We start from the raw sequence: 71,632 nt of genomic DNA on the forward strand, positions 1-71,632 counted from the left end.
GTATAAAAATGTTTTTGAAGGACTTTTTACAAACGTCACAAACACATTACTTTTCTAATCCAACAGGTTTCTTCTAAACCTGGCTAATTCTAAAGTCAAAATGACTCACAAATGTTAACACGTGCATGTCAGATGATTAAAAAAACTTTAAACAAACTTTTATGACATGAGTATCCCTCCATAAGTTTATGTTTCTCTGGGGGGAAAAAATCTACCTTTGAAGTTGTTTGTGTTGCCTTGGTGATGGAGGGACACAGTGTTGTTCACCAGCTGCTCAGTTGTATTCCATTCAGCCAGAGAGTATTTACACAGGGCCAAAGCTATGACCAGAAAACAAACAGAGCTGGTCACACAATGCACAAACATCAAGTCAAATCCTTACAATTCCACCAACATTGGTTTTAGAATCTGAAAGGAAAAGCACAGAGCAGTGCAATAGATTATGGAGCTTAATGTGATTGACGATTTGACAGTAATACCTCCTAGCTCAGGCTTTGGGTGTCTGGGATTTCGAACACCATGATAACCTTTCTAAAGATAGTCTTTGCATTCAATCCAACAACACTGTCAGTTTTTCATAATATTCAAAACAACACCCAGCCATGATACAAATGTGGTGAATGGGATAAGTGATCTATAAAAACAACAGATGTGGTTATTAATAGTCTATTCTATTGGTTTGGGTGATCTTGGCATGTGTTTGGGGAACTCTGTTTGTAAATAGAGAGAGGGTTATGGGGTGGTGGATCATTTGCTGATCATCTGACACCAGCATGCTAATTGTTGCTATCAATCACAGTATAGGCAGGTACATAGGAGTATTAAGTTAACAGTACACTACACTCCAGTATCTAAAGTCAGTGTTGCAGACTCCTTTAAAGCACAGATAGATTAATCAAAGTAGCTAGACAGGGGAAATCATTTCAAAATTGGGCAGTCCTGTAAGGTTCTGCTTTTCTTTTCTTTGTCAACCTTGTGATCTTTTTCTTTGTGTTCTGGAACGTAGCCCTGTCTTTCATTTTTGTTCATTGATTTCACCTGTGTTCATTTCTCACCTGGTCTCATCAGCTCCCTATTTAGTTCAGTTCTTTCTGTTTGTATGATTGTGAGGTATTTTTTGCTTTTTGACTGCCTACCTGTCTTTGACCATTGCCTGCCTGTAACCACGATTCCTGCCGCGCTCTGCGCGTGAATCTACACCTTTTTTCCCTGAGTATTCATTACAAGTCCATTCATTTTTGTTGGCAGATATTTTGTTATAAAAACCATACAACTTTCTACTTCACTGAGTTGCACAAATAAATATCGTATAAATGGTTTGTATTGTCTCTTCTGGTGAAAAGAGGCCAACAGAGACCTGAGCCATATACCCAATTGCAATGAAACTGTAAGCCCACACAGGCCTCCTATCCAATTTAACATTACAGTAGGCCTATTATACGTACAGAATATTTTGAATAAAGGAAAACTAGTAAAGTTAAGAAAGAACATGTTAATAATACCTGAAATATATTAATATAAAATTAAATACAATGTTATTTGTTAATCAAACAGTACTAATTCAGTTAATAACCAGTCTATATGCAATTCTATTTAGATACAGTGAGTAAATCAGCATTTCCCAAACTTGGTTCCCGGGACCCCAAGGGGTGCACGTTTTAGTTTTTTGCCTGAGCACTACACAGCTGATTCAAATAATCAACTATCATCAAGCTTTGATTATTTGAATCAGCTGTGTAGTACTAGGGCAAATACCAAAACGTGCACCCAGTGGGGTCCCCGGGACCAAGTTTGGGAAATGCTGGAGTAAATAAAGTGAGGCTGAAGAGTTCAACTTAATCATAGAACGGTGTCTCTTACCTGTTACCATTCCTACATACAGACTGTATGCCTTTGCCATGTCCGTGGGCAAGTTATGTACTTTTCCAGGTGGATAAATATAGTTTTAAAAGCAGATTGAGTTCATTTTATCCAATCCTCTTAAAAGTTCAAAATATCTTCTTAGTAGGACACTCTGCGTCCCAACTAATGTAGTCCAGCAAAATCGCGCACTTGTGAACTACAGTAGGCTAGAGATTGCGCAGTCTAGAGGTTTGAATGGGTGAAATGGAATCTGAACCCATTGCTGCCACACCCATCTCTGTATGTGTGAGTGCACTTGACCATTGAAGTTTATTATGGCATGCAGCTTAAACTGGAAAATGGCTACTAGGCTATTAAATGTGTAATCCATAGATGTGCACATAGAATAATATTAAGAACTTCTTGCATTAGGCTAACATATGACAGAAGATTAATCTCCTTCAGAACATCATTTAAACATCATTCACATTGTTACAGAGTTGGCCTGTAAACAAAAATTTAAACAATTAAAGAATATTTCAAGGATCATCCCATGATATTTGCATATACAAATATAGCAAATATGGATTTCACTAAAATATACATAGTTTTACCTGCATCAGCACATTTTAGTGACCTCTACTCTGAACTGTTGGTAAACGGCAGACGGTGCAGGCTAATGAGACCATGGGCCAGTCTAGAGCTGTGACCAGAGAGTTGGTTTGTGTTCATTGGCAAGCATGCCTCACTATTCCCCAGGAGGAAGAGGTGATGTGAGTCTGGCCAGGTCTACCTGTGTGCTCTTTCATTTCTCACCTTCAGACTACTCTCTATTGAGGCCTACTCAGTGCACAATGAGCCCTCTGCTAAAATATGAACTCAAGTATAGGTAGTCTATGGACATCAATGCCAGGCAATAATTGGAAATCATATGCAGGGGTAGAGTCATCCCTCGAAGGTACAATTCCAGGTGGCTCCTTGATATATGTTTGATATATGTAACCATGCCAATATGTCCGTAAACATGTGCAGACCAGCTGGCTGAAATGTTTACGGACAAATTCAATCTCTCCATATCCCAGTCCGTTGTCCCCACTTGCTTCAAGATATACACAATTGTTTCTCTACCCAGGAAAGCGAAGGTAACTGAAGTAAATGACTATTGCTCTCAAAGCATTGCATCATGAAGAGCTTTGAGAGGCTAGTTAAGGACCATATCACCTCCACCTTACCAGACACCCAAGAGATCCACGGACGCAATAGCCATTGCACTGCCCTATCCCATCTGGACAAGAGAAATACCTATGTAAAAATGCTGTTCATCGACTACAACTCAGCCTTCATCACTATAGTGTCCTCCAAGCTCATCACTAAGCTCAGGGCCCTGGGTCTGAACCCCGCCCTATGCAACTGTGTCCTGGACATCCTGTCAGGCCGACCCCAAGTTGTGAAGGTAGGCAACAACACCTCCACCACACTGATCCTCATCACGGGGGCATGCTCAGCCCCTCCTGTACTCTCTGATATGATTGCTTGGCCATGCACCTTTTATTTGTATTTTTTTTAATTGTGACGGCGCCGGAGGGGAAGGCTTATCGGCTCTTAACCAACCAGGATATGTTTTTTTTTGTTGCTTTGTTCGTTTTGTACATAATGTGGCTGCTACAGACACTTACGACCGAAAATAGCTTCTGGACATCAGAACTGCGATTGCTCACCTCAAACTGGATGAAGAGTTCTTCTTTAATGAGTCGGATGGGAGGGATATAATACAGACACCCGACCAGACCCAGATCCCTGTTAACAACGACATTAAAAACATACAGCTGGCGGGTTATACACTCTATCGGCAGGACAGAACAGCAGCCTCTTTATTGCAATAATTATTCAATATTAAATAAAAGATAATTGTTTGAAGAAAATGACCAAATCTCTCTCAGTACTGAATTTCCACGACAACATACCACCACAGACTGATGCTGGCTTTAAAAAAAACACACTCAATGAGCTGCATACTGCCATAAGCAAACAGGAAATTGCTCATCCAGAGGCGGCGCTCCTAGTGCCTGGGGACTTTAATGCAGGGAAACTTTAATCAGTTTTACTTCATTTCTATCAGCATGTCAAATATGCAACCAGAGGGACAAAAATTCTAGACCACCTGTACTCCACACACAGAGACACGTACAAAGCTCTCCCTCACTCCCCATTTGACAAATCTGACCATAATTATATCCTCCTGATTCCTGCTTACAAGCAAAAATTAAGGCAGGAAGCACCAGTGACTCGGTCTGTAAAAAAGTGGTCAGATGAAGCAGATGCTAAGTTACAGGACTGTTTTGCTGGCACAGACTGGAATATGTTCCGGGATTCTTCTGATGGCATTGAGGAGTGCACAGAGGACGTTGTCCCCACAGTGACTGTACGTAAATACCCCAACCAGAAGCCATGGTTTACAGGCAACACTCGCACTGAGCTAAATTGTAGAGCTGCTGCTTTCAAGGAGCAGGACTCTAACCTGGAAGCTTATAAGAAATCCTGCTATTCCCTCCGACGAACCATCAAACAGGCAAAGCGTCAATACAGAACTAAGATTAAATCCTATTAAACCGTCGGACACTCGTCGGATGTGGCAAAGCCTGCAAACTATTACAGACTACAAAGGGAAGCACAGCCGAGAGCTGCCCAGTGACACGAACCTACCAGACGAGCGAAATAACTTCTATGCTAGTGTAGCCGATGCGAAATGGCTAGCTAGTTAGCGATGGTGCGCGCTGGTAGCGTTTCAATCGGTGACGTCACTCGTTCTGAGACCTTGAAGTAGTGGATCCCCTTGCTCTGCAAGGGCCGCATCTTTTGTGGAGCGATGGGTAACGATGCTTTGAGGGTGACTGTTGTCTGTGTGCAGAGCATCCCTGGTTCGCGCCCAGGTCGGGGCGAGGGGACGGACGTAAAGTCTATACTGTTACACTCGCTTCGAGGCAAGTAACACTGAAACAGCTCTCCGCAGCTGATGTGAATAAGACCTTTAAACTGTCTTGGTGTGCTTGGACCATGTTAGTTTGTTGGTGATGTGGACGCCAAGGAACTTGAAGCTCTCAACCTGCTCCACTACAGCCCTACCGATGAGAATGGGGGCGTGCTCTTGTCCTCCTTTTCCTGTAGTCCATAGTCATCTCCTTTGTCACAAGGCCGCAGGGCCAGACGAATTACCAGGAGGTCTAGTCCAAACATGTGCTGACTGACAAGTGTCTTCACTGACATTTTCAACCTCTCCCTGTCTGAGTCTGTAATACCAACATGTTTCAAGCATACCACCATAGTCCCTGTGCCCAAGAACACTAAGGTAACCTGCCTAAATGACTACCGACCTGTAGCACTCACGTCTGTAGCCATGACATACATTGAAAGGCTAGTCATGGCTCAAATCAACACCATTATCCCATAAACCCTAGACCCACTCCAATTTGCATACCGCACCAACAGATCCACAGATGATGCAATCTCTATTGCACTCCACACTGCCCTTTCACACTTGGACAAAAGGAACACCTATGTGAGAATACAATTAATTGACTACAGCTCAGCGTTCAACACCATAGTGCCCTCAAAGCTCATCGCTAAGTTAAGGGCCTGGGACTAAACACCTCCCTCTGCAACTGCATCCTGGACTTCATGACGGGCCGCCCACAGGTGGTAAGGGTAGGTAACAACACATCCGTCACGCTGATCATCAACACGTGGGCCCCCAGTGGTGTGTGCTCAGTCCCCTCCTGTACTCCCTGTTCACTCATGACTGCATGGCCAGGCACAACTCCAACACCATCATTAAGTTTGCTGATGACACAACAGTGGTAGGTAGACCTGATCACCGACAATGATGAGACAGCCTATAGAGGTCAGAGCCCTGACCGTGTGGTGCAAGACAACATCCTCTCCCACAAACATCATCAAGACAAAGGAGATGATTATGGACTACAGGAAAAGGAGGACTGAGCACGCTCCCATCGGTAGGGCTGTAGTGGAGCAGGTTGAGAGCTCCAAGTTCCTTGGCGTCCACATCACCAATAAACTAACATGGTCCATGCACACCAAGACAGTCATGAAGAGGGCACGACAAAACCTATTCCCCCTCAGGAGACTGAAAAGATTTGGAATGGGTCCTCAAAAGGTCTTACAGCTGCACCATTGAGAGCATCCTGATGGGTCACTGACTGATATGGCAACTGCTCGGCCTCCAACTGCAAGGCAGCAGGTAGCCTAGTGGTTAGAGTGTTGGACTAGTAACCGAAAGGTTGCAAGATCAAATCCTTGAGCTGATTAGGTAAAAATCTGTCGTTCTGCCCCTGAACAAGGCAGCGATGCCTGTTCCTAGGCCGTCATTGAAAATAAGAATTGTTCTTAACTGACTTGCCTAGTTAAATAAATGTTTTAAAAAGGCACTGCAGAGGGTAGTGCGTACGGCCCAGTACATCACTGGGGCCAAGCTTCCTGACATCCAGGACCAGGCGGTGTCAGGCCCTAAAAATGTTCAAAGACTACAGCCACCCTAGTCCTAGCACCATGTCTAGGTCCAAGAGGCTCCTATATAGCCTCTAAGACTCCTGAACAGCTAATCAAATGACTACCCAGGCTAATAAAATGGCTATCCCCCGGGAACGCTGCTGCTGCTCTCTGTTATTATCTCTGCATAGCCACTTTAATAACTCTACCTACATGTACATATTTCCTCAATTACCTCAACACCGGTGCCCCGGTACACTGGTACCCCCTGTATATAGTCCCACTTTTGTAATGTACTGCTGCTCTTTAATCATTTGTTATCTCTTACTTTTTTTGAGGTATTTTCTTAAAACTGCATCGTAAGTTAAGGGTTGTAAGTAAGCATTTCACTGTTGTATTTGGCGAATGTGACAAATAGAATTTGATTTGAAATCATTACTTTTGCTGACGACACAACAGTAGTAGGCCTGATTACCAACAACAATGAGACTACAGGGAGCAAGTGAGAGCCCCGGTGGAGTGGTGCCAGGAAAATAACCTCTCCCTCAACGTCAACAAAACAAAGGAGCTGATCGTGGACTACAGGAGACAGCAGAGAGAGAACGTCCCCATCCACATCGACAAGTTCCTTGGCGTGCACATCACTGACAAGCTGAAATGGTCCCTTCACACAGACAGCATGGTGAAGAAAGCGCAATAGCGCTTCTTCAACCTCAGGAGAATAAATTTGGCATAGGCCCTCTGAGACCATCACAAACTTCTACAGATGCACCACTGAGAGCCTCCTGTCGGGCTGTATCACCACCTGGAACAGAAATTAAGAGAGACTGAGAAACAGCTTCTATCTCCAGGCCAACAGACTGTTAAATAGTCACCACTAGCCAGCCTTCGCCCAGTACCCTGCCCTGAAACTTAGTCACCATTCTAGCCGGCTGCCACCCAGTACTTTGCCCTGCAACTTGAGACTGCTGCCCTATGTACATAGAGTCATTAAACACTGGTCACTTTAAATACTGTTTACATACTGTATTCTAGTCATGGCTCATCCTCATATATAACTTTGTATTTTATTCTTCTGGATTATGTGTGTAATGTTTTTTATTGCTAGGTATTACTGCACTGAGCTAGAAATACAAGTATTTCGCAGGCCTGCAGTAACATCTGCAAACCTGTGTATGCGACCAATAAACTTTGATTTGATAACTACACAGAGGTGGCACCACAGGTCCCAGAGTGGTCAGGACATTTTTGTCTCCTGATGGCAACTAGGTATAACTCTGGAACACAAAAACCATATAACACATAAATGCCCCCTAGCCTACCAACCATGCTTCTCTCAATCCCTAACACTAAAACTGAAACTAAATCATATATACATATTTTAAATGTAACATTTATTTAACTAGGCAAGTCAGTTAAGAACAAATTCTTATTTACAATGATGGTCTACCGCGGCCAAACCAGGATGACGCTGGGCCAATTCTGCGTCACCCTATGGGACTCCAAATCATGGCCAGATGTGATACAGCCTGGATTCGAACCAGGGACTGTAGTGACGCCTCTTGCACTGAGATGCTGCTCCACTAAAAACAAAATACTGATTTTTATCAAACTTAAACTAAATAAAAATGTCACGTTCGGCGTATACATAATGAGCGGATCAAGGTGCAGCGTGAGTAGAGTTCCACATATTTATTAAAGTGAACCTTCAAAAAACAACAAAGAATAAACGAACGTGCAGTTCGTAGTGCACATAGCACTAAACCAGCGGCTCCGTTGCGGGACGTAGCCCACGCTCAGACCACGTATCTGGCCCTGAAGCCGGGCTGAACGCCATGCCCGGACTGAGCATCGGAGCAGAGGAAGGCTCCGGCCATGGAGCAGGACTGGACGCCGTGCCTGGACTGGGCACCGGCGCAGAGGAAGGCTCCGTCCATGGAGCAGGACTGGACGCCATGCCTGGATTGAGCACCGGCGCAGAGGAAGGCTCCGGCCATGGAGCGGGACTGGACGGCGTTTATCGACTGGGCACCGGCACAGAGGAAGGCTCCGGCCATAGAGCGGGACTGGACACCGTGCCTGGACTGGGCACCGGAGCAGAGGAAGGCTCCGGCCATGGAGCGGGACTGGACGCCGTGCCTGGTCTGGGCACCGGCGCAGGGGAAATCTGGACCGTCACTGGAGGCTCCGGGCCGTGGACCGTCACTGGAAGCTCCAGACCGTTGACGGTAACTGGAGGCTCCCGGACCGTTGACCATCACTGGAGGCTCCAAGCTGTTGACCGTCACTTGAAGCTCCAGACCGTTGACCGTCACTGAAAGCTCCGGACCGTTGACCGTCACTTGAAGCTCCAGACCGTTGACCGTCACTGAAAGCTCCGGACCGTTGACCGTCACTTGAAGCTCCTGACCGTTGACCGTCACTTGAAGCTCCAGACCATTGACCGTCACTGAAAGCTCCAGACCGTTGACCGTCACTTGAAGCTCCGGACCGTTGACCGTCACTTGAAGCTCCAGACCATTGACCGTCACTGAAAGCTCCAGACCGTTGACCGTCACTTGAAGCTCTGGACTGTGAACCGTCGCTGGAATCTCTGGACTGTGAACCATCGCTGGAGGTTCCGAGCTGTTGACCGTCACTGGAGTCTCCGGACCGTGGACCATCACTGGAGGCTCTGGACTGTGAACTGTCGCTGGAGGTTCTGGGCTGTAGACCATCGTTGGAGACTCCGGACTGTACACACGCGCTGGTGGACGAGTGCGGGGAGCCGGCACAGGACGTACCGGGCTGGGGAGGCGTACTGGAGGCCTGGTGCGTGGAGCTGGCACAGGTTGCACCGGACTGATAACACGCTCTTCAGGGCAAGTGCAAGGATCCGGCACAGGATGTACCGGGCTGGGTAGGCGCACTGGAGGCCTGGTGCGTGGAGCTGGCACAGGTTGCACCGGACTGATAACACGCTCTTCAGGGCGAGTGCGGGGAGCCGGCACAGGACGTACCGGGCTGGGGAAGCGCACTGGAGGCCTGGTGCGTGGAGCTGGCACAGGTTTCACCGGACTGATGACACGCTCTTCAGGGCGAGTGCGGGGAGCCGGCACAGGACATACCGGGCTGAGGAAGCACACTGAAGGCCTGGTGCATGGAGCCAGCACAGGTTTCACCGGACTGATGACACACTCTTCAGGGCGAGTGCGGGGAGCCGGCACAGGACGTACCGGGCTGGGGAGGCCTGCGCTGCAGCATACCCCTAGCCAACACCTCTCTCCGACATCCTTCCCTAAACTGCTCCACCGACTCCCAGACGGTCTCTGGCTCTCTCCTCAGCTCAGCCGACAGCTCCTTGTGCCACCCCCAAAACAACTGCGTCGTCGCTGTCCTCCTATACTCCTTGGCGACTACCGCCAAGGAAGGGTCTCGCATCCACCCATTATTTCCTCCCATGTCCAGCTCTCCTTTACCTCCATGGTACGATGCTTGGTCCTGTAGTGGTGGGATATTCTGTCACATTCGTCGTATACATAATGAGCGGACCAAGGCGAGTAGAGTTCCACATATTTATTAAAGTGAACCTTCAATAAACAACAAAAAATAAACAAACGTGCAGTTCGTAGCGCACATAGCACTAAACCAAAACAAAACAACACAGAAATTCTAGACTAGAACACCCCTTAGTCACGCTCTGACCTATCGCACCATAGAGAACCCCAAGGGCTTTCGGTCTGGGCGTGACAAAAAAATGAGCAAATGAGATCTGAAAACTTACTGAAACTGTGCCGAATTTCAAACAAAAATCTTAAAACTAATAGAAATAAAAACAAATATAAAAACATCTAATTATTTTGGCCTTGGATAAGACTGATACAGCATGTCAGTTCACTAATGTTTATTAGTATTCTGCTACAACATTTCTGTAGAGTTTTTTTCTTGTGTCTGTCGAGAGTTATTTTCCCATTTGATAAAATAATACCAGAAGAAAGTGGAGAGCACGCTGCTTTCAGTTGACGTGCGCCATGCCAGAGATACAATCACGACATGGTCTTGTCTCCTGCCTAACAATGGGAGTCGTTGTCCATTTGGAAGACCCATTTGCGACCAAGCTTTAACTTCCTGACTGATGTCTTGAGATGTTGCCTCAATATATCCACATAATTTTGCTTTCTCACGATGCCATCTATTTTGTGAAGTGCACCAGTCCCTCCTGCAGCAAAGCACCCCCACAATATGATGCTGCCACCCCCGTGCTTCATGGTTTCTGAGGTCTTGGCTGATTTCTTTTGATTTTCCCATGATGTCAAGCAAAGAGGCACTGAGTTTGAAGGTAGGCCTTGAAATACATCCACAGGCACACCTCCGATTGACTCAAATTATGCCAATTAGCCTATCAGACTAAGCCATGACATAATTTTCTGGAATTTTCCAAGCTGTTTAAAGGCACAGTCAATTTAGTGTATGTACACTTCTGATCTACTGGAATTGTGATACACTATAAGTGAAATAACCTGTCTGTAAACAATTGTTGGAAAAATCACTTGTGTCATTCACAAAGTAGATGTCCTAACCGACTTGCCAAAACTATAGTTTGTTAACAAGAAATTTGTGGAGTGGTTGAAAAACGAGTGTATGTAAACTTCCGACTTCAACTGTATGCAAGAGGTTAATAAAACGAGTGTCAATTCACATCTACCTGTTTTTACTCATAATAATGGTATGTTGTTAACTAGATCATCTGAAATGGCTGTAGACAAAAGGATCAGCACTGCAGCAGTCACACAATGCAGTGACTGTCAGACTCCTGACAGTTGGCCTGCTTTGGAGTAGCAGCCTATTCCCAGAAAGGGTTATAGCACCACAAGGTGGCCACATTGTGCTGTTGCTGCTTCTTTTCACGGGGGAAGTATTTTTGGCAATTTTTTTGTAAAGGGGTGAGAGAAAAATATTTCTCTCTGTGCTAATACAGAAGTAGTAAAGGCCTAGTGCACTACTCTTGTGAAAAGAAAAAAAAATCCAGTGCTGCAGACGGCTATATTGTTCCACTAATACAGAAGTTGTAAAGGCCCAGTGCACTATTTTTGTCAAATAAAAATATATACAGTACCAGTCAAAAGTTTGGACACACCTACTCCTTCCAAGCTTTTTCTTTATTTTCACTATTTTCTACATTGTATAATAATAGGGAAGGCAGCAAAACTATATGGAATCATGTAGTAACCAAGAAAGTGTTAAACAAATCTAAATATATTATATATATATGAGATTCTTTAAAGTAGCCACTCTTTGTCTTGATTACAGCTTGATTGATTAAAGCTTTGCACACTCTTGGCATTCTCTCAACAAGGTATATATATATATATATATATATATATATATATACACAAACAATATTGAAAAATCATATCCTATTTACTTTTCATACGTTCTTTGAGTGGGGCAGAAGCGATTGATGCATGCACCTGGCACCAGTCAGTTTAACTTTCTTTTCTCACCTAGCATACAGTGATGGATCAAATGTCACGTGTTGCTGTTTTGACTTTGACACACAAACACTGAACAAACACAGGGTTAGTTTACCATTCTGCTTGGGATGTTTGGCACGTGGGCTTGTCACAAGGGGAAAGAGGAACTGTTTGTAAATGCTTGCACTATCCAGACTTCATATGAGTCTGTCAGATGAAGGGTGTACTTTTCAGTCTGAACACCGTAGAATATGTCAATTTGTTTTATTTTCATTCTTCAATCACAAACATTTTAATAATACATACACTACCGGTCAAAAGTTTAAGTACACCAACTCATTCAAGGGTTTTTCTTTATTTTTACTATTTTCCGCACATTGGCTAACCGGGCTATCTGCATTGTGTCCCGCCACCCACCACCCGTCAACCCTTCCTTTACGCTACTGCTGCTCTCTGTTCATCATATATGCAGTCATTTTAACCATATCTACATGTACATACTACCTCAATCAGCCCGACTAACCGGTGTCTGTCCGTAGCCTCGCTACTTTTAGAGCCTCGCTACTGTATATACCCTCGCTACTGTTATTTTTCACTGTCTTTTTACTGTTATTTTTATTTCTTTACTTACCTATTGTTCAACTAATACCTTTTTTGCACAACTGATTAGAGCCTGTAAGTAAGCATTTCACTGTTGTATTCGGCGCACGTGAAAAATAAACTTTGATTTGATTTCTACATTGTAGAATAATAGTGAAGATATTAAAACTATGAAATAACACATATGGAATCATGTAGTAACCAAATAAGTGTTCAAAAATATCAAAATATATTTTATATTTGAGATTCTTCAAATAGCCACCCTTTGCCTTGATGACAGCTTTGCGCACTCTAGGCATTCTCTCAACCAGTTTCATGAGGTAATCACCTGGAATGCATTTCAATTAATAGAAATACCTTATTTACATAAGTATTCAGACCTTTTGCTATGAGACCCAACTCGAATTTGAGCTCAGGTGCATCCTGTTTCTATTGATCATCCTTGAGATGTTTCTACAACTTGGAGTCCACCTGTGGTAAATTCAATTGATTGGACATGATTTGGAAAGGCACACACCTGTTTATATACAGTTCACAGTGCATGACAGAACAAAAACCAAACCATGAGGTCGAAAGAATTGTCCGTAGAGGTCTGAGACAGGATTGTGTCAAGGCACAGATCTGGGGAAGGGTACCAAAAGATCTCTGCAGCATTGAAGGTCACCAAGAACACAGTGTCATCCATCATTCTTAAATGGAAGAAGTTTGGAACCACCAAGACTCTTTCAAGAGCTCGCAGCCCGGCCAAACTGAGCAATTGGGTGAGAAGAGCCTTGGACAGGGAGGTGACCAAGAACCCAATGGTCACTCTGAAAGAGCATTAGAGTTCCTCTGTGGAGTTGGGAGAAACTTCCAGAAGGACAACCATATCTGCAGCACTCCACCAATCAGGCCTTTACGGTAGATTGGCCAGACAGAAGCTACTCCTCAGTAAAAGGCAAATGACAGCCCGCTTGGAGTTTGCCAAAGGCACCAAAAGAATCAGATCATGAGAAACAAGATTCTCTGGTCTGATGAAACCAAGATTGAAATTTCTGGCCTGAATGCCAAGCGTCATGTCTGGAGGTAACCTGGCACCATCTCTGCGGTGTAGCATGGTGGTGGCAGCATCATGCGTTGGGGATGTTTTCAGCTGCAGGGACTGGGAGACTAGTCAGGATCGAAGCGAAGATGAACAGAGCAAAGTACATAGAGCATGAAGACATTCTCCAGAGCACTTTGGACCTCAGATTGGAGCGAAGGTTCACCTTCCAGCAGGAGAACAACCCTAAGCTCACAGCCAAGACAACACAGAGGTGGCTTTGGGACAAGTATCTGAATGTCTTTGAGTGGCCCAGCAAGGGCCCAGACTTGAACCCGATCGAACATCTCTGGAGAGACCTGAAAATAGCTGTGCAGCAACGCTCCCCATCCAACCCGACTGAGCTTGAGACGATCTGCAGAGAAGAATGGGAGAAACTCCCCAAATACAGGTTTGCCAAGCACGTAGAGTCATACCCAAGAGGACTCAATGTTATAATCGCTGCCAAATGTGCTTCAACAAAGTACTGATTAACTTGTTGAGTGTAGGGGGCAGTATTTTAGTTTTTGGCAACAAAAAAAAGTACCCATTTGAAGCGGCCTATTTCTCAGGCCAAGAAACTAGAATATACATATAATTGTCAGATTAGGATAGAAAACACTCTATAGTTTCCTAAATTGTCAAAATATTGTCTGTGAGTATAACAGAACTGATATTGCAGGTGAAAACCTGAGGAAAAGCCAACAAGGAAGTGCTGTTTTTCCTGAAAGCTCTCTGTTCCATTGGATGCCTTGCCTCCATTTAAAGGGATATCAACCAAATCCTTTTCCTATGGGTTCGTCAAGGTGTAACCAGTCTTTAGACATAGTTTCAGGCTTTTATTTTGAAAAATGAGCGAGAAAGAACCCATCACGACAGTGGATGGCTGGGTGCCAGCAGAGTTTTTCATGCGCAACAGCCATTTTCTCTCTCTCTCCTATGGAAGAAGCTACATTCCGGTTGACATATTATCGATTACATATTGTAAAAACAACCTGAGGATTGATTATAAAAAACGTTTGACATGTTTGTACGACCATTACGGATACTATTTGGAATTTTCGTCTGCGATGTCGTGACCGCTGGAGCCTGTGGATTTCTGAACATAACGCGCCAAACAAATGGAGGTATTTTGGATATAAAAATAATCTTTATGGAACAAAAGGAACATTTATTGTGTAACTGGGAGTCTCGTGAGTGCAAACATCCGAAGATCATCAAATGTATGGCTTTTCTGACTTTCTTGACCAATCTACTTGGCTGCTAGCTGTTTGTAATATTTTGCCTACTGAGAGAGATGTTCTTACATAAACGCTTGGTATGCTTTCGCCGAAAAGCTTTATTGAAATCTGACACGCCAGGTGGATTAACAACAAGCTAAACTGTGTTCTGCTATATTGCACTTGTGATTTCATGAAAAATAAATATTCCTAGTCATTTCATTTGAATTTGGCGCGCTGCAATTCAGCAGATGTTGATGAAAATTATCCCGCTAACGGGATGGGTGCATCAAGAAGTTTTAAAGGGTCTGAATACTTATGTAAACGTAATGTTTTAAAATTATATATATATATAAACTGACAAACATTTATAAAAACCTGTTTTTGTTTTGTCATTATGGGGTATTTTCTGTAGATTTGAGGGACAAAAAAACATTTAATCAAGTTCAGAATAAGTTTGTAAAATAACAAAATGTGGAAAAAGTCAAGGGGTCTGAGTACTTTCCGAAGGCAATGTAGCTACTATAACTAATGCGTTAGTAAACCCGCTATATTCAGTGTACAGTCAGCAGCAAGTAGTTTAGCAGTATTGCCCCGGTGGCAATAAATTAATAAAACCAAAAGCATACCTTGACTTGGAAGAGTTCCAGTGTTGGACAGCCATAGCCAGCTAGGTAACATAGCATCCCTTTCTGTTTGAGCTGGGTGTTTGAATAGGCTAAACTACATAGCAGCATTTCCTAGTTAAGTATGTTTAAGTGAAAAACAATACAACATCTCTGTCTCTTGATTCTCCTTCATTTTTGAATAAATTCATTTGTTAAACTATTGTCTTTTCTCTCTTCGAGACAACTATCCATCCTGCCATGCCTTTCTAAAATCTTCGAAAGCCAAGTTAATAATAAACAGATCACCAACCAGTTCGAATCCCACCGTACCCTCTCCACTATGCAATCTGGTTTTCGCGCTGGTCATGAGTGCACCTCAGCCATGCTCAAGGTCCTAAACGATATCATAACCGCCATCGATAAAAGACAGTACTGTGCAGCTGTCTTCATCAATCTGGCCAAGGCTTTCGACTCTGTCAATCACCTCATTCTTATCGGCAGACTCAATAGCCTTGGCTTCTCAATTGACTGCCTCGTCTGGTTCACCAACTACTTTTCAGATAGAGTTCAATGTGTTAAATCGGAGCGCCTGTTGTCCGGACCTCTGGCAGTCTCTATGGGGGTGCCACAGGGTTCAATTGTTGGACCGACTCTTTTCTCTGTACATATCAATGATGTCGCTCTTGCTGCTGGTGATTCTCTGATCCACCTCTACGCAGACGACACCATTCTGTATACTTCTGGCCCTTCTTTGGACACTGTGTTAGCAAACCTCCAGATGAGTTTCATTGACATATAACTGTCCTTCCGTGGCCTCCAACTGCTTTTAAATGCAAGTAAAACTAAATGCATGCTCTTCAACCGATCACTGCCCGCATCTGCCCGCCTGTCTAGCATCACTTCTCTGGATGGTTCTGACTTAGAATATGTGGACAACTACAAATACCTAGTTGTCTTGTTAGACTGTAAACTCTCCTTCCAGACTCACATTAAGCATCTCCAATCCAAAATTAAATCTAGAATCATCTTCCTATTTCGCAACAAAGCATCCTTCACTCATGCTGTCAAACACACCCTCGTGAAACTGACTATCCTACTGATCCTTGACTTCGGTGATATCATTTACAAAATAGCCTACAACACTCTACTCAGCAGACTGGATGCAGTCTATCACAGTGCCATCCGTTGTCACCAAAGCCCCATTTACTACCCACAACTGCGACCTGTATGCTCTCGTTGGCTGGCCCTCGCTTCATATTCGTCGCCAAACCCACTGGCTCCAGGTCATCTATAAGTCTTTGCTAGGTAAAGCCCCACCTTATCTCAGCTCACTGGTCACCAAAGCAGCACCCACCCATAGCATGCGCTCCAGCAGGTATATTTCATCAGTCACCCCCAAAGCCAATTCCTCCTATGGCCACCTTTCCTTCCAGTTCTCTGCTGCCAATGACTAGAATTAATTGCAAAAATCACTGAAGCTGGAGACTCATATCTCCCTCACTAACTTTAAGCATCAGCTGTCAGAGCAGCTTACAGATCATTGCACCTGTACATAGCCCACTTGTAAATAGGCCATCCAACTACCTCATCCCCATATCGTTATGCATTTCTATTTTGCTTCTTTGCACCCTAGTGTCTCTACTTGCACATTCATGTTCTGCACATCTTTCACTCCATTGTTTAATTGCTAAATTGTAATTACTTCGCCACTACGGCCTATTTATTGCCTTAACTCCCTAATCTTACCTCATTTGCACACACTGTATATAGACTTTTCTATTGTGTTATTAACTGTGCGTTTGTTTATTCCATGTGTAACTCTGTGTTGTTGTTTGTGTCGCACTGCTTTGCTTTATCTTGACCAGGTCGCAGTTGTAAATGAGAACTTGTTCTCAACTGGCCTACCTGGTTAAATAAAGGTGAAATAATAAAATAAAACTACTCGCCACATTTTATGCACTAGAGTGCTAGCTATCTGTAGATTCATGCTCTGATCCTTTGATTGGGTGGACATGCTGCAAGTACTCCGATAGGTTGGAGGACGTCCTCCGGAAGTTGTCATAATTACTGTGTAAGTCTATGGAAGGGAGTGAGAACCACGCCTCCTTGGTTATGTAATGAAGTCAATGTAAAGAGAGGAGAGAGTCTCCTTCCTGAGCGGTATGACGGCTGCGTGGTCCCATGGTGTTTATACTTGCATACTATTGTTTGTACAGATGAACGTGGTACCTTCAGGTGTTTCAGGAATAACCAGGGAGTCTGAGATGTTCTCCTGCAGCAAGAGGAGTTCCCTGGAGTGATGGAAGAGTTCGGTCATCCACCATCTTCAACACCTCTCCGTTGAGTTTCACAGAACTGGAGATCACAGCACACGGTCTCCTTTATAGTTTTTTAGCACGGTATTGTTTACACTGACAATGTTACAAGGCAAAACAAAAGCAGAAACAGGTAACACTTCCTTGTACAGGGTTCCCGAGTGTCGCAGTGGTCTAAGGCACTGCATCTCAGTGCAAGAGGCATTGCTAAAGTCCCTGGTTCGATTCCAGACTGTATCACATCCGGCCATGATTGGCAGTCCCATAGGGCGGCACATAATTGGCCCAGCATTGTCCGGGTTTGGCCAGGGTGGGCCGTCATTGTAAATAAGAATTTGTTCTTAACTGACTTGCCTAAATAAATAAAGGTTCAATAAAAATACAAATTACAATAATAATAATAAAAAGATAGCAAAAAGGTTCAAGCAACAAACTTAAGGTTAGTGGCCCCATTGATTGGAATAAAGATGAATGGTAGCCTACTTCGAGTAGAGTCCCTCCTCGCCAGGCTGTTCAGACTGAAGAACGAAGGCCTCTACAGTGCTGTTAGAGACCATGGCAGGCACAGCGATCCTCGCAGGGCTCTTACTCAGGTTCAGAGCAAACAATGTGACTGCTCCACTTTAGTAGCTTGTACTGGAGAAGAGAGGAAGAGAAAATTGAGGGACAGGCAGGATGGTTGTCTCACAAACACAAGTTGTTGTCTCGCATCTTAAAGCTGGAATGCATAATTGGTGAAACTCCCACGTCCGTTTGAGACACTACAACAAGGAAGTTACTGCAAACAGCGAACACTTTCTGTCACATTGCACGCGTTATAGAACAGCAGAATGTGCTGGATTTTTTTTTAACATGCTGCCTGAGGTTCTTCACCTGTTTCGTCTAATGCGGATTCCATCTTTAATACAGATAGATTGTGAAATACCTTTTCTTGTTAGTGCAGTGTAGGTAGACCCGTACTCTTTTCTTCTTTCCCAAAGTGGAAAAGGCTTCTATACTCAGCACCTCTGGTCCAACAAGCCTCTTGTACAGAACTGATAGCCAGTAATCCTGCCAAAGTGATACAAATATAAACCAGATAATTTACTATATATAGAAAAATGGAATATTCCTAGAATAGACAAACTCTTTTTTTTCAATTTAAAAAAGACTTAATTGGATCATTGGCGTTTTTCAGGAATTCAAAAGACATGAGGAGAATAAACAAGAATTTATCTTACAGGAAGTGGATCGAGGTTATCATCTACTAGGTGGTAAGTCCCAGATCCAATCAAAACCTGCCTGATTACAACATCTAAACCAAGGCCCAGTTTATCCAGCCACCTGTAATCATTAAAGAGTTATTTTACACCACAAATACAGTACTGCAGGGGTAGGCCACCCTGGTCCTGGAGTGCCGCAGGCACTTCATGTTTTTGATTTAACCAACCAGGAGGACCAGGTGTGTTGAATTTAGAAAATCACTGAACTGATCAATTAGCTCAGTTGGTCAGGTGTGGTGCCTAGTTGAAACAAAATCCTGCAGTACCTGCAGCATTCCAGGAACAGGGTTGCCTACCCCTGCAGTACTGTTTCAAGACACTATAACATTTTTTTGGGACAATAATGAGATTCAGCCACATATAATCTGATCTAGAAACAATCAACCGTATTCATGCTCAATGAGAATTACATTAGATGTAATCCCTTGTAAGAAAATACTTCCCTCACACTGGATTAAGTCTATGTTGGATACATCATGGGACACGCATTTTTGTGGCATTCCTTTAAAATAATTTGGCACGCGAGACTACTATTGTAAGTCTTCCTGGAACAGGGCATGGTTGAAAGATTGATCATGAGATGCAGGCTGACAGGGGACCTGTAAATTCAATGAAATCAACATTCCCAAATAGCAGAGATTCCCTTCCATGAGAGTAGACTAAAAGGCTGTCTATAGTCTCTCTTCCCACAGTGGAGCGCCATGAGTCTGGCCAGCATGAGTAGGCTGCCTGTTACAACATCCAGACTAAGTCAGACTAAAATTATCACTCCGGCTCACGTGGTATCAGGGTATGATTCTGAATGGGTCTATCTTTCTGTCCTCACAGACACACACACTCACATGAATCCAGCGACAAATGTGTCAGACAGCCCCTTAGCCCCGCCTCCATAGGCAGAACTAGTCTCTCCAAGCCACACCTTCTTCCCAGGGGATGCCAGATCAACGGTCTGAGGATACAAGACACCGGACAACCAGTTAATTGCCTTTACTGAAATATAAAACATACACATTTTTATTTCCTGTGAAATTGCTGTGCACTGGCACTCATCTATAAAATGAAAAATATCTTATATACTATGATTAGACACGTACTTCCACATCTTTTCATTACCTCCATGACTTCATGTGTTTTCAGGGCTAAAGTGTTTAGCACCTCAGGGTCTAGGAAATCTTTTAAAGATGTGTATCTTCTGTTGACATAGTAACTAATAAAAATACAGAGTAGTCGATTAAAGATCAGTTCTTCGAATTTGGGGCGGCAGGGTAGCCTAGTGGTTAGAGCGTTGGACTAGTAACTGGAAAGTTGCAAGTTCAAACCCCCGAGCTGACAAGGTACAAAACTGTCGTTCTGCCCCTGAACAGGCAGTTAACCCACTGTTCCTAGGCAGTCATTGAAAATAAGAATTTGTTCTTAACTGACTTGCCTAGTTAAATAAAAAATCAAAGTGACATGACAGAAACATACAGTACCAGTCCAAAATTTGGACACACGTACATTCAAGGGTTTTTCTTTATTTTTTATACATTGTAGAATAATAACACACATGGAATCAAGTAGCAACCAAAAAAAAAGTGTAAAACCAATCAAAATAAATTGTATATTTGAGATTCTTCATAGCAGCCAACCTTTGCCTTGACAGCTTTGCACACTCTTGGTATTCTCTCAACCAGCTTTATGAGGTAGTCACCTGGAATGCATTTCAATGAACGTGTGCCTTGTTAACATTTACTTTGTGGAATTCCTTTCCTTCTTAATGCGTTTGAGCCGATCTTTTGTGTTGTGACAAGGTAGGGGTGGTATACCGAAGATAGCCCTATTTGGTAAAAGACCAAGTCCATATTATGGCAAAAACAGCTCAAAGGAGCAAAGAGAAATTACAGTCAAATCAAATCAAATTTTATTTGTCACTTACACATGGTTAGCAGATGTTAATGCGAGTGTAGCGAAATGCTTGAGCTTCTAGTTCCGACCATGCAGTAATATCTAACAAGTAATCTAATCTAACAATTTCACAACAACTACCTTATACACACAAGTGTAAAGGAATGAATAAGAATATATACACAAAAATATATGAATGAGCGATGGCCGAAAGGCATAGGCAAGATGCAGTAGATGGTATAGAGTACAGTATATACATATGAGATGAGTAATGTAGGGTATGTAAACATTATGTAAAGTGGCATTGTTTAAAGTGGCTAGTGATACATTTATTACATCCATTTTTCATTATTAAAGTGGCTCGAGACGAGTCAGTATGTTAGCAGTAGCCACTCAATGTTAGTGGTGGCTGTTTAACAGTCTGATGGCCTTGAGATAGAAGCTGTTTTCCAGTCTCTCAGTCCCCGCTTTGATGCACCTGTATTGACCTCGCCTTCTGGATGAGAGCGGGGTGAACAGGCAGTGGCTCGGGTGGTTGTTGTCCTTGATGATCTTTTTGGCCTTCCTGTGACATCGGGTGGTGTAGGTGTCCTGGAGGGCAGGTAGACCAAGAAGGAGAGTGAAGGAGTGCTGCATCGGATGACCTGGCCTCCACAATCAACCGACCTCAACCCAATTGAGAAGGTCTGGGATGAGTTAGACCGCAGAGTGAAGGAAAAGCAGCCAACAAGTGCTCACTATATGTGGGAACTCCATCAAGACTGTTGGAACAGCATTCCAGGTGAAGCTGGTTTAAATAATGCCAAGAGTGTGCAAAGCTGCCATCAAGGCAAAGGGTGGCTACTTTGAAGAATCTAAAATATATTTGGATTTGTTTAACACTTTTTTGGTTACTACATGATTCCATATGTTATTTCATAGTTTTGATGTCTTCACTACTATTCTACAATGTAGAAAATAGTAAAAAATTAAGAAAAACCCTTGAATATGAAGGTGTGTTCAGACTTTTGACTGGTGCTGTATATGTATCATTACAATGTCTGGAATTAAACAATGGAAGAAAAAAAAAGTTACATATTCTATGGTGTTCAGACTGAAAAGTACATCCCTCATCTGACAGACTCATATGAAGTCTGGATAGTGCAAGCATTTACAAACAGTTCCTCTTTCCCCTTGTGACAAGCCCACGTGCCCAACCTTACCACTACACTAATAAACTAACCCTGTGTTTGTTCAGTGTCTGTGTCAAAGTGAAAAGCAGCAACATGTGACATCTGATCCATCACTGTATGCCAGGTGAGGACAGACAGTTCAACTTACTGGTGCCAGGTGCATGCGTCAATTGCTTCTGCCCCACTTTCCAAGAACCTATGAAAAGTAAATAGGATATGATTGTTCAATATTTTTTATATACAGCTCTGGAAAAAATTAAGAGACCACTGCAAAAGTATCAGTTTCTCTGGTTTTATTATTTATAGGTATGTGTTTGGGTAAAATTAACATCATTTTTTATTCTATAAACTAGTGACATCATTTGTCCCAAATAAAAATGGTCATTTAGAGCATTGCTGTTATTTTGACCAGTTGCCATTTTCTGCAAATAAATGCTCTAAATGACAATATTTTTATTCGGAATTGGGGTGAAATGTTGTCAGTAGTTTATAGAAAAAACAAAAAACAATAATTTTACCCAAACAAATACCTATAAATAGTAAAACCAGAGAAACTGATAATTTTGATATATCAGTCGAAATTTTGAACACACCTACGTATTCAAGGGTTTTCTTATTTGTTTACTAGTTTCTACATTGTAGAATAATAGTGAAGCCATAAAAACTATGAAATAACACATATGGAAACACCAAAAAAGTGTTAAACAAATCAAAATATATTTCTAGCCACCCTTTGCTTTGATGACACCTTTGCACACTCTTGGCATTATCTCAACCAGATTCCCCTGGAATGCTATTTCAACAGTCTTGAAGGAGTCCCCAAATATGCTGAGCACTTGTTGGCTGCTTTTCCTTCACTCTGCGGTACAACTCATCCCAAACCATCTCAATTAGGTTGAGGTCGGTTGATTGTGGAGGCCAGGTCATCTGATGCAGCATTCCATCACTCTCCTTCTTGGTCAAATAGCCTTTGCAAAGCCTGGAGGTGTGTTGGGTCATTGTCCAGTTGAAAAACAAATGATAGTCCCACTAAGTGCAAACCAGGTGGAATGGCGATTCGCTGCAGAATGATGTGGGAGCCATGCTGGTTAAGTATGCCTTGAATTAGAAATAAATCACAAACAGTGTCACCAGCAAAGCACCATCACACCTCCTCCTCCATGCTTCACGGTGGGAATCACACATGCAGCGATCATCCGTTCACATACTCTGCGTCACAAAGACACGGCGGTTGGAACCAAAAATATCAAATTTGGACTCATCAGACCAAAGGACAGATTGCCACCAGTCTAATGTTCATTGCTCATGATTCTTGGCCCAAGCAAGTCTTCTTCTTATTGGGGTCCTTTAGTTGTGGTTTCTTTGCAGCAATTTTACATTGAGGCCTGATTCACGCAGTCTCCTCTGAACAGTTGATGTTGAGATCTGTCTGTTACTTGAACTCTGTGAAGCATTTATTTGGGCTGCAATCTGAGGTGCAGTTAACTCTACTGAACTTGTCCTCTGCAGCAAAGGTAACTCTGGGTCTTCCTTTCCTGTGGTGGTCCTTATGAGAGCCAGTTTCATCATAGTGCTTCATGGTATTTGCGACTGCACTTGAAGAAACTTTCAAAGTTCTTGAAATTGTCTGTATTGACTGACCTTAATTTCTTAAAGTAATGATGGACTGTTGTTTCTCTTTGCTTATTTGAGCTGTTCTTGCCATAATATGGACTTGATCTTTTACCAACAAAGTCTATCTTCTGTATGCTCAAAACAACTGATTGGCACAAACACTATAAGAAAGAAAGAAATTCCACAAATCAAATTTTAACAAAGGCATTCCAGGTGACTACCTCATGAAACTGGTTGAGAGAATGCCAAGAGTGTGCAAAGCTGTCATCAAGGCAAAGGGTGGCTACTTTGAAGAATCTCAAATATAAAATATATTCTGATTTGTGTAACACTTTTTAGGTTACTACATGATTCTATGTTATTTCATAGTTTTGATGTCTTCACTATTATTCTACAATGTAGAAAAAAGTAAAAAATAAAGAAAAAGCTTGGAATTAGTAGGTGTGTCCAAACTTTTTACTGGTACTGTATATATAAATAAATAAATAAAATCCCACATGATTTGTGGTTGTGTGAGAATAATCTAATGACCCAACATTAACCAGCCCTGAGACCACTGGAGAAACAGTGGAGGGGTAATATTTTTTTTATACAATGTATGGGACAAACTATTTATATAAACTGGACAAACCAGTCTAAATCAAGTGGCCTATTATTCAGGGATTAGTCTCCTACTGCATTGGCAGTGATATTCAGTCATGAATATAGACAGGTATGCAAGTCATGTCATAATTCAATTGTAGAATATCCTTTTAATTAATAATAATTCATACTTTCTTTGTCTTAGTCGTTTTCCAGTTAGCAACGACATTTCATGTTTGGGAAAATATGTTTCTTACTTTGACCAAGGAAACTTCCAATACTATTGCCTTAGCTAGTACACCAGCATGTCAAATATGACTATATTGGGGCTACTTATGTATAGGCTACATAAAAGGGACAAACTCTCACCCCTCCAGTAAGTCTCTCCGGTGGTCTCGGGGTTGGCTAATGTCTGGTCCATAGAGTCCAGTGTCATGGTAAAGTTTGGATTCCCGCAGAATCCCCCTTGAATGAAGTCTTGGCCCAGCTGGTATCCGTTCACCCGGATCCCTGCCTTCTTCTCATAACTGTTGGGCTCTGATATGAATGGAGACAGGATTTTTAGAGGACCAGAATGGACATAAGTCAGACTTTTTGATGTTATCCTTGAGGAGTTGTAATATGTGTTGCCATTGCATTGGTGTGAAGCTGACATAAACTCAGCAAAAAAAGAAACATCCCTTTTTCAGGACCCTGTCTTTCAAAGATAATTTGTAAAAATCCAAATAACTTCACAGATCCTCATTGTAAAGGGTTTAAACACTGCTTCGCCTGCTTGTTCAATGAACCATAAACAAGTTATGAACATGCACCTGCGGAACGGTCATTAAGACCCCTAACAGCTTACAGACGGTATGCAATTAAGGTCACAGGTATGAAAACTTAGGACACTAAAGAGGCCTTTCTACTGAATCTGAAAAACACCAAAAGAAAAATACCCAGGGTCCCTGTTTATCTGCGTGAACGTGCCTTAAGCATGCTGCAAGGAGGCATGAGGACTGCAGATGTGGCCAGGGCAATAAATTGTAATGTCCGTACTGTGAGACGCCTAAGACAGCACTACAGGTAGACAGGACGGACAGCTGATCGTCCTCGCAGTGGCAGACCACGTGTAACAACACCTGCACAGGATCGGTACATCCAAACATCACACCTGCGGGACAGGTACATGATGGCAACAACTGCCCGAGTTACACCAGGAACGCACAATCCCTCCATCAGTGCTAAGACTGTCCTCAATAGGCTGAGAGAGGCTGGGGCTTGTAGGCCTGTTGTAAGGCAGGTCCTCACCAGACATCACTGGCAACAATGTCGCCTATGGGTACAAACTCACAGTCGCTGGAACAGACAGGACTGGCAAAAAGTGCTCTTCACTGACGAGTCACGTTTTTTTCTCACCAGGGGTGATGGTCGGATTCGCGTTTATCGAAGGAATGAGCGTTACACCAAGGCCTGTACTCTGGAGTGGGATTTATTTGGAGGTGGAGGGTTTGTCATGGTCTGGGGCGGTGTGTCACAGCATCATCGGACTGAGCTTGTTGTCATTTTAGGCAATCTCAACAATGTGCGTTACATCCCCCTCCCTCATGTGGTACCCTCCTGCAGGCTCATCCTGACAATGCCACCAGCCATACTGCTCATTCTGCACATGATTTCCTGCAAGACAGGAATGTCACTGTCCAGCCATGGCCAGCGAAGAGCCCGGATCTCAATCCCATTGAGTACGTCTGGGACCTGTTGGATCGGAAGATGAGGGCTAGGGCCATTCCCCCCAGTGTCTGGGAACTTGCAGGTGCCTTGGTGGAAGAGTGGGGTAACATCTCACAGCAAGAACTGGCAAATCTGGTGCAGTCCACGAGGAGGTGATGCACTGCAGTACTTAATGCTGCTGGTGGCCACACCAAATACTGAGTGTTACTTTTGACTTTGACCCGCCTTTGTTCAGGGACACAATAATCAATTTCTGTTAGTCACGTCTGTGGAACTTGTTCAGTTTATGTCTCAGTTGTTGAATCTTATGTTCATACAAATATTTACTTGAAAATAAAAGAGAACAGCACACTCTAGGAGCTCAGATGCAAAAATGTAATTACCAACGTTTCGACAGCCAAGCTGTCTTCATCAGGGTATAATCACAAACACTGTGGGATGACTCACTGTGGGACACTGTGGGATGTAGTGTCAAAAGACACAGGTGTCTGTAATCATGGCCAAGAGTGGCCTAATATCATTGGTTAATTATCAAATATTAAAATGTCATACAAAGAACAGCATACAAACAACAAATGGATAGCATACGATCATAGATTAATTTTACTACACAAGCTTACAAACAATTACAATTAATGGCAAAGTCACAATAATCACAAGAATGGCTTCAGATCAAAGTCTACGTTGAGACCGAAGGGCGCAGGGGTCTTTAAGTTAAAGATCCAGGCAGCCTCTCGTTTTAACAAATTATCAAGGTTACCCCCTCTCCTAGGGAGGGTGACATGTTCGATGCCAATATAACGCAGAGACCAAATCGAGTGGCCTGCCTCCAAGAAGTGGGCCGCAACTGGATAAGTACAAACATACAAATATTTACACATTAAGTTTGCTGAAAATAAAACGCAGTTGACAGTGAGAGGACGTTAATGTTTTTGCTTAGTTTATTTAATTGTTTAGTCAATTCAATCAATGAACCAAACTGCAATTGTTACCATTGCCCAGCTCCCAGGCCATGCTGTACTGTTTGGATTCACAGTACTGTATGAGGGTCCTGGCATTGCTGCTGTCCCAGGAGTTGCCAGTGGTCCTGAGCAGCTCGTTGAGCCCAAAGATGAGGTCTAATGCAGAGCAGTTTGTAAAAGAGTACAGTAGATCCACTGCATACTCTGCCAGGGAAAAAACAAATATTTTAAATGTTGTTTTCTTCTTCTTTCAGACTATTTGCTCAAGGGAAAATGGGTGGTTAGCTAAACAAGAGTCTATTGTGAGCTAGACTGATGCTCCCTGCATGACAACCATCGCTCAAACAGTACCTGTGAACTTTACACTCCGGTACTTCCTCTGCAAGTCCTCTTTCTGGAGAAGTACTTCCTGTAGAGCCCATTCCTGCTTCAGCCTCTCCTCCAGTATTTGGGGCAGCTCCAGCCTTTCACAGAGATCATCTGACAGCAGAATAGAAAGCAGGAATCAGAAACAAAGTGGCTGTGAGTCACTCAGAAGCTGATGACCTAAGATTTACCTCAAACGCATGATATTGTTTGAGATCTGCCTGGTCTACTGTGTGCATTCAAGCTGACTCTGTGTGAATCAACATACTGTTCCTTCTCAGTGTCATTAATGCAAAACAGGAATTGTGCTGCGGAAGTGAGTGACCACAATCAAACCACACACACATCATAAGAGCTGCTGGTGAAATATATGAAACGACTCTTTGTGGTAATATGACTAGTAAGCAGTTGAAATGTGTGACAATGTATGCCATATTTACCTGCATCAAAAACAGAGTTTTTGTGATACTCATTTGAATGTAAAAATGCAGGGTTGAAGGTCATGAAATCTTGTCTTGTCCCTCCAAATCTTAGAAATGCTGGGGATAAAGCTTGAGCCAATGTCCTCAGTTTTGGAGACCTGGTGGATTTAGTTCAGAATTTATGCAGTTTTGGAAGATTAAGTTGAGCTGGGGTGTATTCATTAGTCAGATTTCATTGCAAAATGTTCTCCATTGAAAAACGTTTACTTCAAATGGAAACTTCAAAAGTTTCTCTTGGACACATTCAGCTCATTCTGTTTGGTGGTTCCTAGAGTAAACTGTTTTGTGTGTTGCGAAACGTTTTAGAACGGAATCTAATGAATACACCCTCGGGGTGTAATCATTAGTCCAAACAGTTGTTTCGCAACTAAAACAAGTTTCTGTTGGAAATTCAGGTAGGTCTCTCCCCATTTCATTCTGTTTAAAAAATGTTTTACATCATTATAGGCGTAATGAATACGCCAGACGTCTCTCTGAACTGTTTGTTTGTTTCTCCAGAGAGAAAATATTTATAGAACCTGACTGAGTCTAATCTAGTGGTAGTCTGCTGGTTTTAAAAAAAATAGACTGAAGGCAATCGTTTTATAAAACAAATACATGTAAATTGTGCTAAAAGTAGTAATACTCACGTTAAAAGGTACATGAACTTCTCTTCAGCGACGAGACTCGCATCTATGGCCACAGACAAAAAACGTTCGTTCACTCTTTTGAGTACTCGAGAGAGGTCTACATTCAGATTTACAGACTCAAAATTCACCTCATCCCTCGCAGATCTGACACTTGCTCCGACATAATATCTATGAGATAGAATAGATATCACAAATGCCAAGATTAATATGCCTGACATGATAAGGCTAGACGGACACAGTTCAAATATTACATTACCGCAGTGTATTCACTATAAGACAATTGTAACCCAAATCTACTGATGCTCTCTATATTCCCTCACTATCCCAATAAATGCGTCTGTGTAAATCCATCAAAATCGATATGAGTAAATCCATCATCGTCATTAGCAAATTCGTATGCAGTTATGCTTAGACTCAATTGTTGAGAGAAAACTGAGTTTCCTGGTTCACAAAATACCTTGGTCTATGGAGGGTGATCAGTGTCAGTTTGAAAATGCGATGCTAAATAAGAATGTGAAAATGATAAATGCATTTGTTTTTCTTAACAGTGCGCATGATTCATGCCACAATGTAATTGCAATGTTAAAATAAAAATCTAAAATGCCTTATTGAAAATTCTATATTAGAATAGTAAACAGAAAATGAATGGCAAATTGTTATCGGTGCACTACACAGACATCACTGCGCCATTTCCTGTATGCAAAAATTCTAATTATCAGTGTGACAAAACAAGTAAGTATAATGTCCTTGTACCATCTAAATCTCTGTGAACTATATCTAACAATTTCACAACATATACCCAATATACACAAATGTAAAGTAAAGGAATGGAATTAAGAATATATAAATATTTGGACAAACAATGTCAGAGCGGCATAGACTAAGATACAGTAGAAACATATAGAATGCAGTATATCCATATGAGATGAGTAATGCACGAAATGTAAACATTATTGCCATTTATTAAAGTGGCCAATGATTTCAAGTCTCTGTATATAGGCAGCATCCTCTAGTGATGGCTATTTAAACAGTCTGATGGCCTTGAGATAGAAGCTGTTTTTCAGTCTCTTGGTCCCCGCTTTGATGCACCTGTACTGACCTCACCTTCTGGATGATAGCGGGGTGAACAGGCAGTGGCTCGGGTGGTTGTTGTCCTGATGATCTTTTTGGCCTTCCTGTGACATCAGGTGCTGTAGGTGTTCTGGAGGGCAGGTAGTTTGCCCCCGGTGATGCGTTGTGCAGACCGCACCACCCTCTGGAGAGCCTTGCGGTTGTGGGTGGTGCAATTGCCATACCAGGTGGTGATACAGCCCGCCAGGATGCTCTCAATTGTGCATCTGTAAAAGTTTGTGAGGGTTTTAGCTGACAAGCCACATTTCTTCAGCCTCCGGAGGTTGAAGAGGCACTGTTGCTCCTTCTTCACCACACTGTCTGTGTGGGTGGACCATTTCAGTTTGTCAGTGATGTGTACGCCGATGAACTTAACTTTCCACCTTCTCCACTGCTGTCCCATCGATGTGGATAGGGGGGTGCTCCCTCTGCTGTTTCCTGAAGTCCACGATCATCTCCTCTTGTTTTGTTGACGTTGAGTGAGAGGTTGTTTTTCTGGCACCACACTCCCAGAGCCCTCACCTCCTCTGTGTAGGCTGTCTCATCGTTGTTGGTAATCAAGCCTACTACTGCTGTGTCGTCTGCAAACATCTACCGCTTCTTAGACTTGCTTTCAATGAGAATGACAGATCTGTAACTCACATTTCTATGTGAATTTGGTCAGGTCTCCCAAAAAGTTACATACTGCAGCTTTAACCTCTTTCAGCTAGGGGGCACTATTTTTATGTTTGGAAACATAACGTTCCCAATGTAAACAGCCTATTTCTTAGGCCCATATGCTAGAATATGCATATAATTGACAGATTAGGATAGAAAACACTCTAAAGTTTCCAAAACGGTCAAAATATTGTCTGTGAGTATAACAGAACTGATATTGCAGGTGAAACCTGAGGAAAATCAAACCAGGAAGTGACTTCTATTTTGAAAGCTCCATATTCCATAGCCTGCCTTCGCTCCATTTAAAGGGATTTAAACCAGATTCCTTTTCCTATCGCTTCCTTAAGGTGTCAACAGTCTTTAGACATTGTTTCAGGCTTTTATTTTGAAAAATGAGCAAGAAAGATAAGGTGTTCGCATGAGTTTTGCTTGCGCAACAGAGCTTGGGCAGCCATCGTCTCTCCCTCTCCTACTGAAAAGGACAGTGCCGGTTGATATATTATCGATTATATATTTTAAAAACAACCTGAGGATTGATTATAAAAAACCTTTGACATGTTTCTGTGGACATTACGGATACTATTTGGAATTTGTCTGCGTTGTCGTGACCGCTCGAGCCTTTGGATTTCTGAACATAACGCACCAAACAAACGGAGGTATTTTGGATATAAAAATTATCTTTATGGAACAAAAGGAACATTTGTGTAACTGGGAGTCTCGTGAGTGAAAACATCCAAAGATCATCAAAGGTAAGCGATTAATTTTTATTGCTTTTCTGATTTTCGTGACCAAGCTACTTTGATGCTAGGTGTTCATAATGTTTTGTCTAGTGATCGATAAACTTACACACACGCTTGGATTGCTTTCGCTGTAAAGCATATTTTCAAAATCTGACACGACAGGTGGATTAACAAAATGCTAAGCTGTGTTTTGCAATATTGCACTTGTGATTTTATGAATATAAATATTTTTAGTAATATTATTTGAATGTGGCGCTCTGCAATTAAGCGGTTGTTGATGACAACAGATAAACTGTGATATAACTAAAGAGTTAATCAGGGTGATTTTTCCACAAATAGACAGGTAAAACACATTATGTTTTAATACACTCTGATAAACAATATGTTACACCAAACAATATTAAAACACAAGGCCAAATAAAAGTCATGTTTACTAAATAAATCCACCCCAGCAACATATTTACAAATAGATCAAGAGGCATCATTAACAAGTCATCCACCTCCTCCTGAAGTGCATCAGCTTTCTCATTCAACAGCATCTGAAACAAAGGAAGACCTCAAAAAAGGACAATGATCATAGAGTAAATGCTCGTCACGTCTCATCACAATCCCTTTTTCTACGATATTCAATGTTTTTATTTATTCTATATGGATTTAGGACGTAAACAGCGCAATTGTGTGTGTGTGTGTGTGTGTGTGTGTGTGTGTGTGTGTGTGTGTGTGTGCGTGTGTGTGTGTGTGTGTGTGTGTGTGTGTGTGTGTGTGTGTGTGTGTGTGTGTGTGTGTGTGTGTGTGTGTGTGTGTGTGTGTGTGTGTGTGTGTGTGTGTGTGTGTGTGTGTGTGTGTGTAAGCATTTGACAACAGTCATACTTTTGCAGAAGCAACAATCTGATTGGCTTGTTTCTTGAAGAGGTTCTCCAAAGTCTTGACAAGAACGTTTGGGTCAGCGTTGGCCAGGTCAGCCAGTGTCTTATATCCAGCGTTGTACAGTTGCTTGGCTCTTCCCTGTCAAAAGCAGATAAAGGGTTACAGCATGCAAAAATACTTCTGGAACAATGCCTGCATACCTTGACTAGGACAATTGCTCTTATAACTGGATACCTAAGATGTGGATATGTTTTTTGGGGCGTTTTGTTGACAGGTAAGTAGGACATTGTCACCATTTTGAGGATGATATAATGGCAATAAAATGAATAGAGATTTTTTTAACGTCTGACCTCCATGACTCCCGCTACCTCCATGAAAGGGAGGAGCTCGGCCTGGACACAGTAGGTCAGCCTGCGAGCCAGCTCAGTCAGGAGAGCGTTGAAGGGCCAGAACTCCTCCAGCTCCTGATAACAGAGAGAGGACACAGTGAGATCAGTGGGGTCAAAATGGAAGACAAAGAGCTATTCTTAGTACTAAGAAGTGTTTGCAGTAACCCCAAGCCCTGTTAAACTGAGGTGAAATCTCAATGTTCTTATGATGATCATGCATATGATATGGATCCATTTTCAGAGTGCCTCTATGAAACACTGACATGAGGGACAAAGATAGTTATATTTAGCTTGCCTGGTCCCCAATGACATACTCACTGAGTATACCAAACATCAGAATGGCGCCGGAGGGCATGGCTGCCGTTTTACAGGCTCCTAACCAATTGTGCCATTTTGCATGTTTTTTCGTGTTTGTTTGTAACTTATTTTGTACATAAATGTTTCTGCCACCGTCTCTTATGACCAATTCTTATGACCAAAAAGAGCTACTCGCATCGAACTGGAGAAAGATTGTTTCTTTAATAAGTCAGAAGTGAAGGATTTACTGCTGATACCAGACCAGGCCCAAATTTGTTATTCGCAAGAAGAAGAGACGCCGATACAGGGGACACAGATCCGGGTGCCTTGTGAGAATTTGGCGGCAAGTGGGTAACCCGCCTCTACCACCCGTCCTATTTGCCACCGTGCAAATACTGGAGAATAAACTGGACCGTTCAAGACTATTCTACCAACAGGACATCAAAAATGAATATCTTATGTTTCACTGAGTTGTGGCTGAATGACGACATGGATAATATACAGTTGGATGGGTTTTCTGTGCATCGGCAAGACAAAACAGCTACTTCTGGTAAGACAAGGGGTGGTGGTCTGTCTATTTGTCAATAACAGCTGGTGCGCAAAATCTTATATTAAAAGAAGTCTCAAAGTTTTGCTTGCCTGCGGTATGAGTATCTCATGATAAGCTGTAGACCACACTAAATACCAAGAGAGTTTTCATCTATATTTTTTCGTAGCTGTCCATTTACCATCACAAACCAATGCTGGCACTAAGACCGCACTCAACAAGATGCAAGCACTCCGACGAACCATCAAATAGGCAAAGCGTCAATACAGGACTAAGATTGAATCCTACAACACAGAGTCAGACGCTCATCGGATGTGGCATTCAAATGATGTCAATTACCCTATCAGAAGCTTCTAACGCCATGACATACTTTTCTGGAATTTTCCAAGTTGTTTAAAGGCATAGTCAACATAGTGTATGTAAACTTCTGACCACTGGAATTGTGATAGTGTGATACGTGAAATAATCTGTCTGTTAACAATTGTTGGAAAAACCACCCCCAGGTGGTAAGGGTAGGCAACCATGTGCCACGCTGATCCTCAACACAGGGGCCCCTCAGCGGTGCGTGCTTAGTTCTCTCCTGTAATCCCTGATCACCCACGACTGCATGGCCAGGCATGATACCAACACCATCATTAAGTTTACAGTGGTAGGCCTGATCACCACTACGATGACACAGCCTATAGGGAGGAGGTCAGAGACCTGGGAGTGTGGTGCCAAGACAACAACCTCTCCCTCAACGTGATCAAGACAAAGGAGCTGATCGTGGACTACAGGAAAAAGAGGCCAAAGCACGCCCCCATTTCATTGACGAGGATGTAGTGGAGCAGATCAAGAGCTTCAAGTTCCAAGTTGTCCACATCAACAAACTATCATGGTCCAAAACACACCAAGACAGTCGTGAAGAGGGCACAACAACACCTATTCCCCCTCAGGAAACTGAAAAGATTTGGCATGGGTCCTCAGATTCTCAGAAATTTCTACAGCTGCACAATCGAGAGCATCCTGACTGGTTGCATCACTGCCTGGTATGGCAACTGCTTGGCATCTGACTGAACGGCGCTACAGAGGGTAGTGCGTATTGCCCAGTACATCACTGGGGCCAAGCTTCCTGCCATCCAGGACCTCTATACCAGGCGGTGTCAGAGAAAGGCCCTAAAAATGTCAAAGACTCCAGCCGTTCTAGTCATAGACTGTTCTCTCTGCTACAGCACGGCACCGGTGCCGGAGCACCAAGTCTAGGTCTAAAACAGCTTCTACCCCCAAGACATAAGACTGCTGAACAGCTAATCAAATGGCTACCTGGACAATTTGCATTGACCCCCTTTTTTAACACTGCTGCTACTCACTGTTTATTATCTATGCATAGTCACTTTACCCCTACATACATGTACATATTACATCGACTAACCTGTACTCTCACACATTGACTCAGTACCGGTACACCCTGTATATACAGTGGCTTGCGAAAGTATTCACCCTCCTTGGCATTTTTCCTATTTTGTTGCCTTACAACCTGGTATTAAAATGTATTTTTTGGGGGGGGGGGGGGGGGGGGTTGTATCATTTGATTTACACAACATGCCTACCACTTTGAAGATGCAAAATATTTTGTGAAGCAAACAAGAAATAAGACAACAAAAAATAACTTGAGCGTGTATAACTATTCACCCCCCAAAGTCAATACTTTGTAGAGCTCCCTTTTGCAGCAATTACAGCTGCATGTCTCTATAAGCTTGGCACATCTAGCCACTGGGATTTTTGCACATTCTTCAAGGCAAAAGTGCTCCAGCTCCTTCAAGTTGGATGAGTTCCGCTAGTGTACAGCAATCTTTAAGTCCTACCACAGATTCTCAACTGGATTGAGGTCTGGGCTTTGACTAGGCCATTCCAAGCCATTAAAATGTTTCCCCTTAATGTAATCCAAGAAACTGAAGATCTCGTACAACGCTGTGTACTACTCCCTTCACAGAACAACGCACACTGGCTATAACCAGAATAGAAAGAGCAGTGGGAGGCCCCGGTGCACAACTGAGCAAGAGGACAAGTACATTAGAGTGTCTAGTTTGAGAAACAGACGCCTCAAGTCCTCAACTGGCAGCTTCATTAAATAGTACCTGCAAAACACCCGTCTCAACATCAACAGTGAAGAGGTGACTCCGGGATGCTTTTTTTATGTTGTGCAACGTGGCCTCCCACTCCTCTTTCTATTCTGGTTAGAGCCAGTTTGCTCTGCTCTGTGAAGGGAGTAGTACACAGCGTTGTACAAGATAAAAAGTTTCTTGCCAATTTCTCACATGGAATAGCCTTAATTTCTAAGAACAAGAATAGACTGACGAGTTTCAGAAGAAAGTCCTTTGTTTCTGGCCATTTTGAGCTTGTAATCGAACCCACAAATGCTGACTCTCCAGATACTCAACTAGTCTAAACAAGGCCAGTTTTATTTATTCTTTAAATCAGAACAACAGTTTTAAGCTGTGCTCATAATTGCAAAAGGGTTTTCTAATGATCAATTAGCCTTTTTAAATGATAAACTTGGATTAGCTAACACAACGTGCCATTGGAACACAGGAGTGATGGTTGCTGATAAATGGTCTCTGTACACCTATGTAGATATTCCATTTAAAACAAATATACAGTATATATACAGTGGGGCAAAAAAGTATTTAGTCAGCCACCAATTGTGCAAGTTCTCCCACTTAAAAAGATGAGGCCTGTAATTTTCATCATAGGTACACTTCAACTATGACAGACAAAATGAGAAACAAAATCCAGAAAATGACATTGTAGGATTTTTAATGAATTTTATGTTAGAAACACATACCTATTGTAATGAATTAGAGTTGGATCCGTTTAGATTTGTCTAATGCTTTACTAGTAAACATGCGTTTATTTAACGGATTAGCCCATCAGAGACGAGTAAATATATAAATCTAACTTCAAATTGAGTCCAGTGGAGTAAATAGACTGTATTTATTCCGACCTATTGACAGTGATACAATTAGTTTAGTTGCAGTACCATATTTTTATATTTTAGATTCATTATATTTCTTATAAGGAAATATTAAGATGTGTTATATGGAAATTTAACAAACTATCACTTTGAAATCCATTAATTTTGTGAGGAACTACTGATCAGGATGTGACGTCAATGTTGTTTTTAACACAGCAGGTTAAAAATGCTAGCTGTCCGATCTTTATAATGAAACATTTCACGGCTTGAAGGCAAATATAAGAATGCAGTTTTATTATTGTGTATACAATTCATTGCTAAGGACAAAAGCACAATCATACTGACGTTTGTAATGATTAAGATAACCTAGTATTAGCTAGCCAAATGGCTAACCTCTAACTGTAGCTATGCCATCCATTGCTAGCTAACGTTAACTAGCCACATGTGTCCTATAAACTAGCTAACTATCTACCCGTTTACTTACAGCTGCATTGGGGTCGGACATCATTCCTGTGTAGATTAAGAAACCACAGAGCCAGTGCTGTAATATTTGGGATAATGAGACATTTCGGAGTACAAAGCATTTGTCATCCCTGGATTGATGTACATTTCCCAAACCATATATTTTGCCAGTTCCGCGGTGTCTTAATCTACAGAGGAATGCCGTCTGACCCTATGTAAGCAAACGGGTCGGATCTGCTGGCTAATATACTAGCTAGCTGGCCAGAGTAAACTCTATTTGATGTAAGCTAATGTCTTCTTTACTCTTATCGCAGAACAATGTCTCAGAAGTATCCCAGGCTCGTCTAATGTAGTCCAGAAGAACGATGAAATTGTAAACGATTTCATCTGCATATGTAACGTTACTATTAGCTAGCTATCCATCTAGGAAGAGTGCACAAAGAAAAACTATATGGATGGAATAATTGGGTTTCGGATGACGTTTGAAAATGCAAATTTAATTAGATTCTTATGTACTCTTAGTGCTCAAGGTGTGACATTCCACATGACGAACATTACTAAAGTTTTAAACAGGATTTGAAGCTGTCTCATTTGTTTACAACGTCTATGGCAACTACATTGTTGGATGGATTCACATAACTTCATGTACATTCTTATCTCCCCAACCATTATGGATGGAGAATCCATATGAACAACCACAGAAGGGCTACATTCTGTGACATCACAGTGGACTTCAAGAATGTTCATGTCTGTCAGACTACAGTACATAATAAATACCATACTGATGAGCAGAGATGCAATTGAGCAATGTTTCATTACAAAATGCATATAATCCAAACTTCTTTCCAATAGCTGCTATCCCTGTATATAAACCCCCAAACAGGAAGAATTTACAGTAGGCATGTAACATGTGAGAACTTGGTCAGATAAAGCTAAACATGTTCATATCACATCACCAGAGGCTGTCATGTCATTTTAACAAGGCGTTATTCCTTTCCAGGAATGTGGTAAGAAACAGAGGGAGATTTCCAAAGCCATAAAGAAAGCTATGGGTAAGTCATCAAATCACTCACTTTATTATTGACTCATTGACTGGTCTTGGGACAGAATATCATATGATCCAATACTCTTGGGTCAGCAGCATTAAGCCTTGAGGTTGCTCTGTGATAGTTTCTCTTTGCAAATGCACCAGCACTACTTACTAGAGGGTACTGATGACATTGTGCGCTACAGACCTATAGCTCAAAATGACCACGTTTTGATCGTTTAGGCCTTTCTATAATAAATACTCATAAAATTTTCCTCCGCAGGATTCATGTCTGGACCCACATTATGAAAGATACAAACACCTTCGTCAACCAGCACTTGGAGTAACTGTGTCAGCCTGTATTGGGGAACTAGTGTAGCATATATACTGTAATAATTGTATTAAAATTATTCTTAATGTAGAATATTGCTTGTTAATCTAGTCTGAGCTGCTATGCTTGGGTTGAGCCATGAGACCAATAATCGTAACTCACATGTGAAAATAATTTTATGTAATTATGTACAAGTTCAATAACAGCTTGAATATAAAAAATTTGTTGATAAACTAAAGTTATTATAATCAATAACTTGGACAGTCACTTCTAAATAAAACATGTTGCCCCTAAAAATAAGCTAATTGAAGGCATCCCTGCAAACATCAAGTTTCAGTTATTGATGGAGGACTGTTACAGGGGAATGTCACAGAATTTCCTATAATCCATACACAGTGACATTTAATGCAAAGTGACTATTCTTGAGCGGTCCATATGGTCCTCAGAAGACGGGGGAATTGGACACATCTAAATCATTTCCGTTCTGATTGGCTGGGATCAAATCCTCCTCGGTCTCGGACCCACTGACTGACAAAGACTCCTCAGTCTCCTCCAGCATGCCTTTCCTCCTCTTGGGCACCTCAGATGATTCACGAAGGGGACGTTTTCTCCAGGATGTACCTCCACCTCTCCCAAGCCTCCCCTTCCTGGCTTTAGGGAGTGTATGACTCAGGATCAAAGGCAGTGTTGTAGCAATGTCTATGCCATGGTCAGTGCTGCAGCAGAACTCAGGCAATGGAAACCCCTGGAAGTTTAGAGCCTGCGTTTGGAGTAGAGATGCCCCAGGAAATAGTGTTTTGATGACCTCACAGAGCAGCACATTCTCCTGGGGCTGTGCTGGGGTGGAGGCTCCATCTGCTGAGACTGGAAACACAAATGTAAATAAAATGTTTAATACACACAAGAGAATAAATCAAGACTGATTCATCAATAGAAACAAATGTTATACTTTCTCCCAGCTCTTGTTTCCTATCATTGACCATCCTTCTTAGATCAGAAACGTCTGCAAGCAGCTTCTCGACCAATCGTTCACTCTCCTCCACTTTCTTACATGCCATCTGTGAAAAGAAAAACAAATCCCAGGTGACACCATGTTTACCAAAGGTTGTACTGTACAGTCTTTTGTACGTGTTTTTACATTTCTCTTGCCATCAATTCAACTTACCTTCAGTTCACCCTGCAAGGAGTTGTTCATGTCATTAATCTCATCCACCTCATGCAGAGATCCATCGGAGGAGAAGAATTTAGATCTACACAGGGCAAAAAGTGTAAGACTAGTCATACAGGTACCAGACAAACACACATATTACATTTTTCAAAGTCAATAGTGCCCAGTGCTGAGGCCCAGTAGTAGTACCTGTGTTTCCTAACAGCATGGTTGTAGTTGACTGATGAACAAGATGCAGAGAGTCTCCAGTAGTCCTGCTCTTCCAACAAACCCAGGTTGCTGACCAGGACAGGTACACTGCAATACTGACTAATAATAATAATACATTTTTAAAAAATGGGATTTCTTGAAAGGTGCTTTAAATCCAAGGACTGTACAGCAAGAGTAAAAAACAAGGATAAAACTACAGTATACAAGACATTAGGAATACCTGATGACTCCATTTTATTTAACTAGGCAAGTAATTTAAGAACAAATTCTTATTTACAAGGAAGGACAAAACCTCCCCAAACCCGGACGATGCTGGGCCAATTGTGTGCAGCCCTATGTAACTCCCCATCACGGACGGTTGTGACACAGCCTGGGAATGAACCAGGGTCTGTAGTGATGCCTCTAGCACTGTCTTAGACCGCTGTGCCACCGTGGAGGCCATGATCCCTTATTGATGTCACTTGTTAAATCCACTTCTATCAGTGTAGATGAAGGGGAGGAGACGTGTTAAAGATTGATTTTTTTTAGCCTTGATACAATAGAGAAATGGATTGTGTATGTGTGCCATTCAGAGGGTGAATGGGCAAGACAAAAGATTGAAGTGCCTTTGAACAGGGTATGGTAGTTGGTGCCAGTCACACCAGTTTGAGTGTCAAGAACTGCAACACTGCTGGGTTTTCCACATAACAGTTTCCTGTGTGTATTAAGAATATTCCACCACCTAAAGGACATCCAGCCAACTATGTGAAGCATTGGAATCAACATGGGCCAGCATCCCTGTGGAACGCTTGACACCTTGTAGAGTCCATGCCCCGACTAATTGAGGTTGTTCCGAGAGCAAAGGGGGTGCAACTCAATATTAGGAATATGTTCCAAATGTTTTGTACTCGGTGTAGAATATATATATATATATATATATACACACATTTTTTTAACCGCTTAAGCTAGAGCTGACTAAGGGTTGAGCTAAGCAGAAAGCCATACTGAACATATCTGTTTTTAGTGAAGGCAGTGATAGACTACTCACAGTGCAACACAATTTGATTCAAAACAGTGTGAAGGCCATCAAAATGTGAATGTACTGACCTGCCATGTGATCTGAAGACTGCATACTCCAGTTTGTGAGTGGAGCCTGATGTTGTGATCTCACTGGGTGTCAGTAGCAGAAAGATCAGCTCGTGATTGGAGAGTGCTCTCTTCAGGTTCTCGTGGACTACTTGCTCTCTGAAGGTAATTTGTTGATCTGTGTTTCTCCGCTGTTTATACCAACCAATCACATTCTCCTGGATAGGAAAGTCAAATAGAAGAAAGAGGGTGAATAAAAGTGTGCTTTGTTGGCTATCAAACAAGATAGGAAAGAAATGAAAACAACTTGCCTAATGGCACAGGTTCCTTTACTCCCTGGACTTAGTTGCAATACCACCATCTGTGACATCAATATTACCATGCTCTCTTCTTCCACTTACCTCCTTATAGTTGGATAAAATGTGCCTTATTTCATCCTGGTTCACCTCCCCTATTCTATTATAGAAGCTAAGGGAGGTGGAGAGAAAAATAGATTTGTTTAAGTGACATGCTTCCAGAAATAATCTATGATAGTAAGTGATATACTGTTGAAATAGTTACACACAGCTGAATCACAATTTTAAGAAACCTTTAGTCTCTACAGTTTACCTATTGAGCTTGCGACATGATATGTGTTTCTGAATGTCTGGAACAGAAAGCAGGGTGAGACAACAGTCAGTACACACCAAGATTATATTATAAAATGTAAGTACACAGCTGATGACTCACTTATTGTATGCTCAAACTGTATGTTGTCGATTTGAGAGTCAGTGATGTTGCTTCGCTCTTCAGCTTTGGTCTCCCCGAGAATGAGACCTTCCTGCAAAATGTTATGAGGTAACGTTACATACATGTATACGGTCAGTTTAATAAAATAACTAGTATTTGAATGAGTAAGCTATTTGGTCAGACCTATCTGTTGTGGTGTTAGCCAACTGGCTAACGTAGCTAGTTAGCTAGCGATCTAGCCAACTACTTACCACATCAGAATCACTGTTCAAGTGCTGAAACATCAATGAACCAAGAACAAATCCGGAGACGCGAATATAAGAGTTTGAGTCCTCCATGCTTCTTTTTGTCAGAAAGACAACATCAAAAGTGTTACCACACAAACATAAGGAGTAACCCAGACACGTCACAGGGGCTATAAAGCTGAAGCATCCGTTTAGAACGTTTTCTCACCACCAAATATGGTAGTGAGAGGAAGTTCAGTCGCGGGTAGTGGGAGAGGATGTGACAAGGTGAAACTGGACTGACATTCTGCTAATTTTATCATCGATGAAACATCTGATCTCCAATACATTGTTCTGTTCCCAAAACTACAATCTGTTACGAACACAGTGCACTAAGTTGAATACACTTGACGCTTTGCCAAAGTTTTAAAAAATGGCGTTGTTTAGAAGGAGTGCATTTGTCGAATTGCGTTAATGCACACGCCTTTTTCATTGCGAATACGCTCCCTAACTTAAATATATGCCAATAGGATCTCGCTAGCTCGTGCTTGGCTTTGCCCACCTCCTTGCTTGTTCTGCCCACTAATGCTTCATTTCCTCCCACTGTAAACGTCACAGGATAAACTATCTCGGGTTAGTTATAAATATATTTGGTGTTACGATTGCGTAAAAACAGCGCTACCTGCAATTGCAGACGCATCGCCTTTTCTGCGCAGCTGAAATGCACGAAAGCTGAACTTTTTTCGAGCAACTCGTCAGTGGGGGGAGTGGTTTTATTATTTCCACTAGTTGCCACAGCCATAAAGTCAAAATGGCTATATTGTAAAAACTCATATAAACAAAAAATAGCTTTTGGTCTTAATTTATGGTTAGGGTTAGGTCTAAGGTTAGCTGTTTGGTTAATGTTAGAGTTCGGTTTAAAATCACTTTTTAGGGAGATACAGTTGTGTACATTACTAAAGTAAAAACACTTGAAAGTACTACCTAAGTCGTTTTTTTTGTGTATCTGTACTTAAGTTTACTATTTATATTTTTGACAACTTTTACTTTACTACATTCCTAAATACAAGTATGCACTTTTTACTCCATACATGTTCCATGACACTCAAAAGTACATTTAGAATGCTTAGCAGAACAGGACAATTGTCTAATTCACACACGAATCAACAACCCTGGTCAACCCTACTGCCTCTGATCTGGCGGACTCACTAACACAAATGCTTAGTTTGTAAATTATGTTTAGGAGAGTGCCCCTGGCTATCCGTAAACATTTTTTTTTTTTAAACAAGAAAAGTATGCCATCTGGTTTGCTTTATATCAGGAATTTGAAATGTATTTATACTTTTCCCTAAGTATATTTTAGCAATGACATTTACTTTTAATACTTAAGTATTGTAACGACCCTGGGTTTATAAGCGCCGAAATCGACCCTGCCGCATCTGCTCCCTGCTGTTTCATTACAGTATATTTAAAACCAAATACTTTTAGACTTTTACTCGAGTATTATTTTACTGGGTGACTTTCACTGTTACTCAATTATGAAAATGGGGTACTTTTTTCACCACTGAGAAGATGCATTGTATTGTAGAAATAGGCGCGGTTTATGACTTTGTGAATTTGGTAACTAGTGACGTCCTGGTTTTATTTTTACAGCAGATCTTGCGCACTGTCCTGTGGCTGACTACACTGTTGGGTTGCAACCTGCAACCACTACCGCTACAGCGAGGTACAGAAGAATGGAAAACTCGTTAAGACAACGAAGAGGTCTTCAGGTTACTATTTCTCTTTAATACATTTGGAAACATTTCATGTTCTGCAGTCTTCCTCGGATATGGTATGCCCAATAATGTAAGCTATTTCTAGTGCTTCTCTTCTCGGCTTGGCTGTATATTAGTTAGCTAGGCTATTTCGGTGTTCATATCCCGTTTCAGATCCTGTTTACCTAGCTAACTTTACATAGCTAACTACCTAGCTAGGCCCAAGTCAAATATATGAATTCAGCCTCCTCTATTATAAAAACAAAATATAATGCTTATTTGGAATGAATAGCTAATAAACGTTATGTCTCTCTTCTGTAGATAACTTGAACCCTATGTGCCATACCAGTGGATGACAGATCTCTGTGAGGGAGGGATGGATGACCTGTGGAGTATAACGACTTTGTTGCTGCAGGTGTGGTTCTCCGTGATGATTGGGCTCATCATGATACCTGCTATGTTTGGCCTCTCCCTGGGGGTCACTTCGGTCTATATTCAGATTCTGGTCAAGATATTGGAGGTAACTGCTGGAAGTTCTGGAAGAACTCAAATTCAGAAATTTCAGGAATAGCTCACTATTTCTTATTTTATTCTGAAACATTTTATTGAAGCATAACCTCATATAGCATCTAATATAGCATCTATTATTCTTTTTCTGAACAGGTGATTTATGAAAAGATAAATATTTTTTGTATAAATGCATTAATCGGATATTAATTGATTTATATTCACTACTATATGTAGGATATTGTGCTCTGTATACTGTATTCATGTTTCCCCCTGACCCCTTAGAACAGACTGACATAGTTAATGTTCAATGCGGGGAACGCGGGGCAGTTGGGCAAGATGCAGTATGTAGAAAGCATTGTGTGTGAGGTCAGCTGAAAATAACTCTGTTCTATGGGCAGTGGGCCACCCTGCGGATCCAGAGAGGACACAGGGATCGACCCACTCTGCCAGTGCCTGCTCCGCTACCCAATGGTGAGTGACATTACACTCACTACCCATCGATGAATGAGTTCATGCTGAGGTCTGGAGGGACCCTGTCTGTGTAACTTATTGTGGATGACTATCAAACTGTAGCCTATTCTTTATTTTCTTCATTAACTTTTGTGCTAAGCAATTATTTTCTATGGTTCCTATGCTGAATGATACCATTTGAATCAATACTCTTTAGTTTGTATTTGCCCCTAACTGAAATATGAATGCCCTGTGATAATTATTAGGCTAATTACATAGTAATAAGGTAATTATACATTCAGTAAGTTGAGTTGAGTTCTGATGGTCTATAGGATAAATATTTGAATTCAGCAGAACTGCATTTCAAACATCCCATTGGCATGTAGAGACCTTGGTTCTGTTCTTAGAGCATATTGTTCTGTAGTATGAGGAGTTGAATTCAGCTCTATCTGGAAGGAGTAGAGTAGACCCTGTACATGTGACTGTGTGTCAGTGTGGTGCCTTATGATTGGTCAGCTTATGATTGGTCAGCTCAGCTGATGTGGGGTTGCGGAGTGGTCATCACGAGCTTCTATACCCACAATAACATAAATAAAGTCTGCCCATTTCTATAATTTGTCTTCTTAAAAGTATATTTTAAAAGTAACCTTAACCCTAACCTTAACCACACCGCTAACCTTACACCTAACCCTAATCTTAAATGAAGACCAAAAAGCATAAGTTTTACTTTGTGGCTATGGAATCTGACTTTGGGGATATGGAAGCTAGTGGAAACTGTGCGGAGTGGAGCAGCTGTGTCCCACTCTGATGATGCAATAGAGGATTGCATAACTTCAGGCAGAAAACGGACTCTCTATGTGTAGCTTAACCCTCAACCCATGCTGTGAAATACTGTATGCCCCCTTCATCTTCTCTTCCTGGAAATATACTGTACAACGTTTGAAAGACGTCACGTCACCGTCTTCAGTGGAGCTATGTTGAGTTAAATTTGATACTTATTAGACATGTATATCATATTCTATTTTGAACTGCCTTGAATATTCCAGAAGATTGGATTTATACTGGGGACTTTGTGTGGTGTCTCTAAGTTGTCTATCTGCAATCCTACCCTATGTTGTTGAATTAACACTCAATCATGTTTGTATCACAGAAACATTGGCATTCTAAATCAGGGTTGACAGGAAACTTAAAAAAGGACATTTTTTTTTGTATGCAAGGACAAAAAGGTCAAGTCAATGCAATGTTATTATGCAATAAGATTTAGCAAACCATTCAGCAGCAGAGATGACAAAACCCACCATGCTTTTGTCTAAAACTCTTCTTCTATGAATATAATACTAAAGCATATATTACTGTATAATCATGACACAAGCAAATTGTTAACCAGTAAGTTATTAGAAAAGTATTCATGTTTTACTGGAACTGGGTAAAATACAGTACATCAATGCTGAGTACAGAGAAAAGGAATGCAAGCTCAGTGCTCTCACTGGTACCTGGTACTGATAGGCTATGCCACAACAGTCTTCCCATCGCATTCCTCATCGGCATTTCCTTCTCTGGGATCTCTTTATACCAATAGAGGAAGAGCACAGATACAGGTAGATACAGTGCCTCAATTAGTAGGTGTATATTTTACTCTATACATACAATCCTTCTTATACATCCCCCACTCTACAGACTTTTCCATCATATTTAATGTCCTACATCTGAAAATCTCTGACTATGCTACCCACTCAGTGATTTATCTGTGCTGTTCCTCTCTTCTCTTCCCAGGACTCATCCAGAGGGAGGGTGGCTCTATGGAACAGGAGATGGGGGAGCTGCGTCGGTATCGTACCCAGTCCATATCGAGGGGAGAGTTTGCGCTGAGCGACTCATTCTACTTCTACAGAAAGGGCCTGGAGAGCATCGTGGATGACCAGGTCACTCAGCGCTTCTCCTCTGAGGAGCTGGTCTCCTGGAACCTCCTGACCCGCACCAACCACAATTTTCACTACATCAGCCTGCGCCTCACCATCATCTGGGGCCTGGGCGTGATCATACGTTACTGTGTCCTTTTCCCTCTCAGGTGGGTCTGACCACACCTCCCCTTAACTCTATCCATCTCAGACCAATCAATAGCCCATTTGTTCACTTCAGTTTCTGTCAACTGATGTGGATTTATTGGATAGAGTGCAATTATTACTACTAATATTATTATTATTAAACACAATTTGAATGTTATTTTATTTTTTACATTTGTTTTGTTCGTACTTCCAGGATAACCCTGGCAATCATAGGGATTAGCTGGCTGGTGATCGGGACAACTTTGGTGGGGTTTCTACCTAACAGGAGGTAACGATGTACACAACAAAGGTTTTAAAGAATGTTTTACAACGTTTATAAACTGTGGTGATAGGAACATTCAATGTTCCTATCTCTTATAACAGCTAGCTAGCTCGAGAGTTGATATACGGCTTGAGAGAATAGAATTTCCCTGGCTGTTACTGTACTTTGCTCTTGTGTTCTAGAGTGAAGAACTGGCTCAGTGAGTTAGTCCATCTGATGTGCTATAGGATCTGTGCCAGAGGCCTCTCTGCCACCATCCAATACCACAACAAGTTAGTATACAGCCCAACCTACCTAAAATAAACATTTAGGAAGTAATATTAGTATCAATGTTTTCAATGTCATGATGTCATTGAAATAAATACTTATTTGTTACAGAAATAATAAACCACAAAAAGGAGGAATATGCGTAGCAAACCACACCTCACCTATTGACATTGTCATTTTGGCCAATGATGGATGCTACGCTATGGTGGGTAACATGAACATGGCTGTGTCAACATATCACTGATTTTTGATATTGTATACATCACTTTTGGTTCTCAGCAGACTAGAGTTGTCATGCTCACTGTGTTCGGGTTTATTCCCAGGTGGGTCAAAGTCACAGTGGGCTGATGGGGGTCATCCAGAGATCAATGGTGAGGTCCTGCCCCCATGTGTGGTTTGAGAGGTCGGAGATGAGAGACCGGCATGCTGTTACCAGTAGGTGAGACAGCAAGTAAATGGGAAAAGATGTCAGGAGATGCATTTAGTATGTCTTTTTCATCTATACATTTACTCAGTTGTCTTCTGTGAAGTGAATAAATTGCTTGCCAATGTCAATTTATTGCTTGTATAACGATATACATTACCATTACTGCCACTCAATCTCCTCATACATTGTATTGTTTTCATCGTGATTAGTTTTGTCCTGGTTATTGATCTCCCTCCCTCCATCCTCTTCTAGATTGAGGGCTCATGTTGCAGCGAAGCGCAATCTACCCATTTTGATTTTCCCAGAGGGTAAGTCTTTATACTTTATTGTAGTCTTTATACTTTATTGTAGTCCTTATACTATGATTTTATTGTAGTCTTTATACTAGGACTTTATTGTAGTCTTTATATTAGGTGTCTCGTCCACCTTTATCTGCTGTCTGGAAGGTGTAGTTGGGGTCAATTCCATTTAATTTCAGTCAATCCATAAAGTCAACTCGTATACAATTTTTCTGATAAAATGTCAGTCTACTTCCTGAATTGACTTGAATTGAAATGCAATTGACTCCAATGCTCCTGGAAGTTTGTGGTTGTGGTGGTCTCGTGACCTTTTTATCTCCTGCAGGAACCTGCATCAACAACACATCAGTCATGATGTTCAAGAAGGGAAGCTTTGAGATTGGAGGGACAATATACCCAGTTGCAATCAAGGTACTCTCTGCAGTCTTCAGTAAATTGTCCATTGTCTGAAATGCCTCTTTTGTGTTCTAACCCTGGCTCTGTCATCAATCGGCAGTTACTATATGACATTAAACATTGTTACATATTGACCTTCACTTGTTATGTGTTGACCTTGTCGGCTATTTTTTTATTTCATTTCCATGTAAAAGCCTTTTGATCAGTGGAGGCTGAGGGGAGAACAGCTCATAATATTGTCCGGAACGGAGCAAATGGAATGGCATCAAACACCTGGAAACCATTCCACTAATTCCGCTCCAGTCATTACCACGAGCCCGTTCTCCCCAATTAAGGTGCCACCAATCTCCTGTGCTTTTGATGAATATACGTTTGGATCTCCTTCCCTGTTAGTATGACCCACGCTTTGGAGATGCCTTCTGGAACAGTGCCAAGTACAACATGGTGAGCTACCTACTCAGAATGATGACCAGCTGGGCCATCGTGGTCAATGTGTGGTACCTGCCCCCAATGACCAGACAGGTAGGTTGTCACAGTCTATATACAGTATTACTGCTACTCCCTCCCATGATCAACTGGTCAGACCTTATGTTGTGTTTTATTCCCAAACCTTTATAGAGTGCACACTCCTCTTACCCCCAGGACGATAGACTCCTCTGTATATATATATTTTTTTAATGATATCCTTCTTCATTACCGCTTTGAATAGGAAGGGGAAGATGCTACCAAGTTTGCCAACCGAGTGAAGTCTGCTATTGCACATCAGGGAGGGCTGTTGGACATGGCGTGGTAAGGAAACCCTCAGCAAACTTTATTTTTCACTGCTTTATTCTCACTAAAGATCCTTTAAAACATGTCATTCTGACATAATAGAGTTCTGTGATCAAAAGAAAATGTGCTGGGAACCATACTGTTCTATAATAATGTGTTACTAGTTAGAAGCTGGAGACTCTTACCTCCCTCACTAGCTTTAAGCACCAGCTGTCAGAGCAGCTCACAGATCACTGCACCTGTACATAGCTCATCTGTAAATAGCCCATCCAATCTACCTCATCCCCGTACTATATTTATTTATTTATCTTGCCTCTTTGCACCCCAGTATCTCAACTTGCACATTCATCCTCTACACATCCTACCAATCCAGTGTTTAATTGGTACATTGTAATTACTTCGCCACCATGGCCTATTTATTGCCTTACCTCTCTTATCCTACCTCATTTGCACATGCTGTATATATATTTTCCTAATGTATTATTGATTGTATGTTTGTTTATTCCATGTGTAACTCTGTGTTGTTGTATGTGTCGAGCTGCTTTGCTTTATCTTGGCCAGGTCGCAGTTGTAAATGAGAACTTGTTCTCAACTGGCCTACCTGGTTAAATAAAGGTGAAATAAAAAATAAATGAACAAGTAGGCCGCAGCTAAAGTCTGAATTGCAGTACACAGCACATGGAAGTAAACATATCTCGAGGTGCTTAAAAAGCAAAACAAACATCAATAAGAAAAATTGAATGACATGAGTATAGGTCTGGACTACAAAGTTCTGAGTAGGCTACTTCAATGTTCTGAGTAAGCTACTTCAATGTTCTGAGTAACTTACTTCAAGTTCTGGGTAAGCTACTTCAATGTTCTGAGTAGCGTACTTCAAGTTCTGGGTAGGCTACTTCAAACCTCCAACAGATGGAGTGACAGTCAATAGCACAAGGCTTGAACAGAGGGAGGTGCAGGTGGTCAACAGGGAGAGCTGAGCAGCCAAATCAGGTCGTCCGGGGGCAGGTACCTGAAGCTGGGTGTCTTGCCTTCTGCGTCTTCTCCGTGCTGTAGGACACTGCCATTGGTTTTTTATCTTCCCATGCACTCACTCAGGATATAGTATACTCAACTTTGAAGGAATGCTCTTGAGCAATGAATTCCTCACTGCCAACTCAGCACTGCATTGTAGTCTTGGATCAAGGAGACCGTAGAAACATTCCAATGTAGGCCGACCGAATTCAAGTCAAAATAGCTGATTTTGGAAAGCTGTTTTGCTGTTCATTCTCGGGCAGGAAACAAGTAAGATGTAATTCAGACTAAATCTATACTCGTTTGGCTATTCAAAAACAAAAATTTAAAAAACATACATTTATGAAATATTTACTAAATATACAGGAGCTCTCTGCCAAGGCTGCCAAAAGGGCGCCATGGCAACTGTAGAACGTCTGACTCTCTCTCTACAGGGATGGGAGCTTGAAGAGAGACAAGGTGAAAGAAGAATTTAAAGAGCATCAACAGAAGATGTACAGCAGTATGGTTGTGGGAACGAAAGCTAGAAACTCACAAGAGCCTCACACAGAGAGCACCAAGAGCTAATGAATGACATTGGAATTAACACTGGACAATCTCTGACAGTGGGCGATAACTTCAAAGTATTTTACATACTACAATGCATACGGACTGAAGTAATTCCAAATCAATGGCCTTTGTTATTGAATACACGGATTCATTATAATTGTGTAGTATCAGACTCTGATACGCAACATATAGTTTATCCGTTTTTAATGCATGAAATGCCTTTTTTTTAAAGAATTGTTTTATAGAAACTTAAACATATCAAACTTAACTGCAAGTAGTACTAATCTGTATGATATTAAATTATCTGATAATGTTACAGTAATACTACGTTTTCAGATTGCACTAAACTTAACATTATTCAAGAATGTGTTTACGTTGACACAGAATTTGTACTGGTATTAGTATTCATTTGTGCAATTTTCTTTCTTATGTTACGATATGCTCCTTACAATGCAACTCCTTACCCTAAATAGCCCCCTACAATATACACTGAGTGTACAAAACATTAAGGACATCTGCTCTTTCCATGACATAGACTGACTGACCAGGTGAAAACTATGATCCCTTATTGATGTCACTTGTTAAATCCACTTCAATCAGTGTAGATGAAGTGGAGAAGACAGGTTAAATCCACTTCAATCAGTGTAGATGAAGTGGAGAAGACAGGTTAAATCCACTTCAATCAGTGTAGATGAAGTGGAGAAGACAGGTTAAATCCACTTCAATCAGTGTAGATGAAGTGGAGAAGACAGGTTAAATCCACTTCAATCAGTCTAGATGAAGTGGAGAAGACAGGTTAAATCCACTTCAATCAGTGTAGATGAAGTGGAGAAGACAGGTTAAATCCACTTCAATCAGTCTAGATGAAGTGGAGAAGACAGGTTAAATCCACTTCAATCAGTGTAGATGAAGTGGAGAAGACAGGTTAAATCCACTTCAATCAGTCTAGATGAAGTGGAGAAGACAGGTTAAATCCACTTCAATCAGTCTAGATGAAGTGGAGAAGACAGGTTAAAGAAGCATTTTTAATTATTGAGACATGGATTGTGTGTGTGTGCCATTCAGAGGGTGAATGGGCAAGACAAAATATTGAAGTGCCTTTGAACAAGGTATGGTAGTAGGTGCCAGGCGCACCGGTTTGTGTCAAGAACTGTGACGCTGCTGGGTTTTTCAACAGTTTCCCGTGTGTATTAAGAATGATCCACCACCAAAAGGATATCCAGCCAACTTGACACATCTGTGGGAAGCATTGGAGTCAACATGGGCCAGCATCCCTGTGGAACGCTTTTGACATCCTGTAGAGTCCATGCACCGACAAATTGAGGCTGCTCTAAGGGCAAAGGGGTTGGGGTGGGGGACACAACTCAATATTAGGAAGGTACTCATAATGTTTGTTCACTCAGTGTATACTGTTCACCCATGGTCATGTTTGAAGGTGCTTTGATCAAAGTCCAAAACAAAGACTGGGGGTTTATTGTTAATTATTTACATCATTTAAATGTTATGAAATATAAAACCACTTGCCCTGCTCTAACCCTTAGCCACTTATGCAGATCTGAGAGGGTAGATGTATAGGTATAAAGAATATGGAAATGCCTATTTGACATGTACATGTTAGTCATTTAGCAGATGCTCTTATCTAGAGCGACTTACAGGAGCAGTTAAGGTTAAGTGCCTTGCTCAAGGGCACATCGACAGATTTTGCACATATTCGGCTCGGTTACTGGCCAAACGCTTTTAATCGCTGGGCTACCTGCTGCCTATAGAGGCTAATTAGAAGTTGTCTCTGGACCTATACTGAACAAAAATATAAACGCAACATGTAAAGTGTTTATACAACGTTTCATGAGCTGAAATAAAATATTCCAGAAATGTTCCATACACACATGAAGCTTATTTCTCTCAAATTTTGTGCACATATTTGTTTACATTCCCGTTAGTGAGCATTTCTGCTGACAGTTGTGGCATATCAAGAAGCTGATTAATCAGCATCATTATACAGGTGCACCTTGTGCTGGGGACAATAAAAGGCCACTCTAAAATGTGCTGTTTTGTCAACCAGCACAATGCCACAGATGTATCAAGTTTTGAAGGAGCATGCAATTGGCACACCGACTGCAGGAATGTCCACCAGAGCTGTTGCCAGATAATGTAATGGTCATTTCTCTAACATAAGCCGTCTCTAACGTAATTTTAGAGAATTTGGCAGTACGTCCAACCGGCCTCAACCACAGACCACATATATGGAGTCTTGTGGGTAAGCGGTTTGCTGATGTCACGTTGTGAACAGAGTGCCCCATGGTGGCTGTGGGGTTATGGTATGGGTAGGCATAAGCTACAGACAATGAACACAATTGCATTTTATCAATGACAATTTGAATGCACAGTGATACCGTGACAAGATCCTAAGGCCCATTGCTGTGCCATTCATCTGCCACCATCACCTCATGTTTCAGCGTTGTAATGCACAGCCCCATGTCACAAGGATCTGTACACAATTCCTAGAAGCTGAAACCTTCCCAGGTCTTTCATTGCCTGCATACTCACCAGACATGTCACCCATTGAGCATGTTTGTGATGCTCTGGATCGACGCGTACGACAGCGTGTTCCAGTTCCTGCCAATATCCAGCAACTTCGCACCGCCATTGAAGAGGAATGGGACAACATTCCACAGGCCCCAATCAACAGCCTGATCAACTCAATGCAAGGAGATGTGTCGCGCTGCACTGACTGGTTTTCTCTTCCACACCCCTACTTTTTTTTAAAGATATCTGTGACCAACAGATGCATATCTATATTTTCCAGTCATATGAAATCCATAGATTAGTGCCTAATGAATTTATTTAAATTGACTGATTTCATTATATGAATTGTAACTCAGTGAAATTGTTGAAATTGTTGCATGTTACATTTGTAATTTTGTTCAGTAGTTTTCAAATTCTGCTTGTACTGTCGTAAATGAAACACTAGGAGTCAGTGTTTGCAAACAATTAACAATCATGTCGCCAACTTACTCGGTCAACGATCAGAAGGATCCACTCACACAAAAAGATCTCACTACCTTGACTAAATATCAACACCTCATTTACAATCCAAAAGTTTCAATACAAGAAAGAAAGATATGCTATTAAGTTGAATAGTATGGGGTGTGGGGATAATGTTAGACGGTGGCTGATTAAAACTGTAGTTTACCATAAAGCTTTGGTTTTACTCATACAAAACAAACTATATTTAATTTAATTTATTTAAATGTATTTAAATGTATACAAATGTTATATAATGATGACCTAAATATTTACTAAATAAGCTGAGGTCTTGGTGTGTAAAAGTAATACATTCCTGTTCTGTTACTTTGTGAAAGGATGATGGGAATGATGGTTGACCGTGTGATAATATTACTTATTTTACTAATAGCCTGATACATATAACAATATGACACCTATCATCTAACCAGGTTCACTCTTTTGGGACAAGGTTTCTTGTCTGTGAGAACCTGTATGTGCCCTGAGAGTGACACGGTGGGTTAGGGAGGGGGGAAGAGAGAGAGTGAGGGGGTTAGATGATCCCAAATAAAAAAGGCTGTACAGATAAACGTGGGTAAGACATGTTTACTGTGCCGGTGCTTTAATAAAGAAAGCAGATACTGTGAAATAGCATGGAGTTATTCTTCCACACACAGCGAGCTGGAGCCAGCTTAAATTTCACAGCCTCTCCTCCGTCGCAGACCCACACCGAGACCATCTCCCAGCACGGCTCAAGCACCCGGCTATAATAACAATCCCACAACTTAAATTGCTTGAACAGAAATGTTTGTTCTCTTCTAACAGGATTGTGAATTATTAATCAGATCTAAAGCCGATTTTATAACCTGATTGTTGAGGTGGGACTCATGGCAAGTGATGCTGCACCACACCATTTACTGTGATGAATGTGTGTGCACATCTTTATAGCCAATTTAATGTGATTCGGATAGATTTTGAAGGGACATCATATAGAAAGCATGGGAGTGACCCATGCAGGACCTATATGACTGCAGACTCCATACAACTGCCCAGTATGTCTTAACATGTTGATTAGATTTTCTCCATTTCATTTTTACTTTGAAGTGATCTATACAAATGTAATGCAGGTACACTCAGTAAATATGAATACATTGTCAAATTGAATCATTTCCTCCAGAGAATATAGTTCATGGAGGACATCATTTTAAATCGAAGTTTGTCTGGAACTGAGCATCTTAACCAGTCAGGAGGTTAAATGACTCTAGCTCTGTCTAAGACCTGACATTAGTTAGAGCATAATGTCTTTAAAAACATTGTTCTGCCATCCCTTCTGTGCTTCGAGTGGAACTCCTACGCTAATGTAGGGCTATGTTATGTTGAAGAACAATGTGACTCACAGAGAGAAATCAATATAGAGGCATTTGTATTTGTATTTATTATGGATCTCCATTAGTTCCTGCCAAGGCAGCAACCTACTCTTACTGGGTTCCGGCAAAATTAAGGCAGTTATACTGTACAATTTCAAAAACATTACAATACATTTATTACAGAATTCATAACACACCGAGAGTAATATCTGGAAAGTCTATTCATTCTAGACCCATGATGCACCTCAATGAAAATAGTCTTCTTTTTTTTATCTCTGCCCACAGCCCACCCTAATGTTATTGCATTAAATTCATCACAAACTCCCCCTTCGTGCATTTTGGGTTTAGTCAAAAGACAACCGTCGGGTACATGGATGGGCAGAGTATTCTGATGAGCTGGAGTGTGGGTCCTTCCTCCAGCAGTCATCCGTCGCTTAAATCCCACTTCTTCAGACTGTGTTTCTGACTGAGAGAGATCAGTAATTATTCATCAAGACAATTTATTGTTTGCTTATTGTGTGATTTGACTTCATTCTTCATAAGAAAGAATAAGTAAATTACAATATATTCAGTAGCTGCTTTATTCCATCACATACTTAATCAGACTGATAGTTATCAAATATGATATGTTTTGGGGAAAAGTCATTGTTTTTATTATTTTTGTTGCACGGCACCAGTGAAAACCTGACTATAAACCTGACAATATTAAAACAAATAGATTCCTGCTACAATTGGAATGAAGGATGTCTGTCTGTCTGGCTGATAAATAATACAATGTGACAATCCTTCAGTGTTGTGGACAGTGTGTCTGCAGTTCCTAGGTCCAGTCACAGGGTGAGTGTGATGCTGTGACATGTCACATTATAGCCGGGACCAAATCAGGCTGAACACAGGTCAAAGCAAGCCTGTCACATACAGACAGACAGTATTTCCACGGTTTTTGGTTCTTAACAAACAGCACAAAACATAAAGTGAAAAAAACATCTTCAACAAAGTTGTGCAAAGTTTCAAGGATTTCCATCTCCAGTTGTTTTTAGTGTGTGTTCATTCCCTCTATACAGTGACATGGTGGCCAGGAGGGGGAATATATGATTTGCCTACACTAATGAAACAGGCTATAATTGGTCCACATTGATCTATTTGATTGAGCTGCAATGGAGTCTGAAGTTGTTCAAGTGGAAAGCTGATTGATTTGTGGTTAAATTCAAGATCATTTAGTTTGGAAATAATTATGTTCTTATCTAGTTATCTTCAGATGCTGAAAGGAATCTTTTTGACTAGATTGTATGGTTGACTTGAAGGAATGTTCTTTCCTTTTCCCACCACTATTTGCAAATCTATTGGTGAAAATGGCATAAAGGAATATTATTTTGCATAAGATAACTTGTACAGTATAGTAATTTAGCAGATGCTCTTATTGCAAGTGCATACATTTTCATACTTTTTTCATACTGGTCCCCCGTGGGTATCGAGCCCACATCCCTGGCATTGCAAGAGTCATGCTCTACCAACTAAGCCACACAGGACCACAATGTAGCCATATTATATGAGGGAAAGGTGTTGCCTTATGACAATATCATAACCATGAATATAACATTTTAATATATCTTAACAGTGAAGCAAAGTTTTGTTGTGCCCAGTAATTTTCAATCCAATCCTTAAACACAGTTTAGAGAGTCCACAGATTTGTTTCCCTCATTTTGACAAAAAATAAATAAATGCATTGTGTTGGGGGGGAAACAAAAAATGGTGAGGTACATGACAAATGTCCTTTGGTGAGGTACATGAAGGTGTGTAATTGCAGACTACACTTTGCCCTCAGCCCTGTGCCTCAAAAGGTATTTCTTCTATTATTGACAGAGTTGGAGCTGGGCTGGCAGTGGCTCCCTGCGTCCACCCCCCTCCCTCTGATTGCTTTTGTTTCCAGGTCACCTCCTATCTATTGCAGCAACTTTTCCAATTTCTTAGGACTTGTTATAGGAGGATAAAAGACATGGCCAGTGGTTGCTGAAGGCAGACTGAGACCGCTCTCTGGAAATGTACATCAACCTATAACGAAACAATACCAAAAAGAACAGATTCGACACTCCTCACTTTCATGCTCACTGAGCAATGGAGATGATCTAATCTAAGAATGGGATTCAATGAAACTCACTGTGGTGCAAGTTTATCAAATAAATAATGTAATAAAAAATGTTGTCCATTAATATACAATTATCTTTAGCCTTGATGATTAATTGCATTAAACTTTTGAAAGTGTGTTTTGTACAAATCAAGGGGGGGGGGGGGGGGGGGGGGGGAATGATGGATGAGGAGTAAGGGTATGATGAATCAAGAAAGCAACAGAACTAAATTGAAAGTGTACTCATCCATTCTCTCTTTCACAACTAATGATAAATTGAGCATGTCACATTGAACAATACATGTTCAGGTTTAAACCACGTCTCCTCCATAGAGCAGTAATGTGGACTGACGGCAAGGCAAGCAGGTAGCTCACTCTGACGGAACTCTTCACACTTCCCAGATGACTTTTCCATTGCAGGCAGGGTGTAGAGTAAGAGAAACGCTACTTTGATTTGCAGTGAATAATTTAGTGCCTTTGATGAATGACATATCCTTTGTGTACCTACAAGAGTCATGGCCTGTGGGAGACCAGTATTCAGAAGTAGATTTAGACCTGATTCAGGATCTGATCCTAAACTACATTTAATTAATCAACATGAACAATACGTATTCATATACAGGTAACTGCCAAAATGACAGAAACACTTGAGTAAATGAGGGAAACAAAGTATATTGAAAGCAGATGCTTCCACACAGGTGTGGTTCCTGAGTTAATTACATCACATCATGCTTATCATTTATAAAACTGCGGGGCAGAATTAGTTTGTCTACCATGGCTATGATGACAATGCCCCCATCCACAGGGCATGAATGGTCACTGAATGGTTTGATGAGCATGAAAACGATGTCAACCATATGCCATGGCGGTCTCAGTCATCAGATCTCAACCCATTTGAGCACATGGGAGATTCTGGAGCAGCAAGTGAGACAGCGTTTTCCAACACCGTCAACAAAACACCAAATTATGGAATGGTGTCACATTCCCCCAATAGAGTTACAGACACCTGTAGAATCTATGCCAAGGTCCATTGAAGTGTTCTGGCTTGTGGTGGCCCAACACCCTATTAAAGACATGCTCTGGACTCGACTCCTCAGTATTTTTTAAACATCACGCTTTGGCCTGGATGTGTCAATGTGTAGTTCATACATGCACAATCTATGAGCAGAATTACTGTCTTACCTCAATTAGCGACGAAGTCCCTAGTTTGAAAGTAATTGTTTTTCTGGAAGCTGTGCTGCGCCATTTTCCGCAAATTTTCCCCAATGCGAGCCAGCCCCCTAGGAATTTGAGTTCAACCAATGAGCTTCAGCCCCTTGCAATTTGAGTGACAGCTAGCAAGATGCAAATCATGCACACACATCAGAGTGAGAGAGAGAGGGCAATGACGTGGTGCACATCTCCTCACATATGTGAAGTTGTACAAATTTACGGGGACCACTTTTGGCTCGTGAGCTCTTTCAGAACTACTGGCTAAAAAGTATGCAAAGGTACTGTAGAATCTCTTTAAGACACTTTATGTTGGTGTTTACTTTATTAAGGTAGTTAGTTACCTGTATCTCTAATGTAAACAAGTAGCATATACTGTGTACTTATTCACTTGATTTATGCAATTCCCGTTTCCTGTGGAGATTTTGTATTTGTGCGTGTAACCTTCTCTTGCACAGCCTTTTCACAGAAGTCTCAACCTTTCACGTTGTCTTCCCAGAAAAGTTTAAACAAGTCAAAAGAACTGGGTGCTGCCATATTGTTTGCTTTGCTTTGTTAAAAAACGAACTAATTGACACACAGCCAAAGTTACAGATGATCAAATTCCTATTAAGATTGCATCTGGCTTGGCTCCAGGCGACAGCCTATATTGTAAATAATATTGCCATCTGTGAGATGGCGACAGCTGGGAAATTAAGAAGACACGACGAGGATGGAATTAATAGGGAGAAAATAAGGATGGTTTCTTGGGATCTCTATAAACATGCAGTAATGCAACTTAAATTACACTACTCTTAGTTATTAATTTTCAAATAAACACAATTTAATAACCATTGCTAACCATACACATTGCTGCATAGTATGGATATCTCTGCTACAGATAACAAATGAACAAAAGCTATGTCAAGGCTTAGTCCCCAAAAATGAAAATGTTAATCCTTCCATCCCAGCAATTGTGTGAATAACATTTCCCCCTGCTTTAAACTATTATTATAGTCACAGTAAATAAATATTTTATTGAGCATATGCAGTAGTAAAAACAGGAATGCACTGACATACCGGACCATTTTTGTCTTTGAGGCCCCCACACCGGATCATATTTTCCGTGACGCCTCCATTGTTTGCGCGATAATTATCATTTTTGGGGGGGAAAAAACAATTAGACAGGCCCATTGGGCAAAAAATGGACCAGCCCATCCAGTGGCGTAAAGCAGTTTTGTGGGGCCCCGCACAAGGATCCAGCAAGCAGCCAGCTCGTGCTAGGGTGTGTACTAGGCCAGTCCGCCCCTGAGTAAAAGTCCAGACTAACATTTCCCATCATTCCTACAGAATGTGACCTAACATACTGTATGTAGCCTTTCCTGATCATAAGGAATCTCTCATAATAGGTCTCTTAGGCATTTGGGGGATTCAGCTCCATTTTTTTATCCAGCAGCGCCATAATCCACAACTCCACTGCTGTAATTTCATTCTCTAAAAAAGCTCTGCAAATATCAGTTAATCGGAGCACTTTGCAACTTCTAAGCGAAATGTATACTTTTTAATTTATCTGCCTGGGATGGCCCGAGGCCCCGGGACAATGTTGATGGATGATTTTTTAATGCTGATGAATGTTATTTGTACTGAACATGGGAAACTACAAATGTTACTTCATTGGCAATGATCGTGCCCTATGCATAAAAGTGTGGCGGGTGTGCGTTGCTCATGAATAATTGCCTTTAGCAGCAGATGTTACTTTGCAGAAACCAATTCCTCTGATAAGATTTGCAAAGATTAATTGTCTACAGCTGTTTCATGGCCCGGTGCAATCTTAATACATTTATGAGAAGTTTAAAAGCTCACTAGAGGCAATGGAGGCTCCCATGTGAGACTGCAGAGAGAAACGTCTGCTTTATTCCTGCATCTGGATTCATATCCTCTGTCATATTCATCATTAGCCTTTATGCAAGCCGATCCAAGACGCTGTGGATCATTATTGTGCAAGGTGCAACAGTGTCCTCCCCCTTCCCCCTCTTTTTATTTCTTTATCCTTCCTCTCTTTCTCACTCATCATCCCATCATATTTCTTTTTTTTTGTGAGCGAATTATTCAAATTTGTGCAAATGAGTTGTTTCCATTTTTCTCCTCTCCGAGTGGAAATTGAAAGTGACCTGGAGTGACCCACATCTATTACTGGTTCTAAATTGCAGGGGATGTGCCGTCCGTATCACTCTAATGGCACAGGGCCGCGCCAGAGATTCGTTAACGACTGAGATATGACCCTGCCCATGAATAGCACATCAGTAGTTAGGAACAATCAGAGTGTTATGGCCCATACTCCAGGCTTTATAAAGCACTGTTTGAATATTCCACAGAGAACCCCGGCAATCATGTTCACTATGCCAATCATGTGTCAGGGGTCGCACTCAACAGGACAGTCATTTAAAAAGGAGAGTTTTAAAGAATCATTTCATGTTTAAAAGTTCTTGACATAAGCAGCAGGAACACAGATTGTCTGTGGATTTCATTTGCTCTGTGTTTAACCCTGTGCAGCTAGTCCCTCTAAGTCATTGTGTGCTTTTCATTCCACATTAGCTCATATAATAGCATGGCAGGGTTTTCTCTCCCAGATGACACAGCTGCCGATAGATTGTCTGCATCCATTATTTATATGTGAATCCTCAAAACACTGTGACCTGTAAGTTACATTACTCTCCTGCACTGTGACCTGTGAGTTACATTACTCTCCTGCACTGTGACCTGTGAGTCACATTACTCTCCTGCACTGTGCCACTATCTACATGTTTATTTATGCTACAGATATAATTTTAGTCTCTTGATTTCCTCAAAAATATATAACCTCACCTGTACTATACCATATCTCACCTATAGTGTTATTGTATAATGTGCACATTTTGTCACTGTCTGTAGATAATGTAAAACAGTCGTGGTTCAGTTAAATCTAGGGCCTATTGTTGATGACCATTTTCAAATAAGAAATGTTTTTACAGGTGTACAACAGTTTGAAATGTAATTGAGGCCTATGTCTACAGCCCTTTTACCTAACCAAAGAGCCAGTGTGATTCCAACCTATCAACCCAATGCTGATATTTCAAGTGAGGACATTGTAATGACCCGGTTGTTGTCCATGCGAGAGTAATCAGTGTGTGTTAGAGGCTATGTGTGGTTTGAGGCTATGTGTAACCTGTAGCGTCTGTCTGTCTGATGATCTTTGTCAATGCCCTCACCTTCCCCTATAGCACATTTAAGTGCAGTAAAAGCCAGCTTAGTATTAATTGACAGGTAAGCCATGAATAACGCTGGCTAACCTTGAGTATTGCTTCATTTCCACACCAGCTCCTACATCGAACATGACTTAATATACTGCAATAAAACTAAACCTTCAATTCATACATTTGCATGATTTATATGTAGGATATTAAATTAATTTAGCGTAATAAATATTCAACAACATGAAAACGATGTAGCTGCATAATGTTAATTTATTCTAATATGATGATGGCCATGGGACTTAATTAGTCATTAGCAGTGGTGGAAAGTAATGTCATACTTAAGTCAAAGTTCTCTTGATTAGTATGTGAATGGACCATTTTCCTGTCCTGCTAAGCATTCAAAATGTAACAAGTACTTTTGGGTGTCAGGGAAAATGTATGGAGTAAAAAGTACATTATTTTCTTTAGAAATGTAGAGAAGTTAAAAGTTAAAAGTTGTCAAAAATGGAAATAGTAAAGTACAGATACCTCAAAAAACGACATACAGTAAGTAGTACTTTAAAGTATATTTTTACTTAAGTACTTTACACCACTGGGAATTGGTTCCTCTTTCTTTCTCTGCTTTCTGTTCATTATCTACAATAATTAACTCAATGCATTTCATATTTGCCTCTACCTTTTATTATGTTTGCAAGTAAGTAGAACCTGGTGTATGTGCTGAGGATGGATGAAGGTGCTTTACAGTAACTGATGTGTAACATCACGGTAGAGGGCATCATCACCATAATGTGTACGCAACAAAGGGTGTGCCGACATGGCCATACTCGTATTCATAAATTGAAAAAACTGAAGTGGTTGCAGGCACCCTAGTGGTTAGAGCGTTGGACTTGTAACTGAAAGGTTGCTAGATCAAATCCCAGAGCTGACCAGGTAAAAATCTGTTGTTCTGCCCCTGAACAAGGCAGTTAACCCACTGTTCCTAGGCTGTCATTGAAAATAAGAATTTGTTCTTAACTGACTTGCCTAGGAAAATAAAGTTAAAATAAATAAATATAACTAAATAGATGTTAGCTAAACTCCTCCCTACACATACTCACTGTAAAAAAAACAACAACTGCAGATCAGGAGCAGCGTGCAGAGGGATGTGTGTGTGTCCTGAATTTGTAGTGGGCAACCAAGTTTGCTGCCACTCAGTCAGAATGCTCATCAGTATTTCATCATTTTTTCTTACCCTTGCCCCGCTTGTTAGATATTATACACATTGATAGCAAACGTCCTCGCCATGTGATTTATCATAATAGCAGGCAGCAGCAATCTAAATGATCAGACCGAAAACATGCGAGGAAAACTGATCGGGTGAAATTATTAAAGGAGTGGACGGAGAGATACAGATTCACTCTATCCATTCAGAACAGCAGGATCAAAGTACAGCCCACCAGACATTCAAACTACCCATTTGATTTATTTAGACCACGTAGAACCTCACACATGACTGACTGACTGACATGTGAAAGATGCGTGCTGGCACCTGAATATTTTTTTTCCGATCATGAAAAAGAATACAAAAATACTTGGATTATAATCGTATCCAGAAAATTGTCCATATCCTATTACGATACTCGTTTTGTCTAACTACTCGGCACATCCCTATGCACAAAATGTTTAACCATTTGGTTGCCATTAAGCAAAGCAAGGATGATCAGGGACCTGGAGAATACTAACCCTTTGGTAATCTACCAGTAATGCCTTGGATGGTTTAACCAGGGACATGGAGAATACTAACCCTTTGGTAATCTACCAGTAATGCCTTGGATGGTTTGACCAGGGACATGGAGAATACTAACCCTTTGGTAATCTACCAGTAATGCCTTGGATGGTTTAACCAGGAACATGGAGAATACTAACCCTTTGGTAATCTACCAATAATGCCTTGGATGGTTTGACCAGGGACATGGAGAATACTAACCCTTTGGTAATCTACCAGTAATGCCTTGGATGGTTTGACCAGGGACCTGGAGAATACTAACCCGTTGGTCCTCTACCAGTAATGCCTTGGATGGTTTGGCCAGGGACTCGGAGAATACTAACCCTTTGTTCCTCTACCAGTAATGCCTTGGATGGTTTGGCCAGGGACCTGGAGAATACTAACCCGTTGGTAATCTACCTACAGTATATGAATAGCAGTGAAAGAAGCCAAAGTAGATCTGGACATGAATGCGTATCCTCTTCCTCTCCCTGGAACAGTTAACATCATCATTCCCCTGTGCCTCCCTTCCTCCCCCGCCTGCTCACCTTCCCGGCGTATAAGAGGAATTGGATGCCTCCTTAACAATTGCCTCATTCTTTGCAGATTATTTACTTTTAATGGGTGCGAGGATGAGAAAAGCACTTAATATGTGCTCACACGAGGTGTGATGTATGGGGTCACCGTAACGCTGGTGGCATCGCCCCCACTTTGCTCTTTTCATATAAATCTATCAGAGGAGAGGAGAGGGGTTGAGTGGAAGGTAAACTGTATACTACAGGGACCTGGGAAAGCTGTGTTCTCTCAGGACAGAGAGGATAGTCAACACCTCAGAGGAATAATACATTGTTTCTTTTTTCCCCCTTTTGGGTGCGCCCTAGCATGTGTTTCGTCAGTAGTGGTAACTTTTTTAGTATGTCACATTCTTGAGAAGGGATTTTTGTGAGAACCAAAAATGATCTAAAAGGGGCCATTTATTTGCAATTTGCTAATAATATTAACGTTAAATAGCTGAATATTATCAACAAGACATCATAGAGGCATTAATAGTATCTTATTCATGACTAGGTTCACCTAACCCTTTATAACTACTTGCCCCACTGCTTCCATTCATTTATCTCTGAACTCTTAACGATCAAAAGTATTAATTCCCACAGTATTCTGTTATTAATATCCTGAACAGAGATAAAAGTCGTATTAACATAAAGACATAGTCATGACTTTATCCCTGTCACCATTTGTCTTATTTAAATATCAAAAGATAACACTTTATAACAATAAAAAAAGACATTCAATTTATTACATTTTTTTGTGCCAAATAATCAAAATAATGTTTTGCAGAGCGCTAATCAAAACTTGTAAAGTTCTATTATAAATCTTCTGAAAGATATGGATCATTTATACCATGTATGTTTTGAATTAATCTAATTTCTCTTTAGCCCTATCTGAGTGGGCAGAGAAAGCATCCTTAAAACAGTCATCACATTTTATCCAATATGAATATGTACAGCAATAAAACATGTTTTTGCATGAAATCAACAATTTAATTTGTCAACATTAAAAATTTTTATCTGACACTTAATTTAGGAATATTTTACAACAAATTACATTTGTTGGAGCTTCTGATACTTAAAGGTCAAATATTATAATGTCTTTGAGGTCCCACGGGTAGCCTCGTCAAATCAGAAAATAATACAATTTATTTTATCTTTCTGTTTTAGTTCAGATTCAATTGTGAAAATACTCTTGTTTCCTTAGCTGTGTTTGTGTGGAAAGACAACTAGTAACAATCCAATTTCTTCAAGACAATGCCATCTGAGAGGGAAAAAGCTACCAGTAACACACTCACTCTCAGACTTTGATCAGAGCCTTGGCAAAGACGTAAATCTTGTTCTGCTGTATTCTTCAGCTTTTAATGTCTAACACACACACAGACTCTCTGTATTGTATGCGCTTTGTGGTTTCCTTATAAATTCTTCTCTAAACATTTTTGACAATGTATTTTGCTACACTCTCTGCCCTAATCTTGACTGGCTTTATTATAAATTGCAGGGTTGAGGTCAATTGACGCAATCATTTAATTAGGAACATCTGCGTAAAGAGTTAACTGTTGAATGCTGATTTTGGAATATTAATGTTTTTCCTTTTTATTCTCAAATTCCCCATTTTGAGTGTGAAATCGAAAAGGCATACAGACAGACTCCAGACAGTGTACTGTACGCTTTATGAGAAGTGTACTGTACTCTCACAGAGGGGACCTCAACTGGATTGAGAGGCATTTTTGCTAGCTGGTTGGCTGACTGGTTCTCTAGCTGGCTGACTCGTTGTCTGTATGGCTGGCTGGTTTACTGGCTGACTGGTTGGTTGTCTGGCTGACTGGCGGGTTTTCTGGCTGGATGACTGGCTGGTTGTCTGGCTGGCTGGCGGGTTGTCTGGCTGACTGGTGGGTTGTCTGGCTGGTTGTCTGGTTTTTGTTGTGTGTAGAGTGAGCTGAACAGTGTTTCATCAGCAGGGGGACTAGGGGGTACTGGGGGGCTGCTACACTTGCTGATGGGGAGAGTGAGGATGAAACACTAGATAAGGGATGGGCATCTTTAAAAAATCTGAACTCAATGTGAGGGGCCTCAGTGGCTCGCAAGTCTGCGTACCCACACCCATGCCCACACATGCAGTCAGTTTGCTTCAGTTCTACGTATTTTGCCATGTTTAGAGAAGGTTTTGCAATTTCATAACAAATTTCATGTAATTCTACTCATTTTGCCATGGAGCATAGAGAAAATGTTGCAGTTTTAAAGCAAGTTTGCTTCAATTCTACATATTTTGGAATGGGGAACAGAGAAGATTTTTCAATTTTATAACTCAGTTCATGCAATTCTACTAATATCGCCATTGGGTGGAGAGATAAATGTGCAATTTTACAGCTAATTTCCTGCAATTATACAAATGTTGCCATAAGGTGCAGAGAAATATGTGCAGGTTTTAATATTATATCTGAGTGAGAGTGACTAACAAAATCAATGTGGGCCCCCCGGTCGGAAATTCAACCATGATTACTACAAGTTTAGAAAGCTGGCTAGACAAATTTACCCATCAAACATTTTTTTACTGACATGGGCGAGTCACTGATGTAACAAGAGAAACTGCTGATGCACAAACAAATTTCAAAATTGCACCTTGTGTATTCTACTATTCTAACTGTCAACAATAAGTTGAAACCCTGAGTTCCAAAAATGATACACTTTATTTTCTTCCGATTTTTTTTATCTGTCCGCTGGCCTACAAAAGGGCCACCAGTTGCCCATCCCTGCACAAGATCATGCGCCGAGCCGTGCACTCAGAAAATGAGAATAGAGGCCTCAGCCAACACCACCTTCCTATCATCCTTTTATAACCTGTAGTATTGTAGCAGGAGATTTCTGTCTCGCCCTGTCAGATTGATGGGCTTGCCAATGAAACATTACAAGTGCAGAGTAGACTGACCAAACATCTAAACATATATTTTTTTTAAACGGGATTACTCTCTGGACCCCTGGAGGAGGGCAGATAGTCTTTAGTTAAGATGATCCCATTTCCAACAGCAATTTATAGTCTATTGACTGGAGACAGTGTCTTTTCAGATGTACGGAAATTGTCTTACATTGCAGATGAGATGCTTTGCTTGACACCGGATTCTCGGGCCACGGCAGGAGCAAATACTGTTTCACATTAGATGTCCGGGAGAGGGAGAGATGATATCACAGTGAGATTCTGGTCTGGACAGACACAGGCTCATATCCGCCCATCTCCAAAACACAATTTGCACCCACCCTCCCTTGCACACACGCACACACACGCGCGCGCGCGTGCGCACACACAGAAACACGACATACCACTTGAATGAAGCCAGACAATCACACTGATTGGTAGGAGAAACAATGCCTTTTGTGACACCTATCATATTGTTAAGGGCCGCTGAGACTTAATGCTCAAGTGGCGTTTCTCATTACCTCTCAGGCAGAGCTGTTTTGACAGGGGGATCCTTGACTGCCACTCAAGTCTATCAATGTCAGGAAAGGGCTTAGCGGCATACCCATATATTTGGATTAAATAGTCAGAGTCATTACGCCGAATGTTATTGACCTTTTAAGATACAACTTTAATAGCTTTTATTTCCCCTCTCTGTCTGTTTGCTTCTGAAACATGAGAGGCTACAGTGATTATGAAGTCCCTCTCAGGGTTTTGTTGGAATTGGACTCAAATGCTGTAGATCCCCTCTTCCTTGTGGATCATTCCAGGGGCTTTGTTGCTGAAAAGGGAGAAATTAAACTGCACCACAATGGGAAAGAGGAACAGGCGATTAGGATTACACGACAGGCTACTCATTTTCCAGTAGTTAGCCAAGCTAGACAAAGCCTAGCTAGGACCACATCAATGGGATTTCAATATTGTGCAGTTGAGCCATCTATAAAATAAATATTCAAATGGGAAAGTTGTCAACCTCTTTGATCAGGAAAAATAGGATTTTAATTCGGTACAATGCTACACCATAAATTCATTGGATTCAAATGAACTTGTTGCACTGTTTTACATTCCTAAAAGGGTGTGTGTGCGTGTGTGCATTTGTTTGCGTATGAGAGAGAATGGGTTCTGTGAGGTTAATATCCTGCCCTGTCAGAACTTACATTTTTCATTTCAGGTGTGTTTATCTTAAGTGGATGGTTCTGGAGGATGACTAATATGGGATGGTGATAGTCGCTGTGAACCAAAACACAGAGTACACTATGTGATTTATCATGGCTAACATGAGCTATGTGCTATTTCATATAGCCTCTCACTACATCACAGTAAAAGATAGATAAACAAAAACCTTTCTCTGAAGTTATTCTGTTCTCAAACTACTCTTACTCCTACAGACTGTTGTTTGATATAATATTTCTCGACTGTTAGACTGTTTGAAACTATTCAGTTACCAACGACATGTATCCCTTTTTCACTATCATTTTACAATCACTTCACCTGTGCTCCATACATTCTCCATTTCACCATCTGTCCATCTGTCCATACCAGAGCAATAATATTCACTTGTCTCTGTCCTTTTTCCACCATTTTACCTGTCCTGACTTCTGTCAAAGCCTTTCCTGTTATTGACTGTCACCAGCCATCAGCTTTTTACGATATCAGGCCCAGGGAAGTCGCAGCTCTTTGTACAAGCACCTACAGTAATTGAATTTCCTGCAGAAATAGTGAGCTGGAAAATGTCATTTTCTTCCCCATCGTGGGTGTCTGTGAGGGGAGGCAGGAGCAGGCGGGTCATATCCCCTCCTTCTTAACTTATCTATCCTCTCTTCCATGTTCCACTCTCTCTCATTTCTCACATGTACCCATCCCACTCCATCCTACTCTCTCTCAAAATCTCCTCTGTTCTCTCACTCCATCCTACTCTCTCCCAAAACCTCCTCTGTCCTCCCACTCCATCCTACTCTCTCCCAAAACTTCCTCTGTCCTCCCACTCCATCCTACTCTCTCCCAAAACTTCCTCTGTCCTCCCACTCCATTCTACTCTCTCCCAAAACCTCCTCTGTCATCCGCAGGTAACCTAGTGGTTAGAGCTTTGGACCAGTAACTGGAAGGCTGCTGGATCAAATCCCCGAGCTGGCAAGGTAAAAATCTGTCGTTCTGCCCTTGAGCAAGGCAGTTAACCCACTGTTCCCTTGGTGCCGAAGACATGGATGTCGATTATGGCAGCCCCCCGCACCTCTCTGATTCAGAGGGGTTGGGTTTAATGTAGAAGACACATTTCAGTTGAATACATTCAGTTGGACAACTGACTAGGTCTCTCCCAAACTCCCTCTGTCCTCATCCCACTCTCTTCTAAAACCTTCTCTGCCATTCTACTCTCACCCTAAACCCACTCCATCCTACTCTCCTTTCTTCTTCCAACCTCTCTGTCCTCTTGCCTGCCCCCTCTCTGCCTCTCCCATCCCTCTGAACCCCTCTTCCCTGATATAGAAACCTCTCTGGCAATTTTCACCCAAATACATTCCACAAACAATAGTTTTCAGAATGAGCATTAACAGGGTTGATCACACGAAATGGCCCTTTTAATTTACAGCGGGATTCTATGGATCACAGGGGGGGCGTAGATTAAAGCGTTCAATGAAGCCAGTGATGAGGTATTAACCAGCTAGAGCCCCTCGGGTGCCTGGGGGAGCAAGACGCTGGCCAGAGCTCTGCCTGCTGTGTACAGTTATTCCCCTGTAATGAAGTGCCTCTATGCGCCGGCATGGAGCAGAGGCAGGAAAAATAGATTGTAGATGATGAGCTCTTCAAAGTCATTTCTCGCTCTCTCATTCCACCTCATGCCCGGCCTGCTCCTCTTGTCCCGAGCTCTCGTCTCCCCAAAATGCCTGGGATTTACTTAGCTAGCTGAACAGACTGATGCAATTTTTATGACCTTATTGCTTTTTTTACCCTGGTAATAGTTTTGAATCAATTTATCAATCTGCAGGAACCATCAAGCATGTTGCCCTCAAAGATCAAGTCCAGGTCATTCCATCAATGCACTCAGGTGCACTGAGATGGAAAGGGAAAGGGGGAAAAATGTGCCTCCCCCACAGACCCCCATCTCTGGTGTCACCCATATGAGAATGTGCTTCAAACGGCTTAGCAAACATGCTCTTACCAGTTTAACCCCTCATCCAAAACCCCCACAATCATGCTGTCTTTAAAATCAGTTGTAGGTGAGGTCGGGAGCACTGGGATTTCTTAATATCTATAGCAGCCTGGGACTGGAAAAGAGGACAGACAAAATAAGGGACCTTCCCACTCCTTCTACTCTACAAAGAGCATCTCTTTCAATTCTGTTTTTGTATAAATAAGGTTTACCGTGATACTACTATAATCGCACAAGATAATATTGATTTAAATTAATTCCCATAAATATAGAGAAATATGAGCACTTTCATTCGATTAGGATGAATTATCCGAGGGACTGGCTACTGTACACCAAATAGTGGTAGCTCAATAATGTGATAATTTCAAACTAGCTTTGTTTTGCATGACTCTAGATTCATACTCCCTCCCACTGCTTCCAAGATACACTGATATGTTACCTGTGACTATGATATCATGTCTACTATTTTGCTTAACAATATTTTAATGATATTTTAACTTTAAAAAAAAAAGTTACAAATACAATCATTTTTTTGGCAATACATTTTGGTCCGATTTTTTGCTAATTCATTTGGTTGTCCACACATCTAATGTCAACTGCGTCTACGAACATTAACTAGCACATGATGGATATTTATATTTGAAATATTTTATAACTGCTGCAATATGTCCTGCATAAACAAAAACAGTGTGAGCATGTGTGTAACTGTAGCTATATCATGCATGTCTCTGTGCCCTCTACAAGTTCTAGTAGTGTGTTCATACATTGTTGCGCCTGTGGTATGTCTCCATGTGCGTACGTGTGTCCCTGTTTCTCTCTCAGAACCTGTGGAGAGGCTTCTCAGTCGGGGCGCTCTATATTTAGCCTATCCTGTGCCATCTGCCCTCCCTGTATCCCTGTCCTTTTGCCTCCCTCACAAAGGACCCATACATCTCAGACCTTCTAGGCAAATCACACACTAATGAGCCTCTTTAAGGCTCTTTGAATTTCTAATGAATAACACTGTGCAGGAAAATAAACACATTGCTATTGATCATGCCTCAAAGATTTAGACTCATTTAATAAGTGGACCAGAGCTTGGCTGGGGCTTTGGCTGGCATGTTGTCTGGGCACCCTGTTCCTCGCTCCTCAGCCACACCACGTGGTGCTGCTGTCTCTGTTGTTAATGTACTGATCTGATCATCAGGCTAGATGGTTAGAGACCCCAAACCCCACTGTTCAGGAAGACTCTCTTTGAGGGAATTGTGATGTATAGCTACAGTATACTATAATGTAAACAAAATAAACCTGCAAGATTAAATGTTTTCTGTGGCATAATTTCTGCTCTGTATTATCATGGGGTAGCGAGGGGTTGGTGTCCCACCCTCTTGAACTGATCTAATATCGATATACAGTGGGGCAAAAAAGTATTTAGTCAGCCACCAATTGTGCAAGTTCTCCCACTTTAAAAAAATGAGAGGCCTGTAATTTTCATCATAGGTACACTTCAACTATGACAGACAAAATTAGAAAAAAAATCCAGAAAATCACATTGTAGGATTCTTTATGAATTTATTTGCAAATTATGGTGGAAAATAAGTATTTGGTCAATAATAAACGTTTATCTCAATACTTTGTTATATACCCTTTGTTGGCAATGACAGAGGTCAAACGTCTTCACAAGGTCTTCACATGGCCCCATTCATTCTTTCCTTTACACGGATCAGTCGTCCTGGTCCCTTTGCAGAAAAACAGCCCCAAAGCATGATGTTTCCACCCCCATGCTTCACAGTAGGTATGGTGTTCTTTGGATGCAACTCAGCATTCTTAGTCCTCCAAACACGCCGAGTTGAGTTTTTACCAAAAAGTTATATTTTGGTTTCATCTGACCATATGACATTCTCCCAATCTTCTTCTGGATCATCCAAATGCTCTCTAGCAAACTTCAGACGGGCCTGCACATGTACTGGCTTAAGCAGGGGGACACGTCTGGCACTGCAGGATTTGAGTCCTTGGTGGCGTAGTGTGTTACTGATGGTAGGCTTTGTTAATTTGGTCCCAGCTCTCTGCAGGTCATTCACTAGGTCCCCCCGTGTGGTTCTGGGATTTTTGCTCACCGTTCTTGTGATCATTTTGACCCCACGGGGTGAGATCTTGCGTGGAGCCCCAGATCGAGGGAGATTATCAGTGGTCTTGTATGTCTTCCATTTACTAATAATTGCTCCCACAGTTGATTTCTTCAAACCAAGCTGCTTACCTATTGCAGATTTAGTCTTCCCAACCTGGTGCAGGTCTACAATTTTGTTTCTGGTGTCCTTTGACAGCTCTTTGGTCTTGGCCATAGTGGAGTTTGGATTGTGACTGTTTGAGGTTGTGGAGGTCTTTTATACTGATAACAAGTTCAAACAGGTGCCATTAATACAGGTGGAGGAGTGGAGGACAGAGGAGCCTCTTAAATAAGAAGTTACAGGTCTGTGAGAGCCAAAAATCTTGCTTGTTTGTAGGTGACCAAATACTTATTTTCCACCATAATTTGCAA

General features: G+C 41.5%; 4 protein-coding genes and 1 pseudogene across 9 annotated transcripts in view; 1 reads left to right on the forward strand and 4 right to left on the reverse strand.

Moving 5' to 3' along the window:
• The window catches only part of LOC110539127 (probetacellulin), a 6,500-nt gene extending 4,424 nt beyond the window's left edge, over nucleotides 1-2,076 (reverse strand). The window contains exons 1-2 of the mRNA XM_021626097.2: nucleotides 1,861-2,076; nucleotides 216-320 (exon numbers count right to left, since the gene is read on the reverse strand). Of these exons, the coding sequence (XP_021481772.2) occupies nucleotides 216-320; nucleotides 1,861-1,900 (145 nt within the window). The 5' untranslated portion in view covers nucleotides 1,901-2,076. The remainder of the gene's footprint in view (nucleotides 1-215; nucleotides 321-1,860) is intronic.
• A 15,409-nt stretch (nucleotides 2,077-17,485) lies between these two features.
• Nucleotides 17,486-28,781, reverse strand: LOC110536810 (annotated as a pseudogene).
• A 2,325-nt stretch (nucleotides 28,782-31,106) lies between these two features.
• On the reverse strand, nucleotides 31,107-36,897 carry LOC110537133 (helicase POLQ-like). Of its 2 annotated transcripts, none has more exons than XM_036937121.1 (4): nucleotides 36,590-36,897; nucleotides 31,989-32,102; nucleotides 31,642-31,776; nucleotides 31,107-31,310 (listed from the first exon to the last, which is right to left on the reverse strand). In XM_036937121.1, exons 1-4 carry the CDS (start codon nucleotides 36,677-36,679, stop codon nucleotides 31,125-31,127), a joined length of 525 nt encoding a protein of 174 aa, XP_036793016.1. In that variant the 5' UTR covers nucleotides 36,680-36,897; the 3' UTR covers nucleotides 31,107-31,124. The 2 variants fall into 2 exon arrangements, with proteins under 2 accessions (XP_036793016.1, XP_036793017.1); XM_036937122.1 differs by lacking the exon at nucleotides 36,590-36,897 and adding an exon at nucleotides 36,309-36,432.
• A 907-nt stretch (nucleotides 36,898-37,804) lies between these two features.
• abraxas1 (abraxas 1, BRCA1 A complex subunit) lies at nucleotides 37,805-41,533 on the reverse strand. The gene is made up of 9 exons (XM_021622934.2): nucleotides 41,068-41,533; nucleotides 40,817-40,907; nucleotides 40,697-40,733; nucleotides 40,489-40,555; nucleotides 40,109-40,305; nucleotides 39,002-39,121; nucleotides 38,810-38,894; nucleotides 38,594-38,702; nucleotides 37,805-38,508 (listed from the first exon to the last, which is right to left on the reverse strand). Exons 1-9 carry the CDS (start codon nucleotides 41,152-41,154, stop codon nucleotides 38,087-38,089), a joined length of 1,215 nt encoding a protein of 404 aa, XP_021478609.1. The 5' UTR covers nucleotides 41,155-41,533; the 3' UTR covers nucleotides 37,805-38,086.
• A 72-nt stretch (nucleotides 41,534-41,605) lies between these two features.
• On the forward strand, nucleotides 41,606-50,410 carry LOC110537131 (glycerol-3-phosphate acyltransferase 3). Of its 5 annotated transcripts, none has more exons than XM_036937119.1 (14): nucleotides 41,606-41,673; nucleotides 42,694-42,812; nucleotides 43,213-43,317; nucleotides 43,706-43,778; nucleotides 45,531-45,825; nucleotides 46,017-46,091; nucleotides 46,268-46,357; nucleotides 46,464-46,557; nucleotides 46,676-46,791; nucleotides 47,032-47,087; nucleotides 47,404-47,489; nucleotides 47,868-47,996; nucleotides 48,184-48,263; nucleotides 49,691-50,410. In XM_036937119.1, exons 2-14 carry the CDS (start codon nucleotides 42,777-42,779, stop codon nucleotides 49,821-49,823), a joined length of 1,368 nt encoding a protein of 455 aa, XP_036793014.1. In that variant the 5' UTR covers nucleotides 41,606-41,673; nucleotides 42,694-42,776; the 3' UTR covers nucleotides 49,824-50,410. The 5 variants fall into 5 exon arrangements, with proteins under 5 accessions (XP_036793014.1, XP_036793015.1, XP_036793013.1 ...); XM_036937120.1 differs by lacking the exon at nucleotides 41,606-41,673 and adding an exon at nucleotides 42,284-42,333; XM_036937118.1 differs by lacking the exon at nucleotides 41,606-41,673 and adding an exon at nucleotides 42,354-42,372 and having other exon boundaries at nucleotides 43,119-43,317.
• Nucleotides 50,411-71,632: the final 21,222 nt, after the last annotated feature.

This window comes from Oncorhynchus mykiss, chromosome 12, assembly GCF_013265735.2.
Source record: "Oncorhynchus mykiss isolate Arlee chromosome 12, USDA_OmykA_1.1, whole genome shotgun sequence".
NCBI lineage: Eukaryota > Metazoa > Chordata > Actinopteri > Salmoniformes > Salmonidae > Oncorhynchus > Oncorhynchus mykiss.

What these genes read in the sequence shown, in the direction of transcription:
- LOC110537133 (XM_036937121.1), bottom strand. Translation starts at nt 36,679, where the DNA reads ATGCAGATGAAATCGTTTACAATTTCATCGTTCTTCTGGACTACATTA. An exon ending in AGGTAGCGGGAGTCATGGAG is followed by an intron (nt 31,777 to 31,988) that starts GTCAGACGTTAA and finishes TGCTTTTGACAG; the next exon opens with GGAAGAGCCAAGCAACTGTA. An exon ending in AGATTGTTGCTTCTGCAAAA is followed by an intron (nt 31,311 to 31,641) that starts GTATGACTGTTG and finishes CCTTTGTTTCAG; the next exon opens with ATGCTGTTGAATGAGAAAGC.
- abraxas1 (XM_021622934.2), bottom strand. Translation starts at nt 41,154, where the DNA reads ATGGAGGACTCAAACTCTTATATTCGCGTCTCCGGATTTGTTCTTGGT. An exon ending in TGAACAGTGATTCTGATGTG is followed by an intron (nt 40,908 to 41,067) that starts GTAAGTAGTTGG and finishes AACATTTTGCAG; the next exon opens with GAAGGTCTCATTCTCGGGGA. An exon ending in CATGCTGTTAGGAAACACAG is followed by an intron (nt 38,895 to 39,001) that starts GTACTACTACTG and finishes TGCCCTGTGTAG; the next exon opens with ATCTAAATTCTTCTCCTCCG.
- LOC110537131 (XM_036937118.1), top strand. Translation starts at nt 43,150, where the DNA reads ATGACAGATCTCTGTGAGGGAGGGATGGATGACCTGTGGAGTATAACG. An exon ending in TGTGTCCTTTTCCCTCTCAG is followed by an intron (nt 45,826 to 46,016) that starts GTGGGTCTGACC and finishes TCGTACTTCCAG; the next exon opens with GATAACCCTGGCAATCATAG. An exon ending in CGGCATGCTGTTACCAGTAG is followed by an intron (nt 46,792 to 47,031) that starts GTGAGACAGCAA and finishes ATCCTCTTCTAG; the next exon opens with ATTGAGGGCTCATGTTGCAG.